This window comes from Nerophis lumbriciformis, linkage group LG01 (assembly GCF_033978685.3).
Source record: "Nerophis lumbriciformis linkage group LG01, RoL_Nlum_v2.1, whole genome shotgun sequence".
Taxonomy (NCBI): domain Eukaryota; kingdom Metazoa; phylum Chordata; class Actinopteri; order Syngnathiformes; family Syngnathidae; genus Nerophis; species Nerophis lumbriciformis.
Window position 1 is genome coordinate 68,466,006 of NC_084548.2, and position 72,089 is coordinate 68,538,094.

The 72,089-nt window shown below is 40.4% G+C and overlaps 1 protein-coding gene across 1 annotated transcript; it reads right to left on the minus strand.

Moving 5' to 3' along the window:
* Window positions 1–4,375: 4,375 nt before the first annotated feature.
* Window positions 4,376–58,974, minus strand: LOC133572222 (uncharacterized). Its single transcript, XM_061925038.2, has 6 exons — window positions 58,399–58,974; window positions 43,926–44,093; window positions 43,698–43,853; window positions 33,136–33,237; window positions 32,925–33,060; window positions 4,376–4,690 (listed from the first exon to the last, which is right to left on the minus strand). The coding sequence occupies exons 1-6, from the start codon at window positions 58,452–58,454 to the stop codon at window positions 4,412–4,414; spliced, it is 897 nt and encodes a 298-aa protein (XP_061781022.1). The 5' UTR covers window positions 58,455–58,974; the 3' UTR covers window positions 4,376–4,411.
* Between the last annotated feature and the right edge of the window lie 13,115 nt (window positions 58,975–72,089).

Consider the following 72,089-nt stretch of genomic DNA (forward strand, 5'->3'; position numbering starts at 1 on the left):
AAAACTGTCAATAAAATTTAAGTTAAAGTGAAAATAGAGCTTCAACCCTTTAGTCATATTTTTTGCGCTGAAGAAACTAACCTGTAATTAATCATGATTATTCGAAATGCATAAGCATTTCATTATTATATATATATATATATTTTTTAGTATAACTTGCTTTAAATAATAAATAAAGGTGACAAGCAGATATTTAACTATTTGTTTTTACATCACAAAAATTGTTTTGCAACACAGTATATAATGTATTTGGCATGATCAGAGAATATTGAAGTTTAAGATATTAATACAAATAATACAATAATAAAATGCAAAATGATGAAAAATATATCTTACAAGTACACAGTGCCAAACTAAATAAATTTTAACCAAATAAATAATTAATTAAATAATCTTATTGACAGTTTTTATTTAAGAAATATATATATATATATATATATATATTTCTTAAATAAAAACTGTCAATAAAATTTAAGTTAAAGGGAAAATACAGCTTCAACCCTATAGTCATATTTTTTGCGCTGAAGAAACTAACCTGTAATTAATCATGATTATTCGAAATGCATAAGCATTTGATTATTAGATTTTTTTTTTTATGTATAACTTGCTTTAAAATCATAAATAAAGGTGACACGCAGATATTTAACTATTTGTTTTTATCTCACAAAAATTGTTTTGCAACACAGTATATAATGTAATTGGCATGATCAGAGAATATTGACGTTTAACATATTAATACAAATAATACAATAATAAAATAGGAAATGATGAAAAATATATCATACAAGTACACAGTGCCAAACTAAATTAATTTTAGCCAAATAAATAATGAATATTATATATATATATATATATATTTCTTAAATAAAAACTGTCAATAAAATTCAAGTTAAAGTGAAAATACAGCTTCAACCCTTTAGTCATATTTTTTTTGCACTGAAAGAACTAACCTGTAGTTAATCATGATTATTTGAAATGCATAAGCATTTTATTATTATATATATATATTTTTTAGTATAACTTGCTTTAAAATCATAAAGGTGACAAGCAGATATTTAACTTTGTTTTTATATCACAACAATTGTTTTGCAACACAGTATATAATGTAATTGGCATGACCAGAGAATATTGAAGTTTAAGATATTAATACAAATAATACGATAATAAAATAGAAAATGATTAAATATATATCATACAAGTACACAGTGCCAAACTAAATTAATTTTAACCAAATAAATAATGAAGATTATACGTGTATATATATATATATATATATATATATTTCTTAAATAAAAACTGTCAATAAAATTTAAGTTAAAGTGAAAATACAGCTTCAACCCTTTAGTCATATTTTTTGCGCTGAAAAAACTAACCTGCAATTAATCATGATTATTCCAAATGCATAAGCATTTGATTATTAGATTATTATTTTTTTAGTATAACATCAACTATTTGTTTTTATCTCACAAAAATAGTTTTGCAGTACAGTATATAATAATATTATAATAATATTAAAGTTTAAAATATGCATTTTTTTTTCTGTCAAAATTTAAAGAACGAATGCGTTTAGTAAAAAAAAAAAAAGTAAGTCTTTTATTGAAACCCATTTTTTCAAGGCTTTCGCGGGCCACATAGAATAATGTGGCGGGCGTGAAAAGTGTGAAAATAAACAGGCTTTTTAAAAAACAACAACAACATTGTCACCATAATTCCAGTCAAAACCATGGTTTCTTAACTTAATACAAGATAAAAAAATTTTTTTTATTTGACAAATAAGTGGAACATGTGCACAGCGCCCTCGTCTGCTCCGCGTCCACTCGTTGTTTACATGCGGCAATAAATCCACCTTTAACCTCGTTATCCAGGTGTGCTGACGTGACAAATTCACTTTCTTCCAATTCCACTCAGACTAACATGTTTAAAAAAAGTCCACTTCCAGCCGGACTAACCCGACGAGTTCAGGGCGCCACACAGACCGCGAGTAGCGCTCGCGAGTCGTGAAGTCGTGATGGCCGCCCTCGCATTGATGACGACGTGAAGCACCAACAGCGTGTCTCTTAAAGTTCATCCCACAGGACATCATTCAACCTTTAGAGCATTGATTATCAAAATGTGGTACGGGTGCCACTAGTGGTACGCAGGCTGTATCTAGTGGTACGCCGACAAAAAAAATAAAAAAATTGTAATGTAAAAGTTGTATTTTCCTATATTCAAACACAGTGTTACTGTTCAAACTGTGCGTAATGTTAAGATATACTTTCTAAATAAAACCTCTTTCTTGTTTTTAATGAATACTTAGGCCAGGGGTCGGCAACCCAAAATGTTGAAGGAGCCATATTGAAGCAAAAAATACAAAAAAACAAATCTGTCTGGCGCTGCAAAAAAATAAATGCCTATGTGGAGGGGGGCGTGGCCTGCGGGCCTGCAGCGAAGCGGGGTGTGCCAGGTGAGTAGGTGGAGGGGGTCGACCGCCCCATCCTTTACATCAGCCGCAAGCTCTCCGACCGGGAGGCGAGGTACAGCACCGTGGAGAGGGAGTGCCTCGCCATACCGTGGGCGGTCGGGGCCCTCTGGTACTACCTCCTGGGGCGCTCATTCAGTCTATGCTCGGACCACAAACCCCTCCAGTGGCTCCACCGCATGAAAGATGCCAACGCGCGGATGACCCGTTGGTATCTAGCTTTACAACCCTACAATTTTAGAGTGATACACAGACCGAGGGCGCAGATGGCCGTGGCCGAATTCTTCTCCCGCTCCCTCACGGGGGTGGGGGTGGAGGTATGTGGAGGGGGGGCGAAGCGGGGTGTGCCAGGACCGGCCTCAAAATCAGCGACAGGTGAGTAGGTGGAGGGCGTCGACCGCCCCATCCTTTACATCAGCCGGAAGCTCTCCGACCGGGAGGCGAGGTACAGCACCGTGGAGAGGGAGTGCCTCGCCATACCGTGGGCGGTCGGGGCCCTCCGGTACTACCTCCTGGGGCGCTCATTCAGTCTCTGCTCGGACCACAAACCCCTCCAGTGGCTCCACCGTAGGAAAGATGCCAACGCGCGGATGACCCGTTGGTATCTAGCTTTACAACCCTACAATTTTAGAGTGATACACAGACCGAGGGCGCAGATGGCCGTGGCCGAATTCTTCTCCCGCTCCCTCACGGGGGTGGGGGTGGAGGTATGTGGAGGGGGGGCGAAGCGGGGTGTGCCAGGACCGGCCTCGAAATCAGCGACAGGTGAGTAGATGGCCCACCTGGGCCTTGTTATCTAATCACCTGTCGCTCTGTTATAAGCAGCAGCCAGGAGGAGAGACGTTGTTGGAGCTGGAGGATAGCTGGCGTGAGACCGAAGAGCGAGAGAGAAAGAGACTAAAAGACAATAGGTGAAAAGCTGCCTGGGACATTTCGTCAAAATAAAACACTATTGTAACCCTGAAACGGACTCTCATGTCGGTGCTTGGTGGTCTGAAGACCCCCCAGGAGGGCAACCTCCACAATTTGGCGCCCAATTTGGGCCGTTCATGCTGACGGGGGAGGCGCAGAGAGTGGCGCTCGGCCTGCCGGCGGCCTCCCGAGTGCACTTCCCAGACCTGAGGAGGGCGGTGCTGGACTGGACCGGTTGTACCACCAAAGACCACCGGCGCCGGTTCCGGGCGCTGCGGCTGGAAGAGGAGGACAGCCCATTCATGCTGGGTCAGCGACTCCAAGAGGCAGCGACGCACTGGCTGCAGCCGAGGGAGGGGGTTGAGCAGATAATGGAGCCACTACTTGTGGAGCAGTTCCTGAAGGCGATCCCGGCACGGACGGCAAACTGGGTCCGGTATCACCGGCCCCGGGCAGCGGCGGTGACCCTCGCCGAGGACCACCTGGCAGTGCACTGCGAGGCGCGACCGGCACCTACACCGCGCGGACCGAGCGCGCAACGGGAGGTGGAGGTATCGCCGGTCCCAAGACACTACCCATGTGACTCTCCCTCTGCTCTTTCTCCGCAGGTCTCGGCTGCTGCTTATACGACATTTCCCGCGCAGACGCCTGGGCAGGCGTGCTGGAGGCGTGGGCGGCCCGGTCACGTGCGTCAGGGACCTCCACGGGTGGAGGTGAGGCAGGTGATCCGGGTGGCCGGCCCTCCAGTGTCCTCCCCCCGGCCCGGATGTACTGTATACCGGTAAGGTTACAAGGGGGTACATACCGGGCGATGGTGGATTCGGGCTGCGAGCAGTCCATGATCCTCCAGATGTACATGTATGTGTATATGTATGTTTGTACAGTGAATGTGCATGTGGATGTACGAACTTTGAGTGTGTGGGTATGTACTGTATTTGTGTATGTATGTGGGAGCGTAGGTATTGACGGAGGCAGATAATTACATATATCCATATTTGTGTGTTACTTCTTTATTTTCATAGTCATATTACAAAACAGCTAGTGTTCTTTATTTGTTATCTTTTGGTTGTCTGCAAGTACTGTGTGCCAACTTTGAATTTTAGGAATGCGAGGAGAGATCTTCTCTTCTCTCTCATCTAAAGCCGACTTTAGATAAGAGACACAATGGACATGTGGTGAAGTGAGAGAGAGAGAGGGGGGTGGGGGGGGTGGGAGATAGGAGAGGAGAGTGTTTTTCCATTTCTCTCCTTCTCTGGTTGTCCTCAAGTCCAGGGGGAGTAGCAATAAATCCCTTCTCTTTTCTGTTCCTGTGCCCAGCTGTGGAGAAGGGACAAGGAGGGTGGGGGCAAGGGAGACGTTATAGAAGAGTGTTTTCCGTGACATGAGATTAGACCATTTTAGCTGCGCTAGTGAGCGCTTCTGTACTGGATTTGGTCACACGTTTATTTCCAAAGGCTTTGGAAATAAATGACAAAATACCTATTCTGTCTCTGGTGGTCCTTCTTACTCAGCTTCTGTGTCATCAAAAGAGCTTGGGAGTGACCAGCAACTTGAATTCCCTGGGAGGAACAACTGGTCCAAACGCAACAGTATGTATGTATGTATGTATATATGAATAATCGTGTGTAGGTGAGTATATATGTGTATTTGTATGTACAATATATTTGTCTCCCAGTATGTGCGGGAGCCTGAGCACGAGCCCAACCCAAAACAGCAGGTGTGGTGCCCAGGGAACAAGGGACCAGGTCGGCCAGCGATATGAGCCCCACCGTGCCGCCCGGAAGGGCCAGCAGCAGACCGTAGACAAACGCGCCCGGCAGAGGACAAGGCACGGGAGAAGCAGGGGACAGCCAGTCCCCAAGTCAGCGGGAGACCACACCCCACATGTTGTACTTGTACTTGGATGTCAGATGTGAGAGTGTTACTGCTGTCATTCAAATTCCCTCCTCAGGGGGATATCAAGATATCGCCGTCCTAAAATAAAGTGGCAAGTGTGTGAGGAGGCAAATGAATGCTGATTTCAACAAGGAAAAAAAAGGAAGAAAGCTTTTGGAAAAACAAAAAGGAAGCAGATTAAATCCATCGTCAGAAGGATGAACAGTACTCAGAAATTAATCAGGAAGATTTGCAAGATGAACGTTGGAAAACAACCAAAAAATAAACCCCCTTCTGCCTGCCACATTTAGAGATGAACCTTTAGATCTTACACTCCACTGAAGAGTGCATCTAGCAGTAGTGAGACAGTAATGTGCAGTAATAAAATAGTAATGCTATGTAATGAAGTAGTAATGTGCCAATAATGCCCTTTTTTTTTGGTCCCCTTTATTTAGAAAAGTACCAAAACAATTTTGGTACCGGTACCAAAATATTGGTATCGGGACAACACTAATACAACAACAAAGTACAGGTTTTCGTAAACATGAAAGTCTTCCAAGAACCCAACTTAAGTGTTTTCCAAAGCTGATTAAAGGGGAACATTATCACCAGACCTATGTAAGCGTCAATATATACCTTGATGTTGCAGAAAAAAAGACCATATATTTTTTTAACCGATTTCCGAACTCTAAATGGGTGAATTTTGGCGAATTAAACGCCTTTCTAATATTCGCTCTCGTAGCGATGACGTCATAACGTGGCGTCCCATCGGGAAGCAATCCGCCATTTTCTCAAACACCGAGTCAAATCGGCTCTGTTATTTTCCGTTCTTTCGACTGTTTTCCGTACCTTGGAGACATCATGCCTCGTCGGTGTGTTGTCGGAGGGTGTAACAACACGAACAGGGACGGATTCAAGTTGCACCAGTGGCCCAAAGATGCGAAAGTGGCAAGAAATTGGACGTTTGTTCCGCACAGTTTACCGACGAAAGCTATGCTACGACAGAGATGGCAAGAATGTGTGGATATCCTGCGACACTCAAAGCAGATGCATTTCCAACGATAAAGTCAAAGAAATCTGCCGCCAGACCCCCATTGAATCAGCCGGAGTGTGTGAGCAATTCAGGGACAAAGGGCCTCGGGAGCACGGCAAGCAATGGCGGCAGTTTGTTCCCGCAGACGAGCGAGCTAAACACCCTATCGACCCTAGCTTCCCTGGCCTGCTGACATCAACTCCAAAACTGGACAGATCAGCTTTCAGGAAAAGAGCGCGGATGAGGGTATGTCTACAGAATATATTAATTGATGAAAATTGGGCTGTCTGCACTCTCAAAGTGCATGTTGTTGCCAAATGTATTTCATATGCTGTAAACCTAGTTCATAGTTGTTAGTTTCCTTTAATGCCAAACAAACACATACCAATCGTTGGTTAGAAGGCAATCGCCAAATTCGTCCTCGCTTTCTCCCGTGTCGCTGGCTGTCGTGTCGTTTTCGTCGGTTTCGCTTGCATACGGTTCAAACCGATATGGCTCAATGGCTTCAGTTTCTTCTTCAATTTCGTTTTCGATACCTGCCTCCACACTACAACCATCCGTTTCAATACATGCGTAATCTGTTGAATCGCTTAAGCCGCTGAAATCCGAGTCTGAATCCGAGCTAATGTCGCTATAGCTTGCTGTTCTTGCCGCCATGTTTGTTTGTGTTGGCTTCACTATGTGACGTCACAGGAAAATGGACGTGTGGTTAAAATCAGGCACTTTGAAGCTTTTTTAGGGATATTGCGTGATGGGTAAAATTTTGAAAAAAACTTCGAAAAATATAATAAGCCACTGGGAACTGATTTTTAATGGTTTTAACCATTCTGAAATTGTGATAATGTTCCCCTTTAAGAATCTAGCGGGCAACTTTTAATCCAAATCGTTCAAATCAAACTTTATTTATAAGGCACTTTTCGTACTTAAAAGAAATGCAACGCAAAGGGCTTTACAGACTTAAACACAATACCCAAATCCCCATTATTGCACACACACGTACCCAAATAACACACACACACGCACATATGTGAACAAATGAATGCATGGCTGAGTACAGAGGAGACATGTGAGTTAACACTATCACAGAAGATAGTGTTTAAATATAAACAGAACTAAATAAAATCTTGCATAACTAATAAGATAAAAAGTAAAATACAAATGACTTCAATAAAATAATTAATATTAGGTAAAAGCCAAATCAAAAAGGTGGGTCTTAAGCCTGCTCTTAAAAACATGGACATTTTTCGCAGGTTTGAGGTCCTCCGGCAAGCTGTAGTGGAACAATGTCAACCCGTGACTTTGTGTCCTGACTTTTGGAATGATTAGGAGATTAGTGCCAGAGGATCTCAGAGCCCGCGAAGGTTCGTAGGCTAAAAGCAAATCTGAAAGATAAGGAGGCCCAACACCATCAAAACCATTTATAAACCATAATACGAACCTTAAAATTGATCCTGAGACACACAAGGAGCCAATGCATAGATTTTAAAACTGGTGTAATGTGAGCCCGCCTACTGGTCTTTGTCAGGTCAATAACCTTTTTAGGAAGACCAGAAAGCAATAACCTATACGACTTGTAATAAAACCATTCATTAGCGTCTCCGTGTTGCCCTGAGAGAGAATTGGGCAAACTCTGGCTGTATTCATAAAGGGGAAAATTATCACAATTTCAGAAGGGTTAAAACCATTAAAAATCAGTTCCCAGTGGCTTATTTTATTTTTCGAAGTTTTTTTCAAAATTTTACCCATCACGCAATATCCCTAAAAAAAAGCTTCAAAGTGCCTGATTTTAACCATCGTTATATACACACCCGTCCATTTTCCTGTGACGTCACACAGTGATGCCAATACAAACAAACAGCAAGGTATAGCGACATTAGCTCGGATTCAGACTCGGATTTCAGCGGCTTAACACTGTCTGATAAGATAATTACTAACAACTATGAACTAGGTTTACAGCATATGAAATACATTGAATTGAATTGACTTTAATGTTTAGGAAAGTGCGTATGAGGTTCTTCAAAGACTTTCAATCGACTTGGATGTTTAAGAAACTGCTGAGTAAGATTCTTCTTGGATTTTTACGAAAGTGCGTAAGTTAGGTTCTTAATGACTTCCGAATCGACTAATGTTTACGAAAGTGCGTAAGTTAGGTTCTTTAAAGACTTTGAATTGACTTAAATGTTTACGAAATTGCGTAAATTAGGTTCTTCAAAGACTTTCAATCGACTTGGATGTTTACGAAAGGTTCTTCCATGACTTCCAAATCGACTGATGTTTAGGAAAGTACATAAAATGGGTTCTTCAAAGACTTTTGAATTGACTTTGATGTACACGATAGTACGTAAGTGAGGTTCTTTAAAGACTTTGAATTGACTTTAATGTCTCGAAATGGCGTAAATTAGGTTCTTCAAAGACTTTCAATTGACTTTAATGTTTACGAAAGTGCGTATGAAGTTCTTCAAAGACTTTCAATCGACTTGGACGTTTACGAAAGTGCGTAAGTTAGGTTCTTCCACGACTTCCAAATCGACTGATGTTTACGGAAGTACGTAAAATGGGTTCTTCAAAGACTTTTGAATCGACTTTGATGTACACAAAAGTACGTAAGTGAGGTTCTTTAAAGACTTTGAATTGACTTTAATGTTTACGAAATGGCGTAAATTAGGTTCTTCAAAGACTTTCAATTGACTTTAATGTTTACGAAAGTGCGTATGAAGTTCTTCAAAGACTTTCAATTGACTTGGACGTTTACGAAAGTGCGTAAGTTAGGTCCTTCAAAGACTTTGAATCAACTTGGATTTTTACAAAAGTGTGTAAGTTAGGTTCTTAATGACTTCTGAATCAACTGATGTTGAAGCCAAATCAAAAAGGTAGGTCTTAAGCCTGCTCTTAAAAACATGAACATTTTTCGCAGGTTTGAGGTCCGGCAAGCTGTTCCATAGACGGGGCCATAATAGTGGAACAATGTCAACCCGTGACTTTGTGTCCTGACTTTTGGAATGATTAGGAGATTAGTGCCAGAGGATCTCAGGTTCGTAGGCTAAAAGCAAATCTGAAAGATAAGGAGGCCCAACACCATCAAAACCATTTATAAACCATAATACGAACCTTAAAATTGATCCTGAGACACACAAGGAGCCAATGCGTAGATTTTAAAACTGGTGTAATGTGAGCCCGCCTTCTGGTCTTTGTCAGGTCAATAACCTTTTTAGGAAGACCAGAAAGCAATAATCTATACGACTTGTAATAAAACCATGCATTAGCGTCTCCGTGTTGCCCTGAGAGAGAATTGGGCAAACTCTGGCTGTAATCTTAAAATTATAAAAAACATATTTTGTTGTGTTTTTTATATGTGGTATAAAACTAGGTTCAGAGTTGAAAATGACGCCCAGATTTGATGGCGTTAAAGACAATGATTGTAGTTTTGATATGTGTTTCTCTGTCAGGGTCTCAGGGTCAATGACTACAACTTCTGTCTTGTCCTGGTAAAGCTGTAAAAAGTGATCTACCATCCAGGATTGAATAGCTAAAATTCAATTAAAAAGAATATCAATGTGTCATCCGGAGGCTTGGAAATATACAACTGAGTGTCGTCAGCATAACTGTGGAAATTATTCCAGGTCTCCTGATGACACTGCCAAGGGGAATCATGCAAATATTAAAAAGAATAGGACCTAAAATTGATCCTTGACTCACAAGTGACTCCATCGGTCTTCGAGGAGCATGTATCCATACTTACCAAGAATTTTCTTTCTGAGAGAGAAGAAAAGAACCATTTGTGAACAGTACCAGACAGCCTTAAAGGTATTTTTTAACGCCTTCAATGGCTCTAAAGCACGAGACCTCGAGCAAACGTAGCTCATGCATTATCGTTAACAGCAGCAGTCAATGATCGAACAAACCTGAAGTACAAGAATTCGTAAACGTTAAAAGAAATTTGAGTCTATAATTAACGTAAAATAGGCATTTTCAGAAATTGTAGGTCTTCAACAAGGAAATGTAAGCATTTTTGTGTTACACACTTCAATAAGCCTAACGTACGAGATTTGGAGTGCAAATTAGAGACTTCAACAAACATGGTGTATGCATTTTTGTAAACCTTACTTACACACTTTTGTAAATATTAATGTGGATTTAAAGTCTTTGAAGTATCTGACTTAGGCACATTCCTAAACATCAAAGTCAATTCAAAGTCTTTGAAGAACTTAACTAACGTACTTTCGTAAACATCAAGATCGATTCAAAGTCTTTGACAAACTTACGCACTTTGGTTTACAACAAAGTCGATTCAAAAGTCTTTGAAGAACGCATTTTACGTACGTTCGTAAACATCAGTCGATTCGGAAGTCATGGAAGAACGTAACTTACGCACTTTCGTAAACATCCAAGTCAGTTCAAAGTCTTTAAAGAACCTAATTTACGCCATTTCGTAAAAATTCAAGTCGATTCAAAGTCTTTAAAGAACCTAACTTACACACTTTCGTAAACATCAGTCGATTCGGAAGTCATTGAAGAACCTAACTTACGCGCTTTTGTAAAAATCCAAGTAGATTCAAAGTCTTTGAATAATCTTACTCAGCAGTTTCTTAAACATCCAAGTCGATTAAAAGTCTTTGAAGAACCTCATACGCACTTTCCTAAACATTAAAGTCAATTCAAAGTCTTTGAAGAACCTAACTTACGCACTTTCGTATACACTAAAGTCGATTTACAGTCTTTGAAGAACTTAACTGACGTACTTTCGTAAACATCATGATCGATTCAGTCTTTGAAGAACTTACGCACTTTCATATACATCAAAATCAATTCAAAAATCTTTGAAGAACCCAACTTTCGCATTTTCGTAAACATCAGTTGATTCAGAAGTCATTAAGAACCTAACTTACACACTTTCGTAAAAATCCAAGTTGATTCAAAGTCTTTGAAGAACCTTACTAACGCACTTTTTTTTTTAACATCCAAGTCGATTGAAAGTCTTTGAAGAACCTCATACACACTTTCCTAAACATTAAAGTCGATTCAAAAGTCTTTGAAGAACCCATTTTACGTACGTTCGTAAACATCAGTCGATTCTGAAGTCATGGAAGAACGTAACTTACGCACTTTCGTATGAATCCAAGTCGATTCAAAGTCTTTGAAGAACCTTACTAACGCACTTTTTTTTTTAACATCCAAGTCGATTGAAAGTCTTTGAAGAACCTCATACACACTTTCCTAAACATTAAAGTCGATTCAAAAGTCTTTGAAGAACCCATTTTACGTACGTTCGTAAACATCAGTCGATTCTGAAGTCATGGAAGAACGTAACTTACGCACTTTCGTATAAATCCAAGTCGATTCAAAGTCTTTGAAGAACCTTACTAACGCACTTTTTTTTAACATCCAAGTCGATTGAAAGTCTTTGAAGAACCTCATACACACTTTCCTAAACATTAAAGTCAATTCAAAGTCTTTGAAGAACCTAATTTACGCCATTTCGTAAACATTAAAGTCGATTGTTCTTTAAAAAACCTAACTTACGCACTTTCGTATACACCAAAGTCGATTTAAAGTCTTTGAAGAACTTAACTGACGTACTTTCGTAAACATCATGATCGATTCAAAGTCTTTGAAGAACTTACGCACTTTCGTATACATCAAAGTCAATTCAAAATTTTTTGAAGAACCCAACTTACGCATTTTGGTAAACATCAGTTGATTCAGAAGTCATTAAAAACCTAACTTACGCACTTTCGTATAAATCCAAGTCGATTCAGTCTTTGAAGAACCTTACTAACACACTTTTTTTAACATCCAAGTCGATTGAAAGTCTTTGAAGAACCTCATACACACTTTCCTAAACATTAAAGTCGATTCAAAAGTCTTTGAAGAACCCATTTTACGTACGTTCGTAAACATCAGTCGATTCTGAAGTCATGGAAGAACGTAACTTACGCACTTTCGTATAAATCCAAGTCGATTCAAAGTCTTTGAAGAACCTTACTAACGCACTTTTTTTTTTAACATCCAAGTCGATTGAAAGTCTTTGAAGAACCTCATACACACTTTCCTAAACATTAAAGTCGATTCAAAAGTCTTTGAAGAACCCATTTTACGTACGTTCGTAAACATCAGTCGATTCTGAAGTCATGGAAGAACGTAACTTACGCACTTTCGTATAAATCCAAGTCGATTCAAAGTCTTTGAAGAACCTTACTAACACACTTTTTTTTAACATCCAAGTCGATTGAAAGTCTTTGAAGAACCTCATACACACTTTCCTAAACATTAAAGTCAATTCAAAGTCTTTGAAGAACCTAATTTACGCCATTTCGTAAACATTAAAGTCGATTGTTCTTTCAAAAACCTAACTTACGCACTTTCGTATACACCAAAGTCGATTTAAAGTCTTTGAAGAACTTAACTGACGTACTTTCGTAAACATCATGATCGATTCAAAGTCTTTGAAGAACTTACGCACTTTCGTATACATCAAAGTCAATTCAAAATTTTTTGAAGAACCCAACTTACGCATTTTGGTAAACATCAGTTGATTCAGAAGTCATTAAAAACCTAACTTACGCACTTTCGTATAAATCCAAGTCGATTCAGTCTTTGAAGAACCTTACTAACACACTTTTTTTAACATCCAAGTCGATTCAAAAGTCTTTGAAGAACCCATTTCACGTACGTTCGTAAACATCAGTCGATTCGGAAGTCATGGAAGAACGTAACTTACGCACTTTCGTATAAATCCAAGTCGATTCAAAGTCTTTGAAGAACCTTACTAACGCACTTTTTTTTAACATCCAAGTCGATTGAAAGTCTTTGAAGAACCTCATACACACTTTCCTAAACATTAAAGTCAATTCAAAGTCTTTGAAGAACCTAATTTACGCCATTTCGTAAACATTAAAGTCGATTGTTCTTTAAAAAACCTAACTTACGCACTTTCGTATACACCAAAGTCGATTTAAAGTCTTTGAAGAACTTAACTGACGTACTTTCGTAAACATCATGATCGATTCAAAGTCTTTGAAGAACTTACGCACTTTCGTATACATCAAAGTCAATTCAAAATTTTTTGAAGAACCCAACTTACGCATTTTGGTAAACATCAGTTGATTCAGAAGTCATTAAAAACCTAACTTACGCACTTTCGTATTAATCCAAGTCGATTCAGTCTTTGAAGAACCTTACTAACACACTTTTTTTAACATCCAAGTCGATTGAAAGTCTTTGAAGAACCTCATACACACTTTCCTAAACATTAAAGTCGATTCAAAAGTCTTTGAAGAACCCATTTCACGTACGTTCGTAAACATCAGTCGATTCTGAAGTCATGGAAGAACGTAACTTACGCACTTTCCTATAAATCCAAGTCGATTCAAAGTCTTTGAAGAACCTTACTAACGCACTTTTTTTTAACATCCAAGTCGATTGAAAGTCTTTGAAGAACCTCATACACACTTTCCTAAACATTAAAGTCAATTCAAAGTCTTTGAAGAACCTAATTTACGCCATTTCGTAAACATTAAAGTCGATTGTTCTTTAAAAAACCTAACTTACGCACTTTCGTATACACCAAAGTCGATTTAAAGTCTTTGAAGAACTTAACTGACGTACTTTCGTAAACATCATGATCGATTCAAAGTCTTTGAAGAACTTACGCACTTTCGTATACATCAAAGTCAATTCAAAATTTTTTGAAGAACCCAACTTACGCATTTCGGTAAACATCAGTTGATTCAGAAGTCATTAAAAACCTAACTTACGCACTTTCGTATAAATCCAAGTCGATTCAGTCTTTGAAGAACCTTACTAACACACTTTTTTTAACATCCAAGTTGATTGAAAGTCTTTGAAGAACCTCATACACACTTTCCTAAACATTAAAGTCGATTCAAAAGTCTTTGAAGAACCCATTTCACGTACGTTCGTAAACATCAGTCGATTCGGAAGTCATGGAAGAACGTAACTTACGCACTTTCGTATAAATCCAAGTCGATTCAAAGTCTTTGAAGAACCTTACTAACACACTTTTTTAAACATCCAAGTCGATTGAAAGTCTTTGAATAACCTCATACACACTTTCCTAAACATTAAAGTCAATTCAAAGTCTTTGAAGAACCTAATTTACGCCATTTCGTAAACATTAAAGTCAATTATTCTTTAAAGAACCTAACTTACGCACTTTCGTATACACCAAAGTCGATTTAAAGTCTTTGAAGAACTTAACTGACATACTTTCGTAAACATCATGATCGATTCAAAGTCTTTGAAGAACTTACGCACTTTCGTATACATCAAAGTCAATTCAAAAATTTTTGAAAAACCCAACTTACGCATTTTCGTAAACATCAGTTGATTCAGAAGTCATTAAGAACCTAACTTACGCACTTTTGTAAACGTCCAAGTCGATTGAAAGTCTTTGAAGAACCTCTTACGCACTTTTTCAAACATTAAAGTCAATTCAAAGTCTTTAAAGAACCTCACTTACGTACTTTTGTGTACATCAAAGTCGATTTAAAGTCTTTGAAGAACTTAACTGACGTACTTTCTTAAACATCAAGATTGATTCAAAGTCTTTGAAGAACTTACGCACTTTCGTATACTTCAAAGTGGTTCAAAAGTCTTTGAAGAACCCAACTGACGCACTTTCGTAAACATCAGTCGATTCTGAAGTCATTGAAGAATCTAACTTACGCACTTTCGTAAAAATCCAAGTCGATTCAAAGTCTTTGAAGAACCTTACTAACACACTTTTTTAAACATCCAAGTCGATTGAAAGTCTTTGAATAACCTCATACACACTTTCCTAAACATTAAAGTCAATTCAAAGTCTTTGAAGAACCTAATTTACGCCATTTCGTAAACATTAAAGTCAATTATTCTTTAAAGAACCTAACTTACGCACTTTCGTATACACCAAAGTCGATTTAAAGTCTTTGAAGAACTTAACTGACATACTTTCGTAAACATCATGATCGATTCAAAGTCTTTGAAGAACTTACGCACTTTCGTATACATCAAAGTCAATTCAAAAATTTTTGAAAAACCCAACTTACGCATTTTCGTAAACATCAGTTGATTCAGAAGTCATTAAGAACCTAACTTACGCACTTTTGTAAACGTCCAAGTCGATTGAAAGTCTTTGAAGAACCTCTTACGCACTTTTTCAAACATTAAAGTCAATTCAAAGTCTTTAAAGAACCTCACTTACGTACTTTTGTGTACATCAAAGTCGATTTAAAGTCTTTGAAGAACTTAACTGACGTACTTTCTTAAACATCAAGATTGATTCAAAGTCTTTGAAGAACTTACGCACTTTCGTATACTTCAAAGTGGTTCAAAAGTCTTTGAAGAACCCAACTGACGCACTTTCGTAAACATCAGTCGATTCTGAAGTCATTGAAGAATCTAACTTACGCACTTTCGTAAAAATCCAAGTCGATTCAAAGTCTTTGAAGAACCTTACTAACACACTTTTTTAAACATCCAAGTCGATTGAAAGTCTTTGAATAACCTCATACACACTTTCCTAAACATTAAAGTCAATTCAAAGTCTTTGAAGAACCTAATTTACGCCATTTCGTAAACATTAAAGTCAATTATTCTTTAAAGAACCTAACTTACGCACTTTCGTATACACCAAAGTCGATTTAAAGTCTTTGAAGAACTTAACTGACATACTTTCGTAAACATCATGATCGATTCAAAGTCTTTGAAGAACTTACGCACTTTCGTATACATCAAAGTCAATTCAAAAATTTTTGAAAAACCCAACTTACGCATTTTCGTAAACATCAGTTGATTCAGAAGTCATTAAGAACCTAACTTACGCACTTTTGTAAACGTCCAAGTCGATTGAAAGTCTTTGAAGAACCTCTTACGCACTTTTGCAAACATTAAAGTCAATTCAAAGTCTTTAAAGAACCTCACTTACGTACTTTTGTGTACATCAAAGTCGATTTAAAGTCTTTGAAGAACTTAACTGACGTACTTTCTTAAACATCAAGATTGATTCAAAGTCTTTGAAGAACTTACGCACTTTCGTATACTTCAAAGTGGTTCAAAAGTCTTTGAAGAACCCAACTGACGCACTTTCGTAAACATCAGTCGATTCTGAAGTCATTGAAGAATCTAACTTACGCACTTTCGTAAAAATCCAAAATCCAAGTCGATTCAAAGTCTTTGAAGAACCTTACTAATGCACTTTTTTTTAACATCCAAGTCGATTGAAAGTCTTTGAAGAACCTCATACACACTTTCCTAAACATTAAAGTCGATTCAAAAGTCTTTGAAGAACCCATTTTACGTACGTTCGTAAACATCAGTCGATTCGTAAGTCATGAAAGAACCTAACTTGTGCACTTTCGTATACATCAAAGTCGATTTAGTCTTTGAAAAACTTAACTGACTTACTTTCTTAAACATCAAGATCGATTCAAAGTCTTTGAAGAACTTACGCACTTTCGTATACTTCAAAGTGGTTCAAAAGTCTTTGAAGAACCCAACTGATGCACTTTCGTAAACATCAGTCGATTCTGAAGTCATGGAAGAACCTAACTTACGCACTTTTGTAAAAATCCAAGTCGATTCAGTCTTTGAAGAACCTTACTAGCACACTTTTTTTAACATCCAAGTCAATTCAAAGTCTTTGAAGAACCTAATTTACGCCATTTCGTAAACATTAAAGTCAATTATTCTTTAAAGAACCTAACTTACGCACTTTCGTATACACCAAAGTCGATTTAAAGTGTTTGAAGAACTTAACTGACGTACTTTCGTAAACATCATGATCGATTCAAAGTCTTTGAAGAACTTACGCACTTTCGTATACATTAAAGTCAATTCAAAAATCTTTGAAGAACCCAACTTACGCATTTTCGTAAACATCAGTTGATTCAGAAGTCATTAAGAACCTAACTTACACACTTTCGTAAAATTCCAAGTCGATTCAGTCTTTGAAGAACCTAACTTACGCACTTTCGTTAACGTCCAAGTCAATTGAAAGTCTTTGAAGAACCTCTTACGCATTTTTGTAAACATTAAAGTCAATTCAAAGTCTTTAAAGAACCTCACTTACGTACTTTTGTGTACATCAAAGTCGATTTAAAGTCTTTGACGAACTTAACTGACGTACTTTCTTAAACATCAAGATCGATTAAAAGTCTTTGAAGAACTTACGCACTTTCGTATACTTCAAAGTGGTTCAAAAGTCTTTGAAGAACCCAACTGACGCACTTTCGTAAACATCAGTTAATTCAGAAGTCATTGAAGAACCTAACTTACGCACTTTCGTAAAAATCCAAGTCGATTCAAAGTCTTTGAAGAACTTAACTTACGCACTTTCGTAAACGTCCAAGTCGATTGAAAGTCTTTAAAGAACCTAACTTACGCACTTTCGTAAACATTAGTCGATTCGGAAGTCATTAAGAACCAAACTTACGCACTTTCGTAAACATCAGTCGATTCGGAAGTCATTGAAGAACCTAACTTTCGCAAAAATCCAAGAAGAATCTTACTCAGAAGTTTCTTAAACATCCAAGTCGATTGAAAGTCTTTGAAGAACCTAAACATTAAAGTCAATTCAAAGTCTAAAGAACCTAATTTACGCACTATCTTGTACACCAAAGTCGATTTACAGTCTTTGAAGAACTTAACTGACGTACTTTCGTAAACATCATGATCGATTCAGTCTTTGAAGAACTTACGCACTTTCGTATACATCAAAGTCAATTCAAAAATCTTTGAAGAACCCAACTTACGCATTTTCGTAAACATCAGTTGATTCAGAAGTCATTAAGAACCTAACTTACACGCTTTCGTAAAAATCCAAGTCGATTCAAAGTCTTGGAAGAACCTAACTTACGCACTTTCGTAAACATTAAAGTCAATTGAAAGTCTTTGAAGAACCTAATTTACGCCATTTCGTAAACATTTAAGTCAATTCAAAGTCTTTGAAGAACCTAACATACGCACTTTCGTAAACATCAGTCGATTCGGAAGTCATTAAGAACCTAACTTACGCACTTTCGTAAAAATCCAAGTCGATTCAAAGTCTTTGAAGAACCTCATACGCACTTTCCTAAACATTAAAGTCAATTCAAAGTCTTTGAAGAACCTAACTTACGCACTTTCGTATACACCAAAGTCAATTTACAGTCTTTGAAGAACTTAACTGGCGTACTTTCGTAAACATCATGATCGATTCAGTCTTTGAAGAACTTACGCACTTTCATATACATCAAAATCAATTCAAAAATCTTTGAAGAACCCAACTTACACACTTTCGTAAAAATCCAAGTCGATTCAAAGTCTTTGAAGAACCTAACTTACGCACTTTCGTAAACGTCCAAGTCGATTGAAAATCTTTGAAGAACCTCTTACGCATTTTTGTAAACATTAAAGTCAATTCAAAGTCTTTAAAGAACCTCACTTACGTACTTTTGTGTACATCAAAGTCGATTTAAAGTCTTTGAAGAACTTAACTGACGTACTTTCTTAAACATCAAGATCGATTCAGTCTTTGAAGAACTTACGCACTTTCGTATACTTCAAAGTGGTTCAAAAGTCTTTGAAGAACCCAACTGACGCACTTTCGTAAACATCAGTCGATTCTGAAGTCATTGAAGAACCTAACTTACGCACTTTCATAAAAATCCAAGTCAATTCAAAGTCTTTGAAGAACCTAATTTACGCCATTTCGTAAACATTAAAGTCGATTGTTCTTTAAAAAACCTAACTTACGCACTTTCGTATACACCAAAGTCGATTTAAAGTCTTTGAAGAACTTAACTGACGTACTTTCGTAAACATCATGATCGATTCAAAGTCTTTGAAGAACTTACGCACTTTTGTATACATCAAAGTCAATTCAACATTTTTTGAAGAACCCAACTTACGCATTTTGGTAAACATCAGTTGATTCAGAAGTCCTTAAGAACCTAACTTACGCACTTTCGTAAAAATCCAAGTCGATTCAGTCTTTGAAGAACCTTACTAACACACTTTTTTTAACATCCAAGTCGATTGAAAGTCTTTGAAGAACCTCATACACACTTTCCTAAACATTAAAGTCGATTCAAAAGTCTTTGAAGAACCCATTTCACGTACGTTCGTAAACATCAGTCGATTCGGAAGTCATGGAAGAACGTAACTTACGCACTTTCGTATAAATCCAAGTCGATTCAAAGTCTTTGAAGAACCTCATACACCCTTTCCTAAACATTAAAGTCAATTCAAAATCTTTGAAGAACCTAATTTACGCCATTTCGTAAACATTAAAGTCGATTATTCTTTAAAGAACCTAACTTATGCACTTTCGTATACACCAAAGTCGATTTAAAGTCTTTGAAGAACTTACACACTTTCGTATACATCAAAGTCAATTCAAAAATTTTTGAAGAACCCAACTTTCGCATTTTCGTAAACATCAGTTGATTCAGAAGTCATTGAAGAACCTAACTTACACACTTTCGTAAAAATCCAAGTCGATTCAAAGTCTTTGAAGAACCTAACTTACGCACTTTCGTAAAAATCCAAGTCGATTCAAAGTCTGAAGAACCTCTTACGCATTTTTGTAAACATTAAAGTCAATTCAAAGTCTTTGAAGAACCTAATTTACGCCATTTCGTAAACATTAAAGTCGATTTAAATTCTTTAAAGAACTTAACTTACGCACTTTCATATACACCAAGAAGAAAAACTTAACTGACGTACTTTCGTAAACATCATGATCAAATCAGTCTTTGAAGAACTGACGCACTTTCGTATACATCAAAGTCAATTCAAAAATCTTTGAAGAACCCAACTTACGCAGTTTCGTAAACATCAGTTGATTCAGAAGTCATTAAGAACCTAACTTACACACTTTCGTAAAAATCCAAGTCGATTCAAAGTCTTTGAAGAACCTAACTTACGCACTTTCGTAAACGTCCAAGTCAATTGAAAGTCTTGAAGAACCTCTAACGCATTTTTGTAAACATTAAAGTCAATTCAAAGTCTTTGAAGAACCTAATTTACGCAATTTCGAGACATTAAAGTCAAATAAAGGTCTTTAAAGAACCTCACTTACGTACTTTCGTGCGCATCAAAGTCGATTCAAAAGTCTTTGTAAACCTAATTTACACATTTCCGTAAACATCTTAGGTGATTTAGATTATTCTTCAAAACCAATTTTCACATAATTTCGTCCTCAACAAAACCGGTGACGCATTTTGTAGCATTAAAGACTTTTTCGTTTTCCACGAACCCAGCCAGTGCATTTTCGTAAACATAGCATAGGATAGAATAGACTTGGTGTGTATCACAATGGGCAAATTTTTTTGCAGATGATGTGGTCCTGATGGCTTCATCTGGCCAGGATCTTCAGCTCTCACTGGATCGGTTCGCAGCTGAGTGTGAAGCGACTGGGATGAGAATCAGCACCTCCAAGTCCGAGTCCATGGTTCTCGCCCGGAAAAGGGTGGAGTGCCATCTCCGGGTTGGGGAGGAGACCCTGCCCCAAGTGGAGGAGTTCAAGTACCTCGGAGTCTTGTTCACGAGTGAGGGAAAAGTGGATCGTGAAATCGACAGGCGGATCGGTGCGGCATCTTCAGTAATGCGGACGCTGTATCGATCCGTTGTGGTGAAGAAGGAGCTGAGCCGGAAGGCAAAGCTCTCAATTTACCGGTCGATCTACGTTCCCATCCTTACCTATGGTCATGAGCTTTGGGTTATGACCGAAAGGACAAGATCACGGGTACAGGCGGCCGAAATGAGTTTCCTCCGCCGGGTGGCGGGGCTCTCCCTTAGAGATAGGATGAGAAGCTCTGCCATCCGGGGGGAGCTCAAAGTAAAGCCACTGCTCCTCCACATCGAGAGGAGCCAGATGAGGTGGTTCGGGCATCTGGTCAGGATGCCACCCGAACGCCTCCCTCGGGAGGTGTTTAGGGCACGTCCAACCGGTAGGAGGCCACGAGGAAGACCCAGGACACGTTGGGAAGACTATGTCTTCCGGCTGGCCTGGGAACGCCTCGGGATCCCCCGGGAGGAGCTGGACGAAGTGGCTGGGGAGAGGAAAGTCTGGACTTCCCTGCTTAGGCTGCTGCCCCCGCGACCCGACCTCGGATAAGCGGAAGAAGATGGATGGATGGCATTAACAAACTAGACATGACAGTCACCTGTGTTTTTGTGAACACTGATAAAAACGTTGAGTTGATGAGAAATGGTTCGAAAACGGTCTGCGCGTTTCAGCTCGGCAAGCAAGCGTCTCCATTGCACTTTTGAAATTAAACGACTCCCGACGCAGCTGCGTCCCGCTCGCTGAGTAGAGCCGAAAGTCGCAATCAGGCTGCTATTCTCCCGCCTCACCGAGCGCTAAATGAAGGCTTCACCAGCTTTAAACTGAGACCACTTAATCATAAAACCCCATTGTCCACTTCTTTGGTCTCATCCTGGGGGTCTTTGGAGGATATCGGAGGAAGTTGGATGAAGCGTGCCGACATCTCCAGAGTGTATTCATTGTGAAGCACACTGTGATCCACGGCAGCCTGCAGGCAACGCGCAGGTGACCAATTAGCGTGGAAAAGACAGTCATGTCCTCCTCCCCCTTGATGCTTTTATAGGCTGCAAAAAACGTGGCCGGTGAGTCGGATTATGTGGTAGGAGCAGTGTTGGGTTAGATACTGAAAAGCAGTAACTAGTTACGTTATTTCAAAAGAAACCCAGTTACTAACTCAGTTACTTACACCACAAAGTAATGCGTTACTGTGAAAAGTAACTATTTAGTTACTTCTTTTACAAACCCCGTTTCCATATGAGTTGGGAAATTGTGTTAGATGTAAATATAAACAGAATACAATGATTTGCAAATCCTTTTCAACCCATATTCAAGTTGAATGCACTACAAAGACAAGATACGTGCCAAAGTAGTTGGGAAAGGGCATGTTCACCACTGTGTTACATGGCCTTTCCTTTTAACAACACTCAGTAAACATTTGGGAACTGAGGAGACACATTTTTTAAGCTTCTCAGGTGGAATTCTTTCCCATTCTTGCTTGATGTACAGCTTAAGTTGTTCAACAGTCCGGGGGTCTCCGTTGTGCTATTTTAGGCTTCATAATGCGCCACACATTTTCAATGGGAGACAGGTCTGGACTACAGGCAGGCCGATCTAGTACGCGCACTCTTTTACTATGAAGCCACGTTGATGTAACACGTGGCTTGGCATTGTCTTGCTGAAATAAGCAGGGGCGTCCATGGTAACGTTGCTTGGATGGCAACATATGTTGCTCCAAAAACCTGTATGTACCTTTCAGCATTAATGGTGCCTTCACAGATGTGTAAGTTACCCATGTCTTGGGCACTAATACACCCCCATACCATCACAGATGCTGGCTTTTCAACTTTGCACCTATAACAATCCGGATGGTTCTTTTCCTCTTTGACGCCCACAGTTTCCAAAAACAATTTGAAATGTGGACTCGTCAGACCACAGAACACTTTCCCACTTTGTATCAGTCCATCTTAGATGAGCTCAGGCCCAGCGAAGCCGACGGCGTTTCTGGGTGTTGTTGATAAACAGTTTTCGCCTTGCATAGGAGAGTTTTAACTTGCACTTACAGATGTAGCGACCAACTGTAGTTACTGACAGTGGGTTTCTGAAGTGTTCCTGAGCCCACGTGGTGATATCCTTTACACACTGATGTCGCTTGTTGATGCAGTACAGCCTGAGGGATCGACGGTCACGGGCTTAGCTGCTTACGTGCAGTGATTTCTCCAGATTCTCTGAACCCTTTGATGATATTACGGACCGTAGATGGTGAAATCCCTAAATTCCTTGCAATAGCTGGTGGAGAAAGGTTTTTCTTAAACTGTTCAAAAATGTACTCGCGCATTTGTTGACAAAGTGGTGACCCTCGCCCCATCCTTGTTTCATGGAATCTACTTTTATACCCAATCATGGCACCCACCTGTTCCCAATTTGCCTGCACACCTGTGGGATGTTCCAAATAAGTGTTTGATGAGCATTCCTCAACTTTATCAGTATTTATTGCCACCTTTCCCCAACTTCTTTGTCACGTGTTGCTGGCATCAAATTATAAAGTTAATGATTATTTGCAAAAAAAATAATGTTTATCAGTTTGAACATCAAATATGTTATATGGGTTGAAAATGATTTGCAAATCATTGTATTCCGTTTGTATTTACATCCAACACAATTTCCCAACTCATATGGAAACGGGGTTTGTATGATATTTATGTATACACACACACACATATATATATATATATATATATAAACACATTATATAATCTTCAAAGTGTGCAGTTTTTTTACTAAAGACTTTTGTTGAGGCTAAGACCTATAACTCAAGTTTACATTGATTCTCATAGGGAACTCTGCTTCACTATACAAACTTCTTGGTTTAGGAACCTACTCAAGAGCAAATTAAGTTCGGAAATTGAGCTTCCGCTGTTTTTTTTTTGGAATTATTTCAAAATACCAATGAATTAATTTGTTGTATTAAAAAGTTACAAAAAAAAAATACTAAGTAGAAACCATTGACAGGGCAAACAATAATATATTGATTCCGTTGGTTAACTTCATTTTACACTTGCATGCCAATATAACAGCAACACATAATACAAATAGGATTTGAAGGTCTTAAAGCGGCCACATCGTCACCCTGGGAGAGATCATGTCATTTCTACCACATTCGGTGTTATTTTATAGTACTACTATTGCGACTGGGGGTTGCCATGGCAACGATACACATCGTGTCTAACGAGTATGAAGCGGGTACAAATGGTAAACACGGTGATTTGTTACGTCGTGCTCGCAAGCTCATCAGCCTAATGACGCTCCACTTTTGTCGTGTTATCGGAGCGGCACGTCTGCCAAAAAGCTTCGGCAGCCGCCGTGCCCGGGTCGACGCGTGGCACCGCGGTGACTTATGTTGGCGTGCGCTCATGAATTATTCATGAGGGGGAAATACGCGTGCATGAAGCAGAGCCAAAGAGGCACACGCTGCGGTCCGTCGTCTCTTTAGCGCGACTCCAGATGCCGGAGACGACAGGCCAGCGAGTCTTTGTAGGTAGCGTTAAAACAGCAATGTTAACAGCATTGGAGGTCATCTGCATAAACCACTTCAACCAATTTAGGGATCTAAGAGGATGTTAACAAACTATGTTAGCACTTTAGCATTTTTTTCCTCAGTGTAAATCACCTTTTGAAAAAGTTACTGACTTCATAAGATGTACAACGAAACTATGTTTTCAGCACAAACCCGTTCAAGATTAGACAAACAAACAGGGACGCTGATGGGTCGCCTAAGGCGCCCCCGTAAAAGATAAGAAAAAGGTAAACGCTGGGGAAGAAGACGAGTAAAAAAATACAATGTAGACTGGGCTCCTAAGGGGGCCTAGTCTGGAGTGGGAAAAAACCTCCATGCCATGCACACAAACATGTTACATTTAATCACAACTCGTAACAGAGGGGCGGCGAGTTGGGACCCTGGAGGTCAACTGCTGCTATGAAGCGTTGCCATCCGTCCATCGCCCCGAGGGGAATTAAGCGGTGGTGAAGGCGTTTGGTGGGGGAGGGTGTGTATATGCCCATTATCTTGGGTGTGTCGATGTAGTGTTCATAGGCTGGGGCCGTTCTGCATGCAAGCAAAAGGTCGACTCCAGGTGTCGTTGAGGAGGGAGGGAGGTCAAAAGCGTCCATCATTGAGGTGTCCTCGGGGGTGTTTTCAGAACAGCCTGTTCCTAATGTTCACAGCGTCAACGCCATTCGAGGGAGTCAAATCGTAGATTAGGATGTTTGTTTTCCGCGAGCAGACATTACAATGACTTGTCTGTTCTATTCGCCCATGCTGGCCCTAATATAATTTTTTTCCTTTTCAGCAAGCTTCTCCATGATGTGATCCATCTTGCGATTCAGTTCAGAAATCGCCACAGTCTGTGTTCCCACAGCCCGGCCCAAGCCTTCCATTGCGACGAACAGCCTTTGGGCTCCTTGAGTGGCTGCCATCGTCTTACGAATTTGTCGATACACCAGAGCAATGCCCAGCCCAATCAGCAGGCGCCCCGCGATCACGGTTCCAAATAGATAGATGTCTTCCACATCCTCGATGGAAAGGACTGAGAGGCACATGATTCTCCATTTATCCCGGGAATCTCTCACGTACCCCGCAGCAATGGTTCCATCAGGGCAGCCAGGGTCCCCCGAACCTCTTTACCTGATTTTGTCAATTGCGTCGAGAGCAATGTTCCCTCTAATTTTTCATGTGTGTGAGCAAAGGCAAAAACTCCCTGAGCATTCAGTGGAGCCCATGTGAGCAACATCAGACGTGCACACTGTGGCTACACCAGCAGCACACCTGTCCCAAACCTGACTAAATAACAAGTTCAATCTCCGTCCATCCATCCATTTTCTACCGCTTGTCCCTTTCGGGGTCGCGGGGGATGCTGGAGCCTATCTCATCTGCATTTCGGCGGAAGGCGGTGTACACCCTGGACATGTCCCCACCTCATCGCAGGGCCAACACAGATAGACAGACAACATTCTCTTATTATTATAATCAAATGACAGCAGTCATTTCCATTTCTAATATAAGTGTTTAGGCCCACTTACAATGACAATAACAACAAATATTGTTTTTCATGAACTGTGTACTTGTATTGTTTGTCTGGGTGGAGGTCCTGCTTTGGAAATAGTTTGTACCCCTTTCAGACATTGCATTTAATTCCCATTAAAACATTCACATGTTGCACAATGAGATGTAAGCAGGGGATCATGTGTACATTCCTGCAACTTCCTGTTTGTAAAAAATATATTTTTATTAGTATTTATTTAATATACTAACAGCATTTCATGATTAATATTTATAAATTAAGATTCCTAATAAATGACACTAGAATAAGCACACATTTGATTGGTAAATCATAGTGTAACGACCTGGAATGACACTTTATGTGTGGTGTTGGAGTTGTCCGACTTTTTGTGTGGCTGTAAACGCATCACTGGCTAAGTGCCATATGTGCATGTGTTGGCGCAAGTGAGAAAGAGCGAGCGGCTGCTGTTGATATAACAAAGTTGCTTTTAGTCTGGTTTGTACTGCAGAAAATGACCACTTTTGCTAGATATCATTTTTTTTACTAATGTTTTGGTGATGTGTTTATGGCCGACAATAAAGAGTTTTGCTCAGTAAAGTGATGGATGGAATTCATGTCCTGAAAGCGTCTCGACAGACGTTACAATATTTGAACAATGATGACGAAAACTGTTTTCCCTGTCGTGTCGAATTTTGTTATGCGCTTATTTTTAGGGACCAAGTCCCTTTGGGACAGAGGACCTTATTGTATTTCTAGCGTTTTATTATTATACCGCCGCCTCTTTGAGCTGTAAATTGACCCCCTTAACATGCTTCAAAACTCACCAAATTGGACACACACACCAGGACTAGCAAAAATTGCGATGTAATCAAAAAAACCAAACCCCAGAACTCAAAATTGCGCTCTAGCGCGCCCTAGGAAGAAAACACAGACAAAACTGCCTGTAACTCCCAGTAGGAATGTCGTAGAGACATGAAACAAAAACCTCTATGTAGGTCTCACTTAGACCTATATTTCATATGCCAACCCCCAGCAAAAATCAACAGGAAGTTTGCAATTCCCCCTTCAAAACAAAAGTGTAAAAACAGTCACCTTTTTTCAAACATGATCTTCTCTGAGCGCGTTTGTCGTGTCGGCTTCAAATTCGCACAGGAGAGAGATTGAACCCTCCTGATTAAAAGTTGATGAAAGAGTTTTAATTACTGCTCCGGTTTGGATTTTATGAGCCCTCAAAGTCGGTCCCGTCCATCGCTGCTTGCAGCTTTAATTTTATTTGATTTTGTGCGTGGCATAGATTTGCCGTGCGCAGAGGACGCTTGAGCAGTGCGCAATTGTACAGGCGCGCACCTTCGAGGGAACGTTGGTCGAGAGTCCAGCTGATCATTTCCATGTCTGATGTTTAAATTTGGAGGACAGCGCAAAGAAAGAGGCTTCAAAAAAGTTCAGACAAGACAAAACAAAGAGAGCAAGCAGGGAGCAGAAGGGAGCGGAAAAAAATGCGACCGCCCTCACCAGAGGCAAGACAGAAAACATATTAACCTCATTTGTGCACCTAAAAATGTTGTCATTACACAGGAGTCAAGAGTTGTATTGCAATATGTTAGCGTCCGACCTGTTGGTATGTTAGCATTTTTATTTCAAGAAGCCTTTTGGAAATAGTATTTGCCTAAGATGCTATTGTTTTACCACTTTGAGGCCTGCTTAAGTGCGTTCTGTAATCAAGCTGCCATCTTTGTTTACATACCAACTGTTAGCATCTTGCCCGTGTTTTTACAATGGAACCGGGCAACGGGAGATGGCCTAATATCCTGCTGGGCCTGTTTCAGCTATTTTTTGTACACAAGCTGCTATCCTGCTACATGTGTGTATATAAACTGTTAGCATGTTAGCATTTTTTTTCAGTGCCAATCAAAGTTTTAAAAAGTAACTGACTAGAAGAGATGAGGTGTGCCTATAAATGTTTTCATTACTCAGGATTTGTATTGCCGTATGTTAGCATTCCACCTGTTGGTATGTTAGCATTTTTGCTTTATTAGCCTTTTGATATACTATGTTTGTTTGATTGCTGGTAGCACACCTACTGTGCAATTGTTACCGTTAGCATGTTAGCATTTCATTTGTTATTTTCTATTGATTGTGTTGCCCCCCGATAACAGGGCATGAGACAAAATCCCTGCAAATCTGCCTTAACTTTTACTGTAGCAAAGTTTGTATGTTGCACTATGTTAGCATACCGACTGTTATCTGGTTTCATTACCCGTATACGTTATAGTTGTGCCATGTTTACTTTGTTTATATTTTTAGTCTCACAAACCTAAATGATGGAAGAAGTGTCAAGAAAGAAGACAAAAGAAAAAAAAAAAAACACAATCCTCAACAAGGCTTCTGGAGCTTCTGTTTCTTCATGCAGTAAACTATTTGTCTACAAAACCCAATACCAGGGAAGTTGTCACGTTGTGTAAATGGTAAATAAAAAACAGAATACAATGATTTGAAAATCCTTTTAAACTTTTATTCAATTGAATAGACTGCAAAGACAAGATATTTAATGTTGGAACTGAGAAACCTATTTTTTTTCCCCTTTTAACAACACTCAGTAAATATTTGGGAACAGAGGAGACACACTTTTCAAGCTTCTCAGGTGGAATTCTTTCCCATTCTTGCTTGATGTACAGCTAAAGTTGTTCAACAGTCCGGGGGTCTCCGTTGTGCTATTTTAGGCTTCATAATGCGCCACACATTTTCAATGGGAGACAGGTCTGGACTACAGGCAGGCCAGTCTAGTACCCGCACTCTTTTACTATGAAGCCACGCTGTTGTAACACGTGGCTTGGCATTGCCTTGCTGAAATAAGCAGGGGCGTCCATGATGACGATGCTCGGATGCCCAAAAACCTGTTTCAGCATTAATGGTGCCTTCACAGATGTGTACGTTACACATGCTTTGGGCACTAATACACCCCCATATCATCACACATGCTGGCTTTTCAACGTTGCGCCTATAACAATCCGGATGGTTCTTTTCCTCTTTGTTCCGGACGACACGATGTCCACAGTTTCCAAAAACAATTTGAAATGTGGACTCGTCAGACCACAGAACACTTTTCCACTTTGCATCAGTCCATCTTAGATGAGCTCGGGCCCAGTGAAGCCGGCCGGCAGCGTTTCCGGGTGTTGTTGATAAATGGCTTTCGCTTTGCATGGTTGAGTTTGAACTTGCACTTACAGATGTAGCAACAAACTTTAGTTACTGAGAGTGGTTCTCTGAAGTGTTCTTTAGCCCATGTGGTGATATCCTTTACACACTGATGTGTAACTAATACACCCCCATATCATCACACATGCTGGCTTTTCAACGTTGCGCCTATAACAATCCGGATGGTTCTTTTCCTCTTTGTTCCGGACGACACGACGTCCACAGTTTCCAAAAACAATTTGAAATGTGGACTCCTTAGACCACAGAACACTTTTCCACTTTGTATCACTCCATCTTAGATGAGCTCGGGCCCAGTGAAGCCGGCGGCGTTTCCGGGTGTTGTTGATAAATGGCTTTCGCTTTGCATGGTTGAGTTTGAACTTGCACTTACAGATGTAGCAACAAACTTTAGTTACTGAGAGTGGTTTTCTGAAGTGTTCCTGAGCCCATGTGGTGATATCCTTTGCAAACTGATGTCGCTTTTTGATGCAATACCGCCCGAGGGATTCAAGCTCTTTGTAGCATATTCAACTGAATGTGGGTTGAAAATTATTTGCAGATCATCGTATTCCGTTTATATTTACATTTAACACAATTTCCCAACTCATATGGAAACGGGGTTTGTACATGTAGCGGTAAATTTGGCCAGTCGAGGACGATAATGCTAAACCTTAGGTTTAATCTACTCAGTGGCCTAGTGGTTAGAGTGTCCGCCCTGAGATGGGTAGGTCGTGAGTTCAAACCCCGGCCGAGTCATACCAAAGACTATAAGAAATGGGAGCCATTACCTCCCTGCTTGGCACTCAGCATCAAGGGTTGGAATTGGGGGTTAAATCACCAAAAAATATTCCCGGGCGCGGCCACCGCTGCTGCTCGCTGCTCCCTTCACCTCCCGGGGGGTGATCAAGGGTGATTGGTCAAATGCAGAGAATAATTTCGCCACATCTAGTGTGTGTGTGACAATCATTGGTACTTTAACTTGAACTTTTAATTGTGATGAGTCTTGTGGTGTGTAGTATTTTCTTGTGTGAATGTATCAACACAAAAACTACTTTATTTATGCAAAATACACAATTACACTTGCGTAGTGTTTACTTTGTGTGTATATTTTCAGTCTCACCAACCCAAATGAAGGACGAAGTGTCAAGAAACAAGACTGAGGGAAAGTCATTCAAAAGAAGGAACAGCAATCCTAAATAAAGATTCTGGAGCTTCTGTTTCGTCATGCGGTTAACTATCTGTCTATTTATTGACAGTGCAGTGTGAGAGCCGACGTACTTTGCAATTAAGTAAACGCAGTCTGCAAGGAACACAACCTGTGGGGGAAATTTGGATGTCCGGCCCCTGAGCCTTTGGGCTCTTGAAACTGAACATGTTACGCCGGGTTTCGCAAATATGTAACTGAAGCAGAAATGTGCTGCAATTTGACCACATTGAGTCGCCTCGGATCGTCTCCAGAGAGCAGCAAACAATCCGAGTCTCCTTGTCAGGGTATATTGGTTCTACTGAGCGCGGGATCGATCGGGACTGGCCGTGTTATTAACAGCACTGCGGCGTCTCATCCTCAAATGAGCATGAGGCCCCCAAAGCGAGACGCCGCCAACTGTTCGCCCGCCACAGTCTGGGGGTGTGTGTGTGTGTGTGACAGTGTGAAGTGACAAAGTGCTTTTTTCAGTCATAAGGAGCACAAAAGCATGAATCATTTCTCTTCTTTCTTTTTTTTTTTTTTTTTTTTTCCTCCATAAACTCGTCAATGCATTCAGTTCGCAGACAAAGGAGCTCAGCTGTTTGAGGGCCCTTTCAAGCGTTCCCGCTGGACTCCAAATCCAATTATTTCAAGTTCCGTTGTCAATTAAGTCTCCAAAATGCGACAACCTTGTTGGGCTATTTCTGGACATGGTTTTTACAATACAGTTGCCACCGCATACTAAAAAAGGGCTCATATGGATAGCTGGTTCAGTACCAATATTTCAACACTTGTCATTATGACAACATACAAACCCCGTTTCCATATGAGTTGGGAAATTGTGTTAGATGTAAATATAAACGGAATACAATGATTTGCAAATCATTTTCAACCCATATTCAGTTGAATATGCTACAAAGACAACATATTTGATGTTCAAACTGATAAACATTTTTTTTTTGGCAAATAATCATTAACTTTAGAATTTGATGCCAGCAACACGTGACAAAGAAGTTGGGAAAGGTGGCAAAAAATACTGATAAAGTTGAGGAATGCTCATCAAACACTTATTTGGAACATCCCACAGGTGAACAGGCAAATTGGGAACAGGTGGGTGCCATGATTGGGTATAAAAGTAGATTCCATGAAATGCTCAGTCATTCACAAACAAGGATGGGGCGAGGGTCACCACTTTTGTCAACAAATGCGTGAGCAAATTGTTGAACAGTTTAAGAAAAACCTTTTTCAACCAGCTATTGCAAGGAATTTAACCATCTATGGTCCGTAATATCATCAAAGGGTTCAGAGAATCTGGAGAAATCACTGCACGTAAGCAGCTAAGCCCGTGACCTTCGATCCCTCAGGCTGTACTGCATCAACAAGCGACATCAGTGTGTAAAGGATATCACCACATGGGCTCAGGAACACTTCAGAAACCCACTGTCAGTAACTACAGTGGGTCGCTACATCTGTAAGCGAGAGTTAAAACTCTCCTATGCAAGGCGAAAACCATTTATCAACAACACCCAGAAACGCCGTCGGCTTCGCTGGGCCTGAGCTCATCTAAGATGGACTGATACAAAGTGGAAAAGTGTTCTGTGGTCTGACGAGTCCACATTTCAAATTGTTTTTGGAAACTGTGGACCAAAGAGGAAAAGAACCATCCAGATTCTTATAGGCGCAAAGTTGAAAAGCCAGCATATGTGATGGTATGGGGGTGTATTAGTGCCCAAGACATGGGTAACTTACACATCTGTGAAGGCACCATTAATACTGAAAGGTACATACAGGTTTTGGAGCAACATATGTTGCCATCCAAGCAACGTTACCATGGACGCCCCTGCTTATTTCAGCAAGACAATGCCAAGCCACGTGCTACATCAACGTGGCTTCATAGTAAAAGAGTGCGGGTACTAGACTGGCCTGCCTGTAGTCCAGACCTGTCTCCCATTGAAAATGTGAAGCCTAAAATACCACAACGGAGACCCCCGGACTGTTGAACAACTTAAGCTGTACATCAAGCAAGAATGGGAAAGAATTCCACCTGAGAAGCTTCAAAAATGTGTCTCCTCAGTTCCCAAACATTTACTGAATGTTGTTAAAAGGAAAGGCCATGTAACACAGTGGTGAACATGCCCTTTCCCAACTACTTTGGCACGTGTTGCAGCCATGAAATCCTAAGTTAATTATTTTTTGCAAAAAAAAAATAAAGTTTATGAGTTTGAACATCAAATATGTTGTCTTTGTAGCATATTCAACTGAATATGGGTTGAAAAGGTTTTGCAAATCATTGTATTCCGTTTATATTTACATCTAACACAATTTCCCAACTCATATGGAAACGGGGTTTGTAAATGTGAATTCCTTTTGAATATTGATAAAGTACACTATATTGCCAAAAGTGTTTGGCCACCCATCCAAATGATAAGAAACAGGTGTCCTAATGAGGTGTATAAAATCAAGCACTTAGGCATGGACTCTATTTCTACAAACCCTTGTGAAAGAATGGGCCGCTCTCAGTGATTTCCAGCGTGGAACTGTCTTAGGATACCACCTGTGCAACTAATCCAGTCATTGTGCCGAGTGTGAAATTTGGTGGAGGAGGAATTATGGTGTGGGGTTGTTTTTTTGCCCCTTAGTTGGAGTGGAAGGAATTTTGAATGCTCCAGGATACCAACCTTGCGGGAACAGTTTGGATTGGTCCCCTTCCTCTTCCAACGTGACTGTGCACCAGTGCATAAAGCAAAGTCTATAAAGACATGGATGACAGAGTCTGGTGTGGATGAACTTGACTGGCCTGCACAGAGTCCTGACCTGAACCCGATAGAACACAACCGGGATGAATTAGAACGGAGGCCTTCTCGACAAAACATCAGTGTGTGACCTCACCAATGCGCTTTTGAAATTCCACTCTGCAACCTTGTGGACAGCCTTCCCAGAAGAGTTGATGATGTAATAGCTGCAAAAGGTGGACCGACATCATATTGAACCCTATGGGTTAGGAATGGGATGGCACTTCAAGTTCATATGTGAGTCAAGGCAGGTGGCCAAATACTTTTGGCAATATAGTGTCTATTAATCTACACAAAAAAGAGCTGTCAATATAAAACACCAAAAAGACAAGATTTTAGGAAAGAAATACTAGAAACGAGTGAAATTAACTTGCTGCATTTTTTTTAACTTGATAAGACACCCTTAATTAAGATTCGTATACCTAGAAACTTGCAGGACTTTTAGGATAGAAATATATATTTTATTTTGAAAACACATTATTTAACTTGCAATTCGTAAATTAAGTGTCCTTGAGACGTTGCAGAATCTTTAAACAAGATTTTCTATGTGAGGAGAAAACCAAAATATCCCACTTTTTGTCTTTTTACGCATTGAAACCAGAAAGGACGGACATTTCTGGAAGTCCGCGCATCCCCGGTGCGTGGATTTTTTTTTTTTTTTTACCGACCCTGTCTTCTCCGGGTCAAAACTCCGGTTTACTTGTTTTTTTTTAGTCGATTATCGCTTTTGTTTTGTTTTGTTTACATTTGCCGAGTCAAATTTCCGTCCCCGTTTATTGCGTTTTTATTGCTCGACTTCAAAGTAATGAACTTTCCGGTACAATTTCTTAAATTTTGATTCGCCAAAAGTTTTCAATCGATCAAAGTTTATTTGTATAGCCCTAAACCACGAATGTCTCAAAGGGCTGCACAAGCCACGACGACATCATCGTCTCAGATCCCACATCAGGGGCAAGGAAAAAACTCAACCCAATGGGATGACAATGAGAAACCTTGGAGGGGACCGCAGATGTGGGGAACATTGAACAATGTTGGTCCCGGTATTGATCCCTGAGGTACGTCACAAAATATTTTCACTCTGTAGATGTTTGTTGTTGTTACGGCGCAAGCGCAGGCCGCTACGCATTCCCCATGGAGCCCCGCGGCTGCATTCAATATGCAACCTGCGCACTTGGCTGGGCTTCTTAAGCCAATGCAGACCTGTGTTCCGGGCCAGAACGTAATCTTATGTTGCGTAGTAACATTCTGGCTTCCCTCCCGCATGCTGATCTCTCCTTTGGGCTTCCTGTGTCTTCCGTCGTCGAGCTGTATGCCTCGATTCTACTCTGGACTTTGGACTGCCTCCCTCGATCCTCGACCCCTGCTCTGTACACGGACCTGTTGACGCCTCGCTCTATTCCCCGACAACCTGCCTGTCTCATGGACCTTTTTCTGCCTCGCGCCTTTGGACTTCTCTGCTTCCTCACTCAACAATTAGGGTAATGCTCAACAGCTGATCATTCCACACTTAGTCTCACACCATACACCCCTTGGGTTTTGTCACACACCATCCATCCATCCATCTTCTTCCACTTATCCGAAGTCGGGTCGCGGGGGCAGCAGCCTAAGCAGGGAAGCCCAGACTTCCCTCTCACCAGCCACTTCTTCCAGCTCTTCCCGGGGGATCCTGAGGCGTTCTCAGGCCAGCCGGGAGACATAGTCTTCCCAACGTGGGAAGGGACGGCGTGGCGCAGTGGGAGAGTGGCCGTGCGCAACCCGAGGGTCCCTGGTTCAATCCCCACCTAGTACCAACCTCGTCATGTCCGTTGTGTCCTGAGCAAGACACTTCACCCTTGCTCCTGATGGGTGCTGGTTAGCGCCTTGCATGGCAGCTCCCTCCATCAGTGTGTGAATGTGTGTGTGAATGGGTAAATGTGGAAGTAGTGTCAAAGCGCTTTGAGTACCTTAAAGGTAGAAAAGCGCTATACAAGTACAACCCATTTATCATTTAACGTGTCCTGGGTCTTCCCCGTGGCCTCCTACCGGTCGGACTTGCCCTAAACACCTCCCGAGGGAGGCGTTCGGGTGGCATCCTGACCAGATGCCTGAACCAACTGGCTCCTCTCGATGTGGAGGAGCAGTGGCTTTACTTTGAGCTCCTCCCGGATGACAGAGCTTCTCACCCTATTCTAAAGGGAGAGCCCCGCCACCCGGCGGAGGAAACTCATTTCGGCCGCTTGTACCCGTGATCTTGTCCTTTCGGTCATGACCCAAAGCTCATGACCATTGGTGAGGATGGGAACGTAGATCGACCGGTAAATTGAGAGCTTTGCCTTCCGGCTCAGCTCCTTCTTCACCACAACGGATCGATACAGTGTTTGCATTACTAAATACGCCGCACCGATCCGCCTGTCGATCTCTTGATCCACTCTTCCCTCACTCGTGAACAAGACTCCGAGGTACTTGAACTCCTCCACTTGGGACCCTGCCCGGAGATGGCACTCCACCCTTTTCCGGGCGAGAACCATGGACTCGGACTTGGAGGTGCTGATTCTCATCCCAGTCGCTTCACACACCATTAATTAATTTAGATTATTGTTTGTTTTTGTACATACATATAGTAAATAGAGCTATACCTCCCCCTTGTGGTTCTGTGCCGTCAACTCCCCCTGCCAAACATAACAGTTCTCCTATCTTCACGAATTGCTTCCTGTTGGTTAAGTAGCTTCTTACCCAGTTCAAGACCAGCTCTCTGATGCCATATCGTTCTAATTTGTTTATTAATATATTGTGATTGATTGTAGCACATGCTTTTGTTAAAAAACACTGCGGTAATACATTATTGCATTGGTAATTTCTTCCGTTATTTTTGATTAATGCCATCAATGTTGAGATGTTGGCTCTGTATCCGTATTGGTTGTCTGTAAGAGTTTAAATTTCATTTATGAATTTGTCCAATCTGTTGTTAAACAGTTTTTTAATAATTGTGGAAAATTGTGCAAGTAGAGAAACAGGTCTGTTGTTTCTAAATTGGTGTTTGTCTCCAGCCTTATTATTTGGTACGATTTTTGCTATTTTCACTTAATCTGGCAATTTGCCTGCTTGAAATTATATGTTGCGGATATAAATTTAAGTTTCTGAATTCTCTTCAATAACCTTTTTTATCGTTTCCATTTGACCGACAATAGAGCTTTTAATACTGTTGTCATACCCAATAATGCATGTTGATGACACATTTTAGCTAGCGACAATTATCCCTCCGCAGTGCAGCTTCTAAATCACTAATACTAATCACTAATCCTAATTACTAATAAGTATTATTATCTCGAGGCCAAGGAACAGCTAAATATGCTACACTACATAGCGAAGAAGAATACAAAAAAGCATAGCTAACCGCTAAGCTAAGCTAGAGCTCATAAATGTAAACAAGGCTTGGTGGATCGATATAAATATTGAGAGTAACAAAACCAAATATAGTATCAGTAAATCATACTTGCCAACACTCCCGGATTTTCCGGGAGACTCCCGAAATTCAGCGCCTCTCCCGAAAACCTCCCGGGACAAATTTTCTCCCGAAAATCTCCCGAAATTCAGGCGGAGCTGGAGGCCACGCCCCCTCCAGCTCCATGCGGACCTGAGTGACGTGTTGACAGCCTGTTCACACGTCCGCTTTCCCACAATATAAACAGCTAATGATCTAGGGCGAGTTCTTGGTTTCTTATGTGGGTTTATTGTTAGGCAGTTTCATTAACGTCCTCCCAGCGCGGTAACAACACACAACAACAGCAGTCAAGTTTTCGTCTACCGTAAAGCAGTTCGTCTGCCGTAAACAGCAATGTTGTGACACTTTTAAACAGGACAATACTGCCATCTACTGTACATGCATATGTGACCCACCCATAATGTGTCACATTTTTGTGTTGATTTATTTATTTTATTTTGTGGTTTGAATTCGTTTTTGGAGCTGTCATTACACATTTATCAGTATTGACATTGGTCAGTAGGGGGCAGTAGGGCGTTTCTTCCCAATTGAATGCTATCACCTGCAGACCGGAAGTGTCTTGTCATTCTGATGAGAGCGACCAGTCTGTGAACAATTGAAACGTCCTGTGTGCTTTTTCCTCCTGTATAACAGGTTAGTTTTGGTGAATCAACTCACTGAATAATATCCATGTGATCTTTATAAGTTTAAGTACACATTCTGATGGTGGAGCCTAATTCTAAAGTGTTTGTGAGTTGTAGTTTGTATTTGTGAATGAATCCAGTGCACAGCTGCAGTACTCAATACAAAAAGGCGACGTGAGTGCGCAATGTTTATATAGGAACTTCTGATCCTAATTCAGACAAGGATGGACAATTCAACCCTTAACTCAACAATGAGTAGATGAGTGTTATGTGTGTGTATATGTGTAAATACATAAACACTGAAATTCAAGTATTTCTTTTATTTATATATATATATATATATATATATATATGTAATAAAAAAAAATAAAATAAAAAAAATAAATATATATATATAGCTAGAATTCACTGAAAATCAAGTATTTTTTATATATATATATATATATATATATATATATCTTAACCACGCCCCCAACCACGCCCCCCGCCCCACCCCCGACCACGCCCCCACCCCCCACCTCCCGAAATCGGAGGTCTCAAGGTTGGCAAGTATGCAGTAAATGGTTAATACAACAGTGATTAGATCAATAATTTTTACACAATTACTACACCAAAATTCATCTATTTCTTCTTCTTCTCCTGATTTCGGCACACTCGACCTTCCACATTTTTCATCCGATTCACACTGTTCCAAATTCAAACTGTTCAGCCTATTCGGGAATCGCGGGTTTTTTCTTTGACAAACTCCAAAAATTCCCAGATTTCCCGGGTTTTCCGGGACATTTGTCCCATTTAAAATAAATTGGTCATTTTTCAAACTTCCACCATTTCTAAATTTTTCGACCCATTCATACTATTCCACCTTCAACACATTCCACCATCCTGGAAATTCAAACTAACGATTTTCCAAGTTCAGAAAAATTCCAGGATTTTCAACAATTCCTGGTTTTCCAAAGCCCTACTCTCACCCTTTTTTTCTGGCGACTACTCCCACCTTTTCCAACCTACTTCAACCGTTCAACCGTCAAAACGTTGCTCTTAATTAGGACAAAAAAAAACAAAGTTGTTTTTTGAAGTGAAACAATTCCCGGTTTTCCCCGAAATTCCAGAAATTCCGTAACACCACTTCTCAATTCAACATGTTGCTCCTTCAACATTTCTCGACCGATTTGAAACATTTCAACACCAGGGAGCTGCAATACACAGTTCCCAAACGTTTACTGAGGGTTGTTAAAAGGAAAGGCCATGTAACACAGTGGTAAAAATGCCCCTGTGCCAAATTTTTTTGCAATGTGTTGCTGCCATTAAATTCTAAGTTAATGATTATTTGCAAAAAAAAAAAAAAAAAAAAAGTTTCTCAGTGTGAACATTAAATAGGGCTGCGAATCTTTGGGTGTCCCACGATTCGATTCAATATCGATTCTTGGGGTTACGATTCGATTCAAAATCTTATTTTTTTTTTGATTCAACGCGATTCTCGATTCAAAAACGATATTTTCCCGATTCAAAAGGATTCTCTATTCATTCAATACATAGGATCTACCCCAGTCTGCTGACATGCAAGCAGAGTAGTAGATTTTTGTAAAAAGCTTTTATAATTGTAAAGGACAATGTTTTATCAACTGATTGCAATAATGTACATTTGTTTTAACTATTAAATGAACCAAAAATATGACTTATTTTATCTTTGTGAAAATATTGGACACAGTGTGTTGTCAAGCTTATGAGATGCGATGCAAGTGTAAGCCACTGTCTAATGATAATGTCAATGAGGTGATTTTCAATCACTGCTATGTTGAAATTGTAACCAATATTGATACTGTTGTTGATAATATTCATTTTTGTTTCACTACTTTTGTCGTGTTTGTGTCTCCTCTCAATTGCTCTGTTTATTGCAGTTCTGAGTGTTGCTGGGTCTGGTTTGGTTTTGGAATTGGATTGCATTGTTACGGTATTGCTGTGTATTGTTTTGTTGGATTAATTAATTTAAAAAAATAAAAATAAAAGGGAAAAAAAAAAAATGATAAAAAAAAAAAAAAAATTTTTTTTAAATGAGAATCGATTCTGAATCGCACAACGCGAGAATCGTGATTCGAATTCGAATACATTTTTTCCCTCACCCCTAACATTAAATATCTTGTCTTTGCAGTCTATTCAATTGAATATAAGTTTTGCAAATCATTGTGTTCTCTTTTTGTTTACCATTTACACAACGTGCCAACTTCACTGGTTTTGGGTTTTGTATAATGCAATATAGACTTTAGGCCAAATTTAGGGATGTCCGATAATGGCTTTTTGCCGATATCCGATATTCCGATATTGTCCAACTCTTTAATTACCGATACTGATATCAAACGATATATACAGTCGTGGAATTAACACATTATTATGCCTAATTTGGACAACCAGGTATGGTGAAGATAAGGTACTTTAAAAAAAAAAAAAACATAAAATAAAATAAGATAAATAAATTAAAAACATTTTCTTGAATAAAAAAGAAAGTAAAACAATATAAAAACAGTTACATATAAACTAGTAATTAATGAAAATGAGTAAAATTTAGGGATGTCCGATAATGGCTTTTTCCCGATATCCGATATTGTCCAACTCTTTAATTACCGATACCAATATCAACCGATACCGATATATACAGTCGTGGAATTAACACATTATTATGCCTATTTTTGGACAACCAGGTATGGTGAAGATAAGGTACTTTTTTGAAAAGAAAAAAATACAATAAAATAAGATAAATAAATTAAAAACATTTTCTTGAATAAAAAAAGAAAGTAAAACAATATAAAAACAGTTACATATAAACTAGTAATGAATGAAAATGAGTAAAATTTAGGGATGTCCGATAATGGCTTTTTGCCGATATCCCGATATTGTCCAACTCTTTAATTACCGATACCAATATCAACCGATACCGATATATACAGTCGTGGAATTAACACATTATTATGCCTATTTTTGGACAACCAGGTGTGGTGAAGATAAGGTCCTTTTTTGAAAGAAAAAAAATACAATAAAATAAGATAAATAAATTAAAAACATTTTCTTGAATAAAAAAGAAAGTAAAACAATATAAAAACAGTTACATAGAAACTAGTAATTAATGAAAATGAGTAAAATTTAGGGATGTCCCATAATGGCTTTTTGCCGATATCCGATATTGTCCAACTCTTTAATTACCGATACCAATATCAGCCGATGTCGATATCAACCGATACCGATATATACAGTCGTGGAATTAACACATTATTATGCCTAATTTGGACAACCAGGTATGGTGAAGATAAGGTACTTTTAAAATTTTTTTATAAAATAAGATATATAAATTAAAAACATTTTCTTGAATAAAAAAGAAAGTAAAACAATATAAAAACAGTTACATAGAAACTAGTAATGAATGAAAATGAGTAAAATTTAGGGATGTCCGATAATGGCTTTTTGCCGATATTCCGATATTGTCCAACTCTTTAATTACCGATACCAATATCAGCCGATGTCGATATCAACCGATACCGATATATACAGTCGTGGAATTAACACATTATTATGCCTATTTTTGGACAACCAGGTATGGTGAAGATAAGGTCCTTTTTTTTAAGAAATTAATAAAAAAAAAAAAAAAGATGTATAAATTAAAAACATTTTCTTGAATAAAAAAGAAAGTAAAACAATATAAAAACAGTTACATAGAAACTAGTAATTAATGAAAATGAGTAAAATTAACTGTTAAAGGTTAGTACTATTAGTGGACCAGCAGCACGCACAATCATGTAAAAAATAAATAAATAAATAAACGATACCGATAAAAAAAACGATACCGATAATTTCCGATATTACATTTTAACGCATTTATCGGCAGACCGATATTATCGGACATCTCTAGCCAAATTCATTAAAAAAATATATAATGCTTGCAGACAGCCAATATGGATACAGAGCTAACATTTCAACATCAATAGCACTAACGAAAATAAAGTAGGACATTACGGATGCAATGGATGCTAAACAGTATGCAGCCGCAGTGTTTATGGATCTAACAAAAACATTTGATACAAGACTTCTGTGCTTGGCTCTCTCTTGTTCGTCTTCGACATTCTCCCCCCCCCCGGAAAGATCATCTGCCCCGATGGACTTGAGTTTCATTGCCACACTGTTGATATACAGCTCCACATTGCCACCGAGTCTATAAACTCTCATAAACACTCCACCCTCACCCACTGCTCAACAGAAATCAAAACCTGGAGGCGACACAACTCTCCAACTGATCTGCAGTGAATCAGACATACTCATAAAAGCTTTTAATACAACATACTTTTTACTTTTGAGTATTTTTGTCACAAAGAAAGCGCTACTTTTACTCCGATACAATGGCTTCCATTGCGATCGTTACAATTATTTACAAACCCCGTTTCCATATGAGTTGGGAAATTGTGTTAGATGTAAATATAAACGGAATACAATGATTTGCAAATCTTTTTCAACCCATATTCAGTTGAATATGCTACAAAGACAACATATTCATTTTTTTTCTGCAAATAATCATTAACTTTAGAATTTGATGTCAGCAACACGTGACAAAGAAGTTGGGAAAGGTGGCAATAAATACTGATAAAGTTGAGGAATGCTCATAAAACACTTATTTGGAACATCCCACAGGTGAACAGGCTAATTGGGAACAGGTGGGTGCCATGATTGGGTATGAAAGTAGATCCCATGAAATGCTCAGTCATTCACAAACAAGGATGGGGCGAGGGTCACCACTTTGTCAACAAATGCGTGAGCAAATTGTTGAACAGTTTAAGAAACACCTTTCTCAACCAGCTATTGCAAGGAATTTAGGGATTTCACCATCTACGGTCCGTAATATCATCAAAGGGTTCAGAGAATCTGGAGAAATCACTGCACGTAAGCAGCTAAGCCCGTGACCTTCGATCCCTCAGGCTGTACTGCATCAACAAGCGACATCAGTGTGTAAAGGATATCACCACATGGGGTCAGGAACACTTCAGAAAACCACTGTCAGTAACTACAGTTGGTCGCTACATCTGTAAGTGCAAGTTAAAACTCTCCTATGAAAGGCGAAAACCGTTTATCAACAACACCCAGAAATGCTGTCGGCTTCGCTGGGCCTGAGCTCATCTAAGATGGACTGATACAAAGTGGAAAAGTGTTCTGTGGTCTAACGAGTCCACATTTCAAATTGTTTTTGGAAACTGTGGACGTCGTGTCCTCCGGACCAAAGAGGAAAAGAACCATCCGGATTGTTATAGGCGCAAAGTGTAAAAGCCAGCATGTGTGATGGTATGGGGGTGTATTAGTGCCCAAGACATGGGTAACTTACACACCTGTGAAGGCGCCATTAATGCTGAAAGGTACATACAGGTTTTGGAGCAACATATGTTGCCATCCAAGCAACGTTACCATGGACGCCCCTGCTTATTTCAGCAAGACAATGCCAAGCCACGTGTTACATCAACGTGGCTTCATAGTAAAAGAGTGTGGGTACTAGGCTGGCCTGCCTGTAGTCCAGACCTGTCTCCCATTGAAAATGTGTGGCGCATTATGAAGCCTAAAATAGCACAATGGAGACCCCCGGACTGTTGAACAACTTAAGCTGTACATCAAGCAAGAATGGGAAAGAATTCCACCTGAGAAGCTTCAAAAATTTGTCTCCTCAGTTCCCAAATGTTTACTGAGTGTTGTTAAAAGGAAAGGCCATGTAACACAGTGGTGAACATGCCCTTTCCCAACTACTTTGGCACGTGTTGCAGCCATGAAATTCTAAGTTAATTATTATTTGCAGACAAAAAAAAAAAAAAGTTTATGAGTTTGAACATCAAATATGTTGTCTTTGTAGTGCATTCAACTAAATATGGGTTGAAAATGATTTGCAAATCATTGTATTCCGTTTATATTTACATCTAACACAATTTCCCAACTCATATGGAAACGGGGTTTGTAATAAAATAGAAACCTACCGTATTTTTCGGACTATAAGGCGCACTTAAAATCCTTTCATTTTCTACCCACAGTACCCCATATTGACATTTATTGGGGGGTCGGGGGAATTTCTGCAAATTTATAAAAAAAAATATAATAATAAGAAATGACTTGTAGGACTATAAGGCGCACTTCAAATATTTTCATTTTCTCAAAAATTGACAGTGCCCCTTATAACTGGGTGCGCCCAATGTATGGAACAATTTTGGTTGTGCTTACCGACCTCGAAGCTATTTGATTTGGTACATGGTGAAATGATAAGCGTGACCAGTAGATGGCAGTCACACATAAGAGATAAGTGTAGGCTGCAATATGACTCAAGAAAACAACACCAACATTGGATATGTTCCATTGGGAATATAGAACATTACAAACGGCGCTCAACAATCGATCAAAATGTTTTAGTACGACTTTGGTAAGCTATGAAGCCACATTGTACTGTGCTTCAAAATAGGAGTATTATTATGGTGTGTGTATAAAGGTAAGACATATTATCTGGCGTTTTGTTTTGCAATATTATGCAAAAGAAACTTTTCTTACCTTCTGGTACCTGCTGATCTGTATTTGGGATCTGCATGAGTCCTGAAAATTTGCGCGATTCCGCCTTTGTAGTCCGTGACGACGCCGTAGTCGATAAGCTTCTTCTTTTTCTCTATCTTCTTGTTATGGGACATCCATCCTCCGTTGTTGCCATTTCTAATATAAAGTAGTGTAAAAGTTCTTACTTATATCTGTCAGTAAACACACCATGAAAGCGCTAAAACATACCGCATTTGTTGACAAAGTGGTGACCCTCGCCCCGTCCTTGTTTGTGAATGACTGAGTGTTTCATGGAAGCTGATTTTATATCCAATCATGGCTCCCACCTGTTCCCAATTAGCCTGTTCACCTGTGGGATGTTCCAAATAAACAAGCTGAAATTGCTGCAATCGCCCCCTAGTGTACGAAAGGAACACTGCATTAAAGACAACAGCATGAAAACTAGACTGCCAGACAAGGCAGCACAGATCTTCAATGATTACTTTGAAACTAGTGAAAAGAACATTTATATCAAGTGCTGTCATCTGTGTCAGTAGAAATGTTCACGTTTCAGTCGCTATTGCACTTCGAACTACAACACCTAAAATCAGTGAAGTTGTCACGTTGTGTAAATGGTAAATAAAAGCAGAATAAAATGATTTGCAAAATCCTTATATTCAATTGAATAGACTGCAAAGACAAGATACTTAACGTTCGACCTGGGAAACTTTGTTATTTTTTTTGCAAATGTTAGCTAATTTGGAATTTGATGCCTGCGACATGTTTCAAAAAAAGCTGGCACACGTGGCAAAAAAGACTGAGAAAGTTGAGGAATGCTGTCAGGTTCAAACACCGATGACATCTATTAATCAGACAAGAAGCAAGGAATCATGCAGAGACAGAGTTCAATTTAGCTCATGAGGAGAACGCATGGAGCGGCACTCTTAGTCACAGTCTCGATTAGAAATGTCCGATAATTGCTTTAAAATGTAATATCGTAAATTATCGGTATCGGTTTCAAAAAAGTAAAATGTATGACTTTTTAAAACGCTGCTGTGTACACGGACGTAGGGAGAAGTACAGAGCGCCAATACACCTTAAAGGCACTGCCTTTGCATGCCGGCCCAGTCACATGATATCTACGGCTTTTCACACACACACAAGTGAATGCCATGCATACTTGGTCAACAGCCATACAGGTCACACTGAGGATGGCCGTATAAACAACTTTAAAACCGTTACAAATATGCGCCACACTGTCAACCCACACCAAACAAGCATGACAAACACATTTCGGGAGAACATCCGCACCGTAACACAACATAAACACAACAGGACAAATACCCAGAACCCCTTGCAGCACTAACTTTTCCGGGACGCTACAATATACACCCCTCGCTCCCTGAGAGAGAACATGTCCAAAATTCCAAGCTGCTGTTTTGAGGCATGCTAAAAAATAATGCACTTTGTGATTTCAATAATAAATATGGAAGTGCCATGTTGGCATTTTCTTTTCCATAACTTAATAATAATAATAATAATAATAATAGATTTTATTTGTAAAAAAAAAAGCACTTTACATTGAGTAAACAACCTCAAAGTGCTGCAGTGTATTAGAAGAAATAAAATACAAATAAAAAGATAATAAAAATAAATAAAGTAGTATGCATATATCTAAAAAAAAGGCTTTTTTAAAAAGAATGGTTTTTAAGCCTTTTTTAAAAGCATCCACAGTCTGTGGTGCCCTCAGGTGGTCAGGGAGAGCCTTCCACAGACTGGGCGCTTGGGTTGATTTATTTTGGAAAACCTTGTTACATTGTTTAATGCATCGCAACAAAATTAGGCATTATAATGTGTTAATTCCACAACTGTATATATCGGCATCGATTGACATCGGAATAGGTAATTAAGAGTTGCAAAAAAGCCATTATCGGACATCTCTAATTTATACGTTAATTTACATGATAATTCTTTTGTTTTAAATTGATTGCAGAAACGTCGGCATGCTAATAATAATAATAATAATAATAGATTTTATTTGTAAAAAAGCATTTTACATTGAGTAAACAACCTCAAAGTGCTACAGTGTATTAGAAGAAATAAAATACAAATACAAAGATAATACAAATAAATAAAAAATAAAATACCTAGAAGTAGTATGCATATATCTAAAACACAGGCTTTTTTAAAAAGGGGTTTTAAGCCTTTTTTAAAAGCATCCACAGTCTGTGGTGCCCTCAGGTGGTCAGGGAGAGCCTTCCACAGACTGGGCGCTTGAGTTGATTCATTTTGGTAAACCTTGTTACATTGTTTAATGCATCGCAACAAAATTAGGCATAATAATGTGTTAATTCCACGACTGTATATATCGGCATCGGTTGACATCGGAATAGGTAATTAAGAGTTGCAAAAAAGCCATTATCGGACATCTCTAATTTATACGTTAATTTACATGATAATTCTTTTGTTTTAAATTGATTGCAGAAACGTCGGCATGCTAATAATAATAATAATAATAATAGATTTTATTTGTAAAAAAGCACTTTACATTGAGTAAACAACCTCAAAGTGCTACAGTGTATTAGAAGAAATGAAATACAAATACAAAGATAATACAAATAAAATACCTAGAAGTAGTATGCATGTATCTAAAACAAAAGCTTTTTTAAAAAGAAGGGTTTTTAAGCCTTTTTTAAAAGCATCCACAGTCTGTGGTGCCCTCAGGTGGTCAGGGAGAGCCTTCCACAGACTGGGCGCTTGAGTTGATTCATTTTGGAAAACCTTGTTACATTGTTTAAACAAAATACAAATAAAAAGATAATAAAAAATAAATAAAAATAAAATAGCTAAAACTAGTATGCATCTATCTAAAAAAAAAAAAAAGGCTTTTTAAAAAAGAAGGGTTTTTAAGCCTTTTTCCAGTCTGTGGTACCCTCAGGTGGTCAGGGAGAGCGTTCCACAGACTGGGTGCTTGGGTTGATTTATTTTGGAAAACCTTGTTACATTGTTTAATGCATCGCAACAAAATTAGGCATAATAATGTGTTAATTCCACGACTGTATATATCGGCATCGGTTGATATCGGAATCGGTAATTAAGAGTTGGACAATATCGGATTATCGGATATCCGCAAAAAAGCCATTATCGGACATCTCTAATTTATACGTTAATTTACATGATAATTCTTTTGTTTTAAATTGATTGCAGAAACGTCGGGCCTCTCGGGGGCCGCACTGAAGCCCATCAATCAAACAAAACGCACTTAAGTGCACAATAATGAAAGGATTACGTCTTGATCCCGTAAGCCCGGTCTCATTTATTCGAAGCTCGGCCATCAAAGTATAGTTCTTCGTCCGAGCAGAAGGATCTAGCACGGTCTGTTCCGGGGTCAACCTGTGGAAAAAGCTTCTGCGATACGTTATGGAAATTATGCAAGACGATAACCGCCTTGAAGACGGCGAGGTGTGAGAATCAGAGGACGTTCTACCGGTCCAGCAGGCGACGAGTGGGCGATACTTCAATAATTGAATAAGCCATTTTAATCTTCTGCTTAGTGCCGTGGGGTGGCGGCGCTCCCCTGCAGGAAGATATTGCAATAATCCGTGCAGCTCCTGTCCGTCGCTATCGCCAGTTTGACTTTACTGCGGGGCCCTTCCCCCCCACCCCACTTTGCTCGTCTCTCCGAAGACAATAAGTCTCCCTGAAATGAGCAAGTCTCTCTCTCCGAGGACGAGGAGGTGTCTGAGGCTCCAGGGGACAACTCCCGCCTTGTTCCATGCTGAAGCCTGCAGGTCGGCTCTACGTTGCTCTTGGGGCTTTCCTTCTGCTGGCTCTGAACGCATGAGGTATCTATCACCTCTTTTAGGCCAAATTCTTCCGGGAGACTCCTGTTGAGAACACTTAAAGGACCGAGGACCTCTTCCTAGACCGTGATTAAAACTATTGTTTTGAATGAAAATGTGCTTAAATGCTAACGTGAAAACAAGAGACATTAACGTCGTTCCCCATTAAAAATATCATATGCCAACTCACATAAACACATAGCAACTATGATATAAAACCGTGCAAATTGGACCTATTTCTAATGTATTATCATGCTTTATTAACACATGCATTACAGTAGTGCTTTGGCCTAAGAGTTCTATGGCGGAGCTTGTAAACCAAAATGCGTATTTTACTTATTTTATAAATTATTTTTTTTGTAAACATATATTAAATATTTTCACATAAATGATGTGTTCAATAAGTCCTATTAATATTTTACAATAGGAAGTCGATTAAAAAAGGCCCCATTCGTAGTGGTTTACCTGACACATGAAACGTGACAAATTGCAGGGGTATCTATCACCTCTTTGACGCCAAATTCTTCTGGGAGACTCCTGTTGAGAATACTAAAGGACAGAGGACCTCTTCCTACGCCGCGATTAAAACTATTGTTTTGAATGAAAATTAGCTTAAATGCTAACGTGAAAACAAAAGACATTTACGTCGATCCCCATTAAAAATGTCATATGCCAACTAAAATAAACACATAGCAACTATGATATAAAACCGTGCAAACTGGACCTATTTCTAATGTATTATCATGCTTTACTAACACGTACAGTACAGTAGTGCTTTGGCCTAAGAGTTCTATGGCGGAGCTTGTAAACCAAAGTGCGTATTACATTTTTTTTATAAATTATTTTCAAGCATATACTACATATTTTCACGTACATTATGTGTTCAATAAGTCTTATTAATATTTTACAATAGGAAGGGGAATCAAAAAGGCCCCATTCGTAGTGGTTTACCTGACACATGAAACGTGACAAATTGCAAGGGGCAGCACTATCCACTTTGGCCGCCAGATGGCGGTAGAGTGTTGAATATCTTTAAAATGTGTTTTGGGTGTCTATCACCCCTTTGACGCCAAATTTTTCAAAAAGGCCCCATTTGTAGTGGTTTGCCTGACATATGAAACATGACAAACTGCAGGGGCAACACTATACACTTGGGCCACCAGATGGCGGTAGAAAGTCGAATATTTTAAAATGTATTTTGAGTGTCCATCACCCCTTTAACGCCAAATTCTTCAAAAAGGCCCCATTCGTAGTGATTTACCTGACACATGAAATGTGACAAACTGCAAGTGGCAGCACTGTCCACTTTGGCCGCTAGATGGCGGTAGAGTATCGAATATCTTAAAATGTGTTTTGAGTGTCTATCACCTCTTTGACGCCAAATTCTTCAAAAAGGCCCCATTCATAGTGGTTTACCTGACACATGAAACGTGACAAATTGCAAGGGGAAGCACTATACACTTTGGCCACCAGATGGCGGTAGAGTGTCGAATATCTGAAAATGTGTTTTGAGTGTCTATCACCCCTTAGACGCCAAATTCTTCAAAAAGGCCCCATTCGTAGTGGTTTACCTGACACATGAAACGTGCCAAACTGCGGGGGCAGCACTGTCCACATTGGCCGCCAGATGGGGGTAGAAAGTCGAATATCTTAAAATGTGTTTTGAGTGTCTATCACCTCTTTGACGCCAAATTCTTCAAAAAGGCCCCATTCGTAGTGGTTTACCTGACACATGAAACGTGACAAACTGCAAGGGCAGCACTGTCCACATTGGCCGCCAGATGGGGGTAGAAAGTCGAATATCTTAAAATGTGTTTTGAGTTTCTATCACCTCTTTGACGCCAAAATCTTCAAAAAGGCTCCATTTATAGTGGTTTACCTGACACATGAAACATGACAAATTGCAGGGGTATCTATCACCTCTTTGACGCCAAATTCTCCCAGGAGACTCCTGTTTAGAACACTTAAAGGACCGAGGACCTCTTCCTACACCGCGATTAAAACTATTGTTTTGAATGAAAATTAGCTTAAATGCTAACGTGAAAACAAGAGACATTAACGTCTTTCCCCATTAAAAATGTCATATGCCAACTCACATAAACACATAGCAACTATGATATAAAACCGTGCAAACTGGACCTATTTCTAATGTATTATCATGTTTTATTAACACGTGCAGTACAGTAGTGCTTTGGCCTAAGAGTTTTATGGCGGAGCTTGTAAACCAAAGTGCGTATTTTACTTATTTTATAAATAATTTTTTTTGTAAACATATATTAAATATTTTCACGTAAATGATGTGTTCAATAAGTCCTATTAATATTTTACAATAGGAAGTCGATTCAAAAAGGCCCCATTCGTAGTAGTTTACCTGACACATGAAACGTGACAAATTGCAGGGGTATCTATCACCTCTTTGACGCCAAATTCTCCCGGGAGACTCCTGTTGAGAACACTTAAAGGACCGAGGACCTCTTCCGACACCGCGATTAAAACTATTGTTTTGAATGAAAATGAGCTTAAATGCTAACATGAAAACAAGAGTCATTAACATCTTTCCCCATTAAAAATGTCATATCCCAACTCACATAAACACATAGCAACTATGATATAAAACCGTGCAAACTGGACCTATTTCTAATGTATTATCATGCTTTATTAACACGTACAGTACAGTAGTGCTTTGGCCTAAGAGTTCTATGGCGGAGCTTGTAAACCAAAGTGCGTATTACATTTTTTTAATAAATTATTTTCAAGCATATACTACATATTTTCACGTAAATTGTATGTTCAATAGGTCTTATTCATATTTTACAATAGGAAGGGGATTCAAAAGGCCCCATTCGTAGTGGTTTACCTGACACATAAAACGTGACAAATTGCAAAGGGGCAGCACTATCCACTTTGGCTGCCAGATGGCGGTAGAGTGTCGAATAACTTAAAATGTGTTTAGAGTGTCTATCACCTCTTTGACGCCAAATTCTTCAAAAAGGCCCCATTCGTAGTGGTTTACCTGACACATGAAAAGTGACAAACTGCAAAGGGCAGCACTCTCCATTTTGGCCGCCAGATGGTGGTAGAGTGTCGAATATCTTACAATGTGTTTTGTTTGTCCATCACCCCTTTAACACCAAATTATTCAAAAAGGCCCCATTCGTAGTGATTTACCTGACACATGAAATGTGACAAACTGCAAGTGGCAGCACTGTCCACTTTGGCCGCTAGATGGCGGTAGAGTATCGAATATCTTAAAATGTGTTTTGAGTGTCTATCACCTCTTTGACGCCAAATTCTTTAAAAAGGCCCCATTCATAGTGGTTTACCTGACACATGAAACGTGACAAATTGCAAGGGGAAGCACTATACACTTTGGCCACCAGATGGCGGTAGAGTGTCGAATATCTGAAAATGTGTTTTGAGTGTCTATCACCTCTTTGACGCCAAATTCTTCAAAAAGGCCCCATTCGTAGTGGTTTACCTGACACATGAAACGTGACAAATTGCAAGGGGCAGCACTATCCACTTTGGCCGCCAGATGGCGGTAGAGTGTCGAATATCTGAAAATGTGTTTTGAGTGTCCATCACCCCTTTGACGCCAAATTCTTCAAAAAGGCCCCATTCGTAGTGGTTTACCTGACACATGAAACGTGACAAATTGCAGGGGTATCTATCACCTCTTTGACGCCAAATTCTCCCGGGAGACTCCTGTTGAGAACACTTAAAGGACCGAGGACCTCTTCCGACACCGCGATTAAAACTATTGTTTTGAATGAAAATGTGCTTAAATGCTAACATGAAAACAAGAGACATTAACGTCTTTCCCCATTAAAAATGTCATATGCCAACTCACATAAACACATAGCAACTATGATATAAACCGTGCAAATTGGACCTATTTCTAATGTATTATCATGCTTCATTAACATGTACAGTACAGTAGTGCTTTGGCCTAAGAGTTCTATGGCGGAGCTTGTAAACCAAAATGCGTATTTTATTTATTTTATAAATTATTTTTTTGTAAACATATATTAAATATTTTCACGTAAATGATGTGTTCAATAAGTCTTATTTATATTTTACAATAGGAAGGGGATTCAAAAAGGCCCCATTTGTAGTGGTTTACCTGACACATGAAACGTGACAAATTGCAGGGGTATCTATCACCTCTTTGACGCCAAATTCTCCCGGGAGACTCCTGTTGAGAACACTTAAAGGACCGAGGACCTCTTCCTACGCCGCGATTAAAACTATTGTTTTGAATGAAAATTAGCTTAAATGCTAACGTGAAAACAAAAGACATCAACGTCGATCCCCATTAAAAATGTCATATCCCAACTCACATAAACACATAGCAACTATGATATAAAACCGTGCAAATTGGACCTATTTCTAATGTATTATCATGCTTTATTAACACGTGCAGTACAGTAGTGCTTTGGCCTAAGAGTTCTATGGTAGAGCTTGTAAACAAAAATGCAGATTTTACCTTTTTAATGAATTATTTTTAAGCATATATGACACATTTTCACATACATTATGTGTTCAATAAGTCTTATGAATATTTTACAATAGGAAGAGGATTCAAAAGGCCCCATTCGTAGTGGTTTACCTGACACATGAAACGTGACAAATTGCAAGGGGCAGCACTATCCACTTTGGCTGCCAGATGGCGGTAGAATGTCGAATAACTTAAAATGTGTTTAGAGTGTCCATCACCCCTTTGACGCCGAATTCTTCAAAAAGGCCCCATTCGTAGTCGTTTACCTGACACATGAAACGTGACCTACTGCAAAGGGCATCACTCTCCATTTTGGCCGCCAGATGGTGGTAGAGTGTCGAATATCTTAAAATGTGTTTTGTTTGTCCATCACCCCTTTAACGCCAAATTCTTCAAAAAGGCCCCATTCGTAGTGATTTACCTGACACATGAAATGTGACAAACTGCAAGTGGCAGCACTGTCCACTTTGGCCGCTAGATGGCGGTAGAGTATCGAATATCTTAAAATGTGTTTTGAGTGTCTATCACCTCTTTGACGCCAAATTCTTCAAAAAGGCCCCATTCATAGTGGTTTACCTGACACATGAAACGTGACAAATTGCAAGGGGAAGCACTATACACTTTGGCCACCAGATGGCGGTAGAGTGTCGGATATCTGAAAATGTGTTTTGAGTGTCCATCACCCCTTTGACGCCAAATTCTTCAAAAAGGCCCCATTCGTAGTGGTTTACCTGACACATGAAACGTGCCAAACTGCGGGGGCAGCACTGTCCACATTGGCCGCCAGATGGGGGTAGAAAGTCGAATATCTTAAAATGTGTTTTGAGTGTCTATCACCTCTTTGACGCCAAATTCTTCAAAAAGGCCCCATTCGTAGTGGTTTACCTGACACATGAAACGTGACAAACTGCAGGGGCAGCACTGTCCACATTGGCCGCCAGATGGGGGTAGAAAGTCGAATATCTTAAAATGTGTTTTGAGTGTCTATCACCTCTTTGACGCCAAAATCTTCAAAAAGGCTCCATTTATAGTGGTTTACCTGACACATGAAACATGACAAATTGCAGGGGTATCTATCACCTCTTTGACGCCAAATTCTCCCAGGAGACTCCTGTTTAGAACACTTAAAGGACCGAGGACCTCTTCCTACACCGCGATTAAAACTATTGTTTTGAATGAAAATTAGCTTAAATGCTAACGTGAAAACAAGAGACATTAACGTCTTTCCCCATTAAAAATGTCATATGCCAACTCACATAAACACATAGCAACTATGATATAAAACCGTGCAAATTGGACCTATTTCTAATGTATTATCATGCTTCATTAACATGTACAGTACAGTAGTGCTTTGGCCTAAGAGTTCTATGGCGGAGCTTGTAAACCAAAATGCGTATTTTATTTATTTTATAAATTATTTTTTTGTAAACATATATTAAATATTTTCACATAAATGATGTGTTCAATAAGTCTTATTAATATTTTACAATAGGAAGGGGATTCAAAAAGGCCCCATTTGTAGTGGTTTACCTGACACATGAAACGTGACAAATTGCAGGGGTATCTATCACCTCTTTGACGCCAAATTCTCCCGGGAGACTCCTGTTGAGAACACTTAAAGGACCGAGGACCTCTTCCGACACCGTGATTAAAACTATTGTTTTGAATGAAAATGAGCTTAAATGCTAACGTGAAAACAAGAGACATTAACGTCTTTCCCCATTAAAAATGTCATATGCCAATTTACATAAACACATAGCAACTATGATATAAAACCGTGCAAATTGGACCTATTTCTAATGTATTATCATGCTTTATTAACACGTGCAGTACAGTAGTGCTTTGGCCTAAGAGTTCTATGGTAGAGCTTGTAAACAAAAATGCAGATTTTACCTTTTTAATGAATTATTTTTAAGCATATACGACACATTTTCACGTACATTATGTGTTCAATAAGTCTTATTAATATTTTACAATAGGAAGGGGATTCAAAAAGGCCCCATTCGTAGTGGTTTACCTGACACATGAAACGTGACAAATTGCAAAGGTATCTATCACCTCTTTGACGCCAAATTCTTCCGGGAGACTCCTGTTGAGAACACTAAAGGACCGAGGACCTCTTCCTACACCGCGATTAAAACTATTGTTTTGAATGAAAATTAGCTTAAATGCTAACGTGAAAACAAGAGACATTAACGTCGTTCCCCATTAAAAATGTCATATGCCAACTCACATAAACACATAGCAACTATGATATAAAACCGTGCAAACTGGACCTATTTCTAATGTATTATCATGCTTTATTAACACGTACAGTACAGTAGTGCTTTGGCCTAAGAGTTCTATGGCGGAGCTTGTAAACCAAAGTGCGTATTAAATTTTTTTAATAAATTATTTTCAAGCATATACTACATATTTTCACGTAAATTGGATGTTCAATAGGTCTTATTAATATTTTACAATAGGAAGGGGATTCAAAAGGCCCCATTCGTAGTGGTTTACCTGACACATAAAACGTGACAAATTGCAAAGGGGCAGCACTATCCACTTTGGCTGCCAGATGGCGGTAGAGTGTCGAATAACTTAAAATGTGTTTAGAGTGTCTATCACCTCTTTGACGCCAAATTCTTCAAAAAGGCCCCATTCGTAGTGGTTTACCTGACACATGAAACGTGACAAACTGCAAGGAGCAGCACTATACACTTTGGCCACCACTATACATAATATAGTGAGAGTCCAGTCCATAGTGGATCTAACATAATAGTGAGAGTCCAGTCCATAGTGGATCTAACATAATAGTGAGAGTCCAGTCCATAGTGGATTTAACATAATAGTGGGAGAGTCCAGTCCATAGTGGATCTAACATAATAGTATGAGAGTCCAGTCCATAGTGGATCTAACATAATAGTGTGAGAGTCCAGTCCATAGTGGATCTAACATAATAGTGTGAGAGTTCAGTCCATAGTGGATCTAACATAATAGTGAGAGTCCAGTCCATAGTGGATCTAACGTAATAGTGTGAGAGTCCAGTCCATAATGGATCTAACATAATAGTGAGAGTCCAGTCCATAGTGGATCTAACATAATAGTGTGAGAGTCCAATCCATAATGGATCTAACATAATAGTGTGAGAGTCCAGTCCATAGTGGATCTAACATAATAGTGTGAGAGTCCAGTCCATAGTGGATTTAACATAATAGTGTGAGAGTTCAGTCCATAGTGGATCTAACATAATAGTGAGAGTCCAGTCCATAGTGGATCTAACGTAATAGTGTGAGAGTCCAGTCCATAATGGATCTAACATAATAGTGAGAGTCCAGTCCATAGTGGATCTAACATAATAGTGTGAGAGTCCAATCCATAATGGATCTAACATAATAGTGTGAGAGTCCAGTCCATAGTGGATCTAACATAATAGTGAGAGTCCAGTCCATAGTGGATCTAACATAATAGTGTGAGAGTCCAGTCCATAGTGGATCTAACATAATAGTGTGAGAGTCCAGTCCATAGTGGATCTAACATAATAGTGAGAGTCCAGTCCATAGTGGATCTAACATAATAGTGTGAGAGTCCAGTCCATAGTGGATCTAACATAATAGTGTGAGAGTTCAGTCCATAGTGGATCTAACATAATAGTGAGAGTCCAGTCCATAGTGGATCTAACGTAATAGTGTGAGAGTCCAGTCCATAATGGATCTAACATAATAGTGAGAGTCCAGTCCATAGTGGATCTAACATAATAGTGTGAGAGTCCAGTCCATAGTGGATCTAACATAATAGTGAGAGTCCAGTCCATAGTGGATGTAACATAATAGTGTGAGAGTTCAGTCCATAGTGGATCTAACATAATAGTGTGAGAGTCCAGTCCATAGTGGATCTAACATAATAGTGAGAGTCCAGTCCATAGTGGATCTAACGTAATAGTGTGAGAGTCCAGTCCATAGTGGATCTAACATAATAGTGTGAGAGTTCAGTCCATAGTGGATCTAACATAATAGTGAGAGTCCAGTCCATAGTGGATCTAACGTAATAGTGTGAGAGTCCCGTCCATAATGGATCTAACATAATAGTGAGAGTCCAGTCCATAGTGGATCTAACATAATAGTGTGAGAGTCCAGTCCATAGTGGATCTAACATAATAGTGAGAGTCCAGTCCATAGTGGATCTAACATAATAGTGTGAGAGTTCAGTCCATAGTGGATCTAACATAATAGTGTGAGAGTCCAGTCCATAGTGGATCTAACATAATAGTGAGAGTCCAGTCCATAGTGGATCTAACATAATATTGTGAGAGTCCAGTCCATAGTGGATCTAACATAATAGTGAGAGTCCAGTCCATAGTGGATCTAACATAATAGTGTGAGAGTCCAGTCCATAGTGGATTTAACATAATAGTGTGAGAGTTCAGTCCATAGTGGATCTAACGTAATAGTGTGAGAGTCCAGTCCATAATGGATCTAACATAATAGTGAGAGTCCAGTCCATAGTGGATCTAACATCATAGTGTGAGAGTCCAGTCCATAGTGGATCTAACATAATAGTGAGAGTCCAGTCCATAGTGGATCTAACATAATAGTGTGAGAGTTCAGTCCATAGTGGATCTAACATAATAGTGAGAGTCCAGTCCATAGTGGATCTAACATAATATTGTGAGAGTCCAGTCCATAGTGGATCTAACATAATAGTGAGAGTCCAGTCCATAGTGGATCTAACATAAGAGTGTGAGAGTCCAGTCCATAGTGGATTTAACATAATAGTGTGAGAGTTCAGTCCATAGTGGATCTAACATAATAGTGAGAGTCCAGTCCATAGTGGATCTAACATAATAGTGTGAGAGTCCAGTCCATAATGGATCTAACATTATAGTGAGATCCACTATGGACTGGACTCTCACTATTATGTTAGATCCACTATGGACTGGACTCTCCCACTATTATGTTAGATCCACTATGGACTGGACTCTCACTATTATGTTAGATCCACTATGGACTGGACTCTCCCACTATTATGTTAGATCCACTATGGACTGGACTCTCACTATTATGTTAGATCCCCCATGGACTGGTTTCTCACTATTATGTTAGATCCACTATGGACTGGACTCTCACTATGATGTTAGATCCACTATTGACTGGACTCTCACTATGATGTTAGATCCACTATGGACTGGACTCTCACTATTATGTTAGATCCACTATGGACTGGACTCTCACAATATTATGTTAGATCCACTATGGACTGGACTCTCACACTATTATGTTAGATCCACTATGGACTGGACTCTCACTATTATGTTAGATCCACTAAGGACTGGACTCTCACATTATTATGTTAGATCCACTATGGACTGGACTCTCACTATTATGTTAGATCCACTATGGACTGGACTCTCACAATATTATGTTAGATCCACTATGGACTGGACTCTCACTATTATGTTAGATCCACTATGGACTGGGCTCTCACACTATTATGTTAGATCCACTATGGACTGGACTCTCACTATTATGTTAGATCCACTATGGACTGGACTCTCACACTATTATGTTAGATCCACTATGGACTGGACTCTCACTATTATGTTAGATCCACTAAGGACTGGACTCTCACATTATTATGTTAGATCCACTATGGACTGGACTCTCACTATTATGTTAGATCCACTATGGACTGGACTCTCACTATCATGTTAGATTTACTATGGACTGGACTCTCACACTATTATGTTAGATCCACTATGGACTGGACTCTCACTATTATGTTAGATCCACTATGGACTGGACTCTCACACTATTATGTTAGATCCACTATGGACTGGACTCTCACTATTATGTTAGATCCACTATGGACTGGACTCTCACTATTATGTTAGATCCACTATGGACTGGACTCTCACACTATTATGTTAGATCCACTATGGACTGGACTATCACACTATTATGTTAGATCCACTATGGACTGGACTCTCACTATTATGTTAGATCCACTATGGACTGGACTCTCACTATTATGTTAGATCCACTATGGACTGGACTCTCACTATTACTTTAGATCCACTATGGACTGGACTCTCACTTAAATGCTTCTACTAAAAATAAGGTACTTTGTTTACACATATTTCCACGATTTCGGGGCCCACACAAATTGACGTGGCGGGCCAGATCTGGTCCCCGGGCCTTGAGTTTGACACCCGTGCTATTCAGGATACGTGTTAATATGCGAAGTTAAATCGTAAGTGACTACTATGGCGTTTCCTTGTTGTGAAGACGCAAACTGCAGCTCAACAAACCAACCCTTCTCCTCAATGCTGCAGCCACGCGCAGGGTTCTCACAGGAATTAGACACAAAAAAAATCTAATCCTTACCAAACTTGTATACGTACGTGCTTTTGTGACCGTCAGTCCTCCGCGGTCTGAGGGAGCGTAACGCCGCACTCATCACAGCGTGAGGACCGCCTCGCCGTCAAGATGATGGAGGGGCCTCTTCCTCTTCGCCGCGTGCTCCCCGGCGCTCTTCGCGAGATCGCCGCCTCCTTGTCGCCTCCCTCCAGTGGCCACTAACCGATCTCGATGTGTCATCACTTTTCTTCATCCTCCTCGTCCGTCTCCTCTTCCTCGCCGCCCCCGTTTCCGTGAAAGAGAAATGGCGATTAGCATTGACCCCGTGGCCGGCGGGGAGGCGAGTGTGTTCCCTCCTCTGTGTGCACATAGTGGAGTGTTTGTTGTTTTATGCAAATGTGTGTGTGTGTCCCCCCGTGTCATTGTTTCTCGTTTTGTACTTACAGTAATTGCAGCTTTCTTCTTGAGGGAGTCATGTTGCATCCCTCCGATGTTATGAGCTCAACAACAACATAGCACCTTAGGACGACTCCACGAATGCACTTTGCAAATCATTCATAACCTCTTATGAGGAGTCCACAACATTTTGGCACAATCGTTTCCTTTTTCAGCAGAAAAAGGAAAAGTTATGCGCAGGTCGTTTCAGGAAAAAAAATAAAAAAAATTCATAAATAAGGCAAGAAAAAAAGAACAGGAGAGCGTGCCGATTGCACGGGAAGGTAGGGTAGAGACAAGCACAGGAACGGGAACAAGAAAACAAAACAGCCAGACTGAGTGTGGCAAAAGGCGAGAATAAATAGCTCTCCGATTAGTGCCCGGGAGCAGGTGAGCGTCCTGGACACTAATGGGGTGAAAATAATCAGCACCCATGGCAACCAAGAAACACAAATCCAGGGGTGCTGAAACATAACTAAGAGAGTTTTAATCTAAAACAGTGGTTCTTAACCTTGTTGGAGGTACCAAACCCCACCAGTTTCATATGCGCATTCACCGAACCCTTCTTTAGTGAAATATATATATATATATATATTTTTTCAAATTCAAGACAAAGTTCTATGTTTTTGGTAACACTTTAGTATGGGGAACATATTCTAAGTAACAAAGACTTAATTTAAAGGTATTTGGTTAGGGTTAGGGTAAGGGTTAGAGCAGTGGTCCCCAACCTCCGGGCCGTGGACCGGTACCAATTGGTACCGGGCCGCACAAGGAAAAAAAAAAAAAAAAAAAAAATATTGTTATTATTTTTTTTATTAAATCAACATAAAAACACAATATATACACTTTATTTTAATGTATATCAATACAGTCTGCAGGGATACAGTCCGTAAGCACACATGATTGTATTTCTTTATTTAAAAAAAAAAAAAAAAAAAAAAATCACCAATCATTGCGAAAACAAAGCAGGTGCGGGCAATAGCACTCAAAAGAAGGCGTGAAGCTGCTACAGGAGAACACCAACAAAACAGGAAGAGTCACCAAAATAACAGCACAAGACAAGAACTAAAGCACAACACACAGGAAACAACAACAAACTCAAAATAAGGCACGACAACCTGGTGGAGTGTCATTGTTTAACCTTTTCTGCTGGTGGTGTGCCTCTGTAGTTTTTTTATGAAAAAAATGTGCCTTTGCTCAAAAATGGTTGAAAAATACTGATTTACACGATGAGTCGGGTGAAAAATGTACCTCCGCCGAACCCCTGAGCCCGACTCACCGAACCCCTAGGGTTCCATCGAACCCAGGTTAAGAACCACTGATCTAAAACAAAACGTGATCCGGGCAACGGATCACCACACACGGTTAGGGATTGTGAGGAGGCGTGGCCTGCGGACCTGCAGCGAGGCGGGGTGTGCCGGGGCCGGCTCCGAGATCGGCGACAGGTGCGTAGATGGCCCAGCTGGGCCCGTTTGTCTGATCACCTGTCACCCTGTAAAAGGGCAGCAGCCGAGAGGAGAGGGGTGGATAGTGGAGAGAAAACCCGAGCATGAGCGCGAGAGAGACGGAGACGGAGACCAGAGCGGATGGCTGAAAAGCAACCGGAAGAAGGAGACTGTCACGAGAGGCGATTGCTGGAAAGCAGTGCGATGAGTTTATTGAAAAATAAGCGCAGAGACGTCCCCAACCGATACACAGATGAGTGGTCCACCCTGGGTCCCGACTTTGGACGGATCCACTACGGACTGGACTCTCACACTATTATGCTAGATCCACTATGGACTGGACTCTCACACTATTATGCTAGATCCACTATGGACTGGACTCTCACACTATTATGTTCGATCCACTATGGACTGGACTCTCACACTATTATGTTAGATCCACTATGGACTGGACTCTCATACTATTATGTTCGATCCACTATGGACTGGACTCTTACACGATTATGTTAGATCCACTATGGACTGGACTCTCACTATTATGTTAGATCCACTATGGACTGGACTCTCACAATATTATGTTAGATCCACTATGGACTGGACTCTCACTAATATGTTAGATCCACTATGGACTGGACTCTCACACTATTATGTTAGATTCACTATGGACTGGACTCTCACTATTATGTTAGATCCACTATGGACTGGACTCTCACAATATTATGTTAGATCCACTATGGACTGGACTCTCACTAATATGTTAGATCCACTATGGACTGGACTCTCACACTATTATGTTAGATTCACTATGGACTGGACTCTCACACTATTATGTCAGATCCACTATGGACTGGACTCTCTCACTATTATGTTAGATCCACTATGGACTGGACTCTCACACTATTGTGTTAGATCCACTATGGACTAGACTCTTACAATATTATGTTGGATCCACTATGGACTGGACTCTCACACTATTATGTTAGATCCACTAGGGACTGGACTCTCACACTAGTATGTTAGATCCACTATGGACTGGACTCTCACACTATTATGTCAGATCCACTATGGACTGGACTCTCACTATTATGTTGGAATCTATCATAATAGTGGCGGCCAAAGTGGATAGGCTGCCCCTTGCAATTTGTCACGTTTCATGTGTCAGGTAAACCACTACGAAACCCAGAACCGTCAAGCCTGTCATGTCTCTACTGGGTGGTCCGAAGAACCCGGAGGTGCAAGACCTCCACAGGGATGTATACCAAGTACCGGTATTTTTAGGTAGTGGTGACTCAAAGCGCTTTTACATAGTGAAACCCAATATCTAAGTTACATTTAAACCAAGGTGGGCGGCACTGGGAGCAGGTGGGTAAAGTGTCTTGCCCAAGGACACAACGGCAGTGACTAGGATGGCGGAAGCGGGGATCGAACTTGGAACCCTCAAGTCGCTGGCACGGCCACTCTACCAACCGAGCTATGCCGCCCATAGGTAGGGTAGAGCCAAGCACAGGAACGGGAACAAGAAGCTCGGATAACCATGTTCCTGAGCCCATGCGGTGATATCCTTTACACACTGATGTCACTTTTTGATGCAGTACCGCCTGAGGGATCGAAAGTTACGGGCATGCCGCTTACGTGCAGATACTCTGAACCTGTTGATGATATGTCCGCCGTGAGATCGGTAGGTCGTGAGTTCAAACCCCGGCCGAGTCATAGCAAATACTATAAAAATGGGACCTATTAGAATTGGGGGTTAAATCACCAAAAATGATTCCCGGGCGCGGCCACCGCTGCTGCTCACTGCTCCCCTCACCTCACAGGGGGTGACCCGCAAACCTTCTGTTTTGTATTTGTTTCCCTTCTTCATTGTCTTTCACCCATCCCGTAGTTCGGGGGTCAGCTCTTTAGTGCCGCCCTAGTGGCTCCCTGTAGCTTTTTCAAAGATGTGTGAAAATGGAAAAATATTTTTATATATTTTTTGTTTTACTATGGTTTCTGACGGTGGAAAAACATGACACAAACCTTCCTAATTGTTAGAAATCCCGCTGTTTGTATTAAACATGCTTCAGTATGTTGGCAAGCACCGTTTTGTCCTACAAATTTCAGCGATCCTTGAACGCATCGTAGTTTGTTTACATGTACAACTTTCTCCGACGCTGCCACAGAAAGACGTGTTTTACGCCACTCCTACTTTGTCTCATTTTGTCCACCAAACGTTTTATGCTGTGCGTGAACGCACAGAAGGTGAGCTTTGTTGATGTTATTGATTTGCTGGAGTGCTTATCAGGCATATTTGGTCAGTGCGTGACTGCAAGCTAATCGATGCTAACATGCTATTTAGGCTAGCTGTATGTACATATTGCATCATTATGCCTCGTTTGTAGCTATATTTGAGCTCATTTAATTTCCTTTAATTATGTATTTAATTTATATTTGCATGTCTCATGACACATTATCTGTATGTAATATTGCCGGCATTTCTGATGATTGTTGTTCCAGACCACAGCAAACGTTACCCAGCTTGCAAAGATTGTAATAAATCCACTAGAAGAAGACGGCCTGCCGTTTCCTTTAACTTGGACACACACATCTATACATATTGCCATTCTGATCCAGTCATTTCCAGAAGTTATCTCAACCTGTTAGAAGCCTCCGTTTTACTAATAATTTCCAATGTTGCAAAAATGTGTAGAATACAAATTTAAGTACAACATTTCTGTCAACGAATATTTGCGTCAGCCTTTGATAGTAGGCTAATATAACTAATATAGACACTTGCATCATGTGTTGCCTTCATTATAATACTTATATAAGACTTTTAAAGTCATTTTGATAGTAGGCTAATATAGCTAATATCTACACTTGCATCATGTGTTGCTTTCATTATAACACTTATATAAGACTTTTAAAGTCATTTTGATAGTAGGCTAATGTAGCTAATATAGACACTTACATCATGTGTTGCCTTCATTATAACACTAACATAAGACTTTTAAAGTAATTTTGATAGTAGGCTAATATAGCTAATATAGACACTTGCATCATGTGTTGCCTTCATTATAACACTTATATACGACTTTTAAAGTAATTTTGATATTGTGCTAATATAGCTAATATAGACACTTGCATCATGTGTTTCCTTCATTATAATACTTATATAATACTTTTAAAGTCATTTTGAAAGTAGGTTAATATAGCTAATATAGACACTTACAAAATGTCTTGCCTTCATTATAACACTTACATACGACTTTTAAAGTCATTTTGATAGTAGGCTAATGTAGCTAATATAGACACTTGCATCATGTGTTGCGTTCATTATAACACTTATATAAAACTTTTAAAGTCATTTTGATAGTAGGCTAATATAGACACTTACATAATGTGTTGCCTTCATTATAACACTTATATAAAACTTGTAAAGTCATTTTGATAGTAGGCTAATGTAGCTAATATAGACACTTACATCATGTGTTGCCTTCATTATAACACTTATATAAAACTTTTAATGTCATTTTGATAGTAGGCTAATGTAGCTAATATAGACACTTACATCATGTGTTGCCTTCATTATAACACTTATATAAATCTTTTAAAGTCATTTTGATAGTAGGCTAATATAGACACTTACATCATGTGTTGCCTTCATTATAACACTTAAATAAAACTTTTAAAGTCATTTTGATAGTACCGTATTTTCCGCACTATAAGGCGCACCTAAAAACCACACATTTTCTCAAAAGCTGACAGTGCGCCTTATAACCCGGTGCGCTTTATTACGATTCATTTTCATAAAGTTTCGATCTCGCAACTTCGGTAAACAGCCGCCATCTTTTTTCCCGGTAGAACAGGAAGCGCTTCTTCTTCTACGCAAGCAACCGCCAAGGAAAGCACCCGCCCCCATAGAACAGGAAGCGCTTCTTCTTCTACTGTAAGCAACCACCCGCCCCCGGAAGAAGAAGAAAAAACGCGCGGATATCACCGTACGTTTCATTTCCTGTTTACATCTGTAAAGACCACAAAATGGCTCCTACTAAGCGACAAGGATCCGGTTCATAAAAAGACGCAATCTCTCCATCCGCACACGGATTACTACCGTATTTCACAGCAACTGATATTCCTGTGAACCGCACTGTGGAACGGGAGCACGTACGGTGAATATTCGCACCACAGGGAATGAGAAGTCATCCTTCACTGTGGTTCTAGCTTGCCATGCTAACTTCCACCTATGGTGATATTCAAAAGGAAGACCTTGCCAAAAGAGACCTTTCCAGCCGGCGTCATCATAAAAGCTAACTCGAAGGGATGGATGGATGAAGAAAAGATGAGCGAGTGGTTAAGGGAAGTTTACGCGAAGAGGCCGGGTGGCTTTTTTCACACAGCTCCGAAGGCGAACACACCTTCACTAAGACGGGCAGACAGCGCCGGACGACATACGCCAACATTTGCCAGTGGATCGTAAATGCCTGGGCAGATATTTCGGTCACAACTGTGGTCCGAGCTTTCCGGAAGGCAGGATTCACAGAACAACAGCGACACTGACTCCGATGACTTCGACGAGACGGAACCGGCCATTTTGGATACCACGCTTGCGCAACTTTTCAATTCGGACACCGAAGACGAAGAATTCGAAGGATTTACGAATGAAGAATAACTTCAGAAGGTGAGCGCTATGTTTATTTTGTGTGTTGTGACATTAACGTTCGAGCAACATTATGTTGCTATTGCTCTACACCATTTTGAATTTTACTATGTTTGTGATTGCACATTTGCGTACATTTTGGGACAGAGTTGTTAGAACGCTGGTTTTCAATATATTATTAAAGTTTGACTGAACTATCTGACTGTTTTTTTGACATTCCCTTTAGCGCAGCGTAGGCGCGGCTTATAATCCGGGGCGGCTTATTGGTGGACAAAGTTATGAAATATGTAATTCATTGAAGGTGCGGCTAATAATCCGGTGCGCCTTATAGTGCGGAAAATACGGTAGGCTAATGTCGCTAATATGGACACTTGCATCATGTGTTGTCTTCATTATAATACTTATATAAGACTTTAAGTCATTTTGATAGTAGGCTAATTTAGCTAATAAAGACACTTGCATCATGTGTTGCCTTCATTATAACACTAACATAAGACTTTTAAAGTCATTTTGATAGTATGCTAATATAGACACTTAAATCATGTGTTGTCTTCATTATAACACTTATATAAGACTTTTAAAGTCATTTTGATAGTAGGCTAATGTAGCTAATATAGACACTTACATCATGTGTTGCCTTCATTATAACACTAGTATGAGACTTTTGAAGTCATTTTGATAGTAGGCTATTATAGCTAATATAGACACTTGCATCATGTGTTGCCTTCATTATAACACTTATATAAGACTTTTAAAGTCATTTTGATAGTAGGTTAATATAGCTAATATAGAGACTTACAAAATGTCTTGCCTTCATTATAACACTAACATAAGACTTTTAAAGTAATTTTGATAGTAGGCTAATATAGACACATCATGTGTTGCCTTGATTATAACACTTATATAAGACTTTTAAAGTCATTTTGATAGTAGGCTAATGTAGCTAATATATACACTTGCATCATGTGTTGCATTCATTATAACACTTATATAAGAGTTTTAAAGTCATTTTGATAGTAGGCTAATATAGACACTTAGGGACGGCGTGGCGCAGTGGAAGAGTGGCCGTGCGCGACCCGAGGGTTCAATCCCCACCTAGTACCAACCTCGTCATGTCCGTTGTGTCCTGAGCAAGACACTTCACCCTTGCTCCTGATGGGTGCTGGTTAGCGCCTTGCATGGCAGCTCCCTCCATCAGTGTGTGAATGTGTGTGTGAATGGGTAAATGTGGAAGTAGTGTCAAAGCGCTTTGAGTACCTTGAAAGTAGAAAAGCGCTATACAAGTACAACCCATTTATCATTTATTTATTTACATCATGTGTTGCCTTCATTATAACACTTATATAAGACTTTTAATTTTTTGCGGCTCCAGAGAGATTTTTTGTATTTTTGGTCCAATATGGCTCAACATTTTGGGTTGCCGACCCCTGCCCTAGTTTTAGCTCACCCACTGACTGCTACTTTCGGGTTACTTACGGCAACAGAGGCCGACCCGCAGGCACAGAAACAAACCCACATGCACGAACAAGATCGAGGGTGACGCGAGGACATTGCCTTCGAGCGCAACATTTCTAATATGACACCAGTGACGTGGCCCCACCCGGAGAATTACCACTAAACCCGCCATCAGTCAAGAATTTCAACACCCGAACACGCCCGCACGCCTCTCTTCCCACGGCTCTCCACACCGCGGCCACACCCGTGCAGTTCCTCGTAAACCTGCATTTTATGTCGTGCTCGTCAATCATCACGCTGCAAGGATTAAGGCTGACATTTTCTTGCATCCGACATCAAACAACTCTTGATAAAAAAAAACTTAAAAATGCGGCATCTAAAGAAGTATTTACCTGTTAATGCCCTCTTCTATCACGCAGGCCACACCCGCAAGGTGGACCGCTGATTTGACTACTTCAGGGTCTGACGTCAGACACCCATGTGACTCGTGTCTCTTAAGTGACCATAGGCACTGAGACAATAGTGGCGATACACAGTTTGCTTCTATAGCCGGGGTGACCAAAGTGCGGCACAGGGGCCAATAACTCGTTCGTCATCGGCCCCGAGGGACATTACAAAAACAACCAGCAAAAATTGGGAAAAAAGCAAGAAACCCAATGAGAAAAAGCCCAAATGTGGACATCAGCCAATAAAAAAACAACAATAAAATATTGTTGTAGAGGTTACCCTCTAGTGGGTTCCTCGGACCACCACACGCTGCCACGAGAGCCCAGATCTCAGGGTACAACACTATTTTATTTTCATAAATAGGGCAAGGCTTTTGCTTTCCAGCAAAATGTATTTTTCTGAGTCTGTCTTTCTTTCTCTCTCTCTGGCTCCCACTCCAACTCCAACCCCGTGTCTCGTTCCGGCTGCTGCTAATAAAGGCAGCAGGTGATTAGATAACAAGGCCCACCTGGGCCATCCACTCACCTGTCGCTGTCTTCGAGGCCGGTCCTTGCACACCCCGTTCCGCGGCAGGCCCGCAGGCCACGCCCCCTCCACAATTGTACACACATATATATATATATATATATATGTATATATATCCATCCATCTACTTTCTACCGCTTGTCCCTTTCGGGGTCGCAATTAAAAAAAATTATATATATATATATATATATAGAGTATAGAGTATACAAATGTGTTTTAAGATGGGACTTTAATTCTTCTACTGAGGTAGCATCTCTAACTGTTACCGGGAGAACATTCCAGAGTACTGGAGCCCGAATAGAAAACGCTCTATAGCCCGCAGACTTTTTTTGGGCTCTGGGAATCACTAATAAGCCGGTGTTCTTTGAACGCAGATTTCTTCTCGGGACATACTTACTACGTAAGTAGTAAAACCTTAAAGTCGCATCTGAAGTGCACAGGAAGCCAGTGCAGGTGAGCCAGTATAGGTATTGTGGAGGGGGGCGTGGTCTGCAGGCCTGCCGCGGAGCGGGGTGTGTAAGGACCGGCCTCGAAGCCAGCGGCAGGTGAGTGGATTGCCCAGCTGGGGCTGGTTATCTATAAAATCCTCCCACACTCAAGAGACCTCTGCAAGAATCCTCCCCAACGCTGCCAGGGGGTTGGACGCTGCCATCGTCGGCATTCAGGTATGTTTGGCGCCAGATGTGGAGGTCTCTGAGTGTGGGAGGGTTCTCCTGGTGCCGACAGATCTTTCGTGAGGTTGGAGCAAGTCTTTTATTTCTCATCCACAAGTATGGTGTGCTTTCCAGCAATGTATATTTAAGACTTTTCAGTCAGTCCCGCGTGTCTCTGTTCGTGCTCGCTCTCTCTGTCTTTAACTCCAACCATATGTCCCGTCCGGCTGCTGCTAATAAGGGCGAGAGGTGATTAGATAACCAGCCCCAGCTGGGCAATCCGCTCACCTGCCGCTGGCTTCGAGGCCGGTCCGTACACACCCCGCTGGTCAGCTTTAGGGGCATGTCGAGTTGGGTGTCCTCAGCATAACAGTGAAAGCTAACACCCGTCATCTATGTTGCAGCGGTGTAGCGTGCAAGGACGGGAGTGGAAGAAGTGTCAAAAGATGGAGCTAACTGTTTTAATGACATTCAGACTTTACTTCAATCAACAATGAGCAGCATCTCCTCATCCGTGGCTCACTAGTGCAACAACAAAACCGTCCGACTGGAACTCTTTAATAACAAGTTCCTTGGGTGAATAATATAAACTCACTACACCGGTATGTTTTAGCGCTTCCATAATGAAATATAAGTTAGAACATTTCACTACTTTATATTAGAAATGGCAACAGCGGAGGATGAATGTCCCATAACAAGAAGATAAAGAAAAAGAAGAAGCTTATCGACTACGGTATCAACACGAACTACAGTGAATTTTTGAGGACGTATGCAGATCCCAAATACACATCAGCAGGTACCAGGAGGTTAACAAAGTTGATTTTGCATATGTGAAAAGGGAGTGTGATCAGTGCGCTTGCAGGAGTAAAGGTCCCCGCCTCTGTCCATGGTGCTGAAAACAGAGCGCCATCAGACGGGGGCGTGGTATGTGCTGACGGCGAGACACAGCTGGCAGATGATTAGATTGCGCAGGTGGTATGTGTTAATCTAATCATCTGTTGTCTTTAACAGTGAGCGGCCGGGTGCAGGAGGGGGAGGAGGATTGGAGCGACTGAAAAGTCAACACAAAAGTATCTATTGGAGAACTGTGAAAACATATTAAAAACCCTGTCAACTCTGCGCAACTGGCTTGCGGCGTGAATCTGTGAGACTATAAGTAGACAGAGCTTGCAGCATAATATTGCAAAACAAAACGCCAGATAATATGTTTGCTAATGGGTGCCGCTTTGCGGTCCTTATACACACGCCGTAGTAATACTTGTACCTCTGACTGCGGTAGCCGTAATGGGCCGACAATCCATCAAGCGGTGCGGTTTCAAAGTCGTACTAAAACATTTTGACAGATTTGATAAATGTTCTTTATTTTCAATGGAACATTGAAAGTTTTGGTGTTGTTTACTGCCGTCATATTGCAGTCTACACGTATCTCCTGTGTGTGACTGACTGGTCACACTTATCGTTACACCATGCACCAAATACAATTGCTTCAAGGTCGGTAAGCACAACCAGAATTAGTCCGTGCATTAGGCGCACCGGGTTATAAGGGGCACTGTCGATTTTTGAGAAAATGAAAATATTTTAAGTGCGCCTTATAGTCCGAAAAATACGGTACATGTCATTTCTTCTTATGATAATTTTTTATAAATTTGCAGAAATCTCTCCAAACCCCCAATAAATATCATTATGGGGTATTGTGGTTAGAATTTGGACAAAAAATAATGTATTTTGGAATATTCCGTACAGACACAATGGCTGGACATTTTGGGTTCAATTGGTCCTTTTGAAGAAATCACTGTCATGATCCGTGGTCCGGATCATGTTTTTGTGTTTTCTGTTAGTTTTGGACTCCTTTAGTTCTTGTTTGTGCACCTGTGAGCTTGTTTTGGTTGTCATGGTTACTCATTGTGTTCACCTGTCTCTGATTAGCGCTCACCTGCTTCCCGAGCACTAATCAGAGGCATTATTTAAGTTTGCCTTTGCCAGTCAGTCGGTCTGGCGTCATTGTTCGCTTCATGCCTGGTCTAAGTATCCATCCATCCATCTTCTTCCGCTTATCCGAGGTCGGGTCGCGGGGACAGCAGCCTAAGCAGGGAATTTCTGGTCCACGTAAGTCTTGTTTATTCATGCCACAGTGAGTAAGTTTCCTAGTTTATGATTCCAGTGCTAAGTTGTGTTTCTTTAGCTTCTCGTGCGAACAACACATTTTCCTTTTGCTTGTTTCCCGTTTGTGGTTTAAGCAATGACTTATGGCAATAAATCATGCTACTACCTTCACGCTTTGTCCGGAGTTGTCCATTCTGCATCCCGGGAGAACGACCCCGTAGTGAGCTGCAAGAACTAAAGGAGTCAAAAACTAACAGAAAACACAAAAACATGATCCGGACCATGAATCATGACAGTACCCCCTCCTCAACACAAAAACATGATCCGGACCACGGATCATGACAGTACCCCCTCCTCAACACAAAAGCATGATCCGGACCACGGATCATGACAGTACCCCCTCCTCAACACAAAAGCATGATCCGGACCACGGATCATGACAGTACCCCCTCCTCAAGACAAAAACATGATCCGGACCACGGATCATGACAGTACCCCCTCCTCAACACAAAACCATGATCCGGACCACGGATCATGACAGTACCCCCTCCTCAACACAAAAGCATGATCCGGACCACGGATCATGACAGTACCCCCTCCTCAACACAAAAACATGATCCGGACCACGGATCGTGACAGTACCCTCTCCTCAACACAAAAACATGATCCGGACCACGGATAGTGACAGTACCCCCTCCTCAACACAAAAACATGATCCGGACCACGGATCATGACAGTACCCCCTCCTCAACACAAAAACATGATCCCGACCACGGATCATGACAGTACCCCCTCCTCAACACAAAAGCATGATCCGGACCACGGATCGTGACAGTACCCCCTCCTCAACACAAAAGCATGATCCGGACCACGGATCGTGACAGTACCCCCTCCTCAACACAAAAACATGATCCGGACCACGGATCGTGACAGTACCCCCTCCTCAACACAAAAACATGATCCGGACCACGGATCATGACTGTACACCCTCCTCAACACAAAAACATGATCCCGACCACGGATCATGACAGTGCCCCCTCCTCAACACAAAAACATGATCCGGACCACGGATCATGACAGTACCCCCTCCTCAACACAAAAACATGATCCCGACCACGGATCATGACAGTACCCCCTCCTCAACACAAAAACATGATCCGGACCACGGATCATGACAGTACCCCCTCCTCAACACAAAAACATGATCCCGACCACGGATCATGACAGTACCCCCTCCTCAACACAAAAACATGATCCGGACCACGGATCATGACAGTACCCCCTCCTCAACACAAAAACATGATCCGGACCACGGATCATGACAGTACCCCCTCCTCAACACAAAAACATGACCCCGACCACGGATCATGACAGTACCCCCACACCTCAACACTAAAACATGATCCGGACCACGGATCATGACAGTACAACCCTCCTCAACACAAAAACATGATCCGGACCACGGATCATGACAGTACCCCCTCCTCAACACAAAAACATGATCCGGACCACGGATCATGACAGTACCCCCTCCTCAACACAAAAACATGATCCGGACCACGGATCATGACAGTACCCCCTCCTCAACACAAAAACATGATCCCGACCACGGATCATGACAGTACCCCCTCCTCAACACAAAAACATGATCCGGACCACGGATCATGACAGTACCCCTTCCTCAACACAAAAACATGACCCCGACCACGGATCATGACAGTACCCCTTCCTCAACACTAAAACATGATCCGGACCACGGATCGTGACAGTACCCCTTCCTCAACAAAAAAACATGATCCGGACCACGGATCATGACAGTACCCCCTCCTCAACACAAAAACATGATCCCGACCACGGATCATGACAGTGCCCCCTCCTCAACACAAAAACATGATCCGGACTACGGATCATGACAGTCACGGAGCAGAGGAGCTCTTGAACTGAGCGTTTTTGACCATTCCGTTGTAGCAAACGAAACAGAAGCCGGGAAGATTGCGCCGACTTATCCGAGTGTCATGAGCCTCGAGACTTTC

Excerpts from the sequence above, each read along its gene's own strand:
- LOC133572222 (XM_061925038.2), bottom strand. The coding sequence starts at position 58,454 with ATGAGTGCGGCGTTACGCTCCCTCAGACCGCGGAGGACTGACGGTCAC. Across the intron at positions 43,854-43,925 it reads CCACTTTGTCAACAAATGCG|AAATGGCAACAACGGAGGAT; the intron begins GTATGTTTTAGC and ends ACTTTATATTAG. Across the intron at positions 33,061-33,135 it reads GGAATTTCAAAAGCGCATTG|GTCAGGACTCTGTGCAGGCC; the intron begins GTGAGGTCACAC and ends TATCGGGTTCAG.